This window comes from Eumetopias jubatus, unplaced genomic scaffold (assembly GCF_037043125.1).
Source record: "Eumetopias jubatus isolate StellerSeaLion01/CBP00866 unplaced genomic scaffold, mEumJub1_p1.0 scaffold_9, whole genome shotgun sequence".
Taxonomy (NCBI): Eukaryota; Metazoa; Chordata; class Mammalia; order Carnivora; family Otariidae; genus Eumetopias; species Eumetopias jubatus.
The window spans coordinates 48273110-48345198 of NW_028274815.1; the positions used below are offsets into that span (position 1 = coordinate 48273110).

At 37.8% G+C, this 72089-nt stretch overlaps 1 protein-coding gene across 1 annotated transcript; it reads left to right on the plus strand.

The window, feature by feature from the left end:
- The first annotated feature begins 8792 nt into the window (after nucleotides 1-8792).
- On the plus strand, nucleotides 8793-56453 carry GCFC2 (GC-rich sequence DNA-binding factor 2). Its single transcript, XM_028116314.2, has 17 exons — nucleotides 8793-9120; nucleotides 12491-12616; nucleotides 16874-17098; nucleotides 18214-18311; nucleotides 23020-23135; nucleotides 28402-28588; nucleotides 30617-30740; nucleotides 31687-31768; nucleotides 32252-32364; nucleotides 33300-33499; nucleotides 35333-35483; nucleotides 40060-40181; nucleotides 46629-46705; nucleotides 48891-48957; nucleotides 50826-50972; nucleotides 53998-54122; nucleotides 54830-56453. The coding sequence occupies exons 1-17, from the start codon at nucleotides 8862-8864 to the stop codon at nucleotides 54945-54947; spliced, it is 2337 nt and encodes a 778-aa protein (XP_027972115.1). The 5' UTR covers nucleotides 8793-8861; the 3' UTR covers nucleotides 54948-56453.
- Nucleotides 56454-72089: the final 15636 nt, after the last annotated feature.

A 72089-nucleotide genomic window follows, 5' to 3' on the forward strand; every position in this document is an offset into this window, starting at 1 on the left:
TCTCCTCAGGTTCCAAAAACACGACCACCCACAGGTTGCAAAACCTTACTCTACCTTTAGAAATTTTTCACATCTTTCTTTTTCCTAGGCTAGGGCTCCAATATGTCCTATTCAAGTATGTCCCAAATATTGGATGGGACATACTTATACTAAAAAACAATTCCTTGTTTATCTGAAATTCAAATTTTATTAGGCATCCTATAATTTTCCTAAATCTAGCAACACTACCTTAGAGGCTTTTCTCTGCTTCCCCTGGGATCAGAGGAGGAAACTCAGAATTCCTCCCCCTTTGTTAAATGAGTCCTTTTTTTAAAAGATTTTATTTATTTATTTGGGAGAGAGAGAGAACGCTCAGAGGGAGAGTGGGAAGCAGACTCCTTGCTAAGCAGAGAGCCTGACCCAGGGCTCAATCCTAGGCTCAATCCATGATCTCAGGATCATGACCTGATGCTGAACGCAGATGCTTAACCAACGGAGCCACACAGGCACCCCTAAATGAGTCCTATTTTATCTTCTCCCATTCAGACAATATCAAGAGAAGATAACTTATCTCACTTCTCTCCCTTGGAACATATATTTGGTTTATGTTTTAAATAACCAAGCTTTTCTTTCTATCTGGTAACTTATTTGTGCCCAACAAGTTAAAGTGATTTGTTCTCAGGTTTCATTATCATGATCAAAGAGAGGTGTTTCAGAATTGCCTCATCCACACATTTAGTTCATTGAATTCATGTTAATTCAATGTATGCTATGCGTTAGACACTATACCAGCTTATCTCCTGATAAGCATATCAGGAGAAAGAGAAGGGTCCTGTCTGGCAAGGCAGTGTAGTTTAAAATGAGTAAGTAAACAAGCTGATAGCTCATATCAGCTGATGGCTCAGAAGCCAACTGAAAAAGTGACGTCTCCCTACTGTTTTAACAGACAGGGTTTGTGAGTTGCTGACTTTTGAAGGGAAAGGGAACACCAGCATCACACTTAGATTATTCTTAAATAAAACTGCCTCCTTTGTGAGCAACACTGAGAGTTAATTCTCTCCTGTTGACCACCTTTCAAACTAAGACAAATGCCTAAAGCAATTTTGGAGACTGGTGGAGAATCCTTCCTTGAGAAAATGTAGACAGATATCCCTTATGGTAACTAACTACTACAGTTAGATTAACTCAATCAATGTGAATAGCTTCTTATTAGTTTCCTTCTTTGAGGATTATTTAGCTTCCAAATTTTGAGGTACATAATGGCATTTGCATGCTGTTACAATTTGAAATGGAATTCATCAATGATTATTACCCACAACATTTTTTTTAATCTCTTAAGGGTCATTAATTTTTCTTAGTATCTGCCCTAGAACTTTGCTACTTAAAACGTGGTCCTCAGACAAACAGCTTTGGCTTCTCCTAGAAGCTTGGTAAAAATGAGGACTCTGGTTTCACTACAGACCTGATTAATCAGCATCTGTATTTCCACACCATTCCTAGATTATTTGAAGAACAAACACTAGATTTGAGGAGCACCGGCCTAGGGCCTAGCATGGTGCTTGGACTAGTAGATGCATAATAAATGCTGGTTGAACTGTATAATGCATGACCATGTTTCTTTATATAGTGCATAAAAGAACACTGAATTTCCTTCTAATTACAATCATGATCATCTTACCTCATTCTCGTCACCATTTTAAAGCCATAGTCTAAGGGCACCTGGGTGGCTCAGTCCATTAAGCGTTTGCCTTCAGCTCAGGTCATGATCTCAGGGTCCTGGGATAGAGGACCAGGGAGTAATCAGGCTCCCTGCTCAGTGGGGCGTGCTTCTCCCTCCCCCTCTGCCCCTTTCCCGCTCCCCCCCCAGCTCATGCATGCTCTAGCTCTTTCTCAAATAAATAAAATCTTTAAAAATAAATAAATAAAGTTATAGTCTACTTACTGGTTTTACATTAAGTGCTTTGTAGTGTGATTTAGAAAGACATCCTCCTTTGCTTAGGGTGAATAGAGCAGCACTCCCCGCAGGACTTGGGAATTCTATATGGGTAGCTGGTATGCCAAAAAGCACTGGGCCAAAGGAAATATTCACTGACACCTCATGCCCCACCTTCAATCTTTGGAGTTCTTTCTAGCTATAACGGATGCTTGGTCCATGTGCTGGGAAGCTCTTCTTTTAGATAACACTAATATCTCCATTTCCAATTATTCGCCACCACCCGAATAAAAAGTCTTTCAGACAGTGCCCTAATCTTATCTAAATTCTTTTTAAAAGCTCTCTTTAGAAGTCATTAATAAGTTATGAATAACTGATAATACTTGATTATAGCATTTCCCAAGTGTGTTCTAGAAAGTACAACTTCATCAAGATGAGCCATGGAAAGGAACTAAATCAGTCAGGGAAATTCTGCCTATTCCTTATCCCTTTGGTGGAATATTGTCAGCAATACAATGGTAAGTATTCGAAAACTGGCTCTCTGGAAGAAAAGTCCTGATTTTTTAGATCTATAAGTTTCTGTGGTATGAATACTCCCACCATGGCTGATTTCAAGCTACCAACATGACACCACTGAACACGGAGTTGGTAATAGATGTGTAGGAGCACAACAATACACAGTATTTCCACCATACAGATACAATGGACATAAATAACCTCGACAGCAGAGATAACAGAGAAAGGTGGTAGGAATTAGAAAGTGGTGAGTTTTGAGTACTTATTACCTTTATTTTTTATATACTTTATTTGATTGTATTTCTTTAATTCCATTTTTAATGATGACTATGTTTAACAACTGGCTCACACACTGCCTGAACATTTTGCAAGCACCTGTCCAGCACACACAGGAGATGACCTCAGCTCACCGCTGAAAGAGCTGTCTCACAGCTCAGACATTCACAGGCTATGGTTCCTGCCACACACCGAGAAGAAAATGTGGCTCTTTCTCAAAGCTAATATCCTAGAGAAAGATTCTACTTGGTCTGCCATGGTTAGGTGTCTATTCTGATCCTGCTAGCCTTGTCCCAGGAGGTGGACCTAGCTACAGAAACCTAATTTGGGATGGAGGATGGATTTCTGGAGAAGAATTGGCTTATTGGTAGAGTATACCCCTTGAAATGCACGGCATTGTCTATTTTAACTATGGCTCTACCCTCCAACCAATTTTTAAAATACAATCCTTATGAGACTTCCTAGGCAAGAAGTTTTTTTTCTGTCTTTTGAGCAACTGGAGTTTCCATAGTCAGCAGAAAAAAGCTAGAAGTGGTATAGTCATCTGTGATGGTGAAGTTCACACTTTTTTGCTTGTATATTCCTTCAGAAGTTTTAAAAATCCATTATCTCAGAACATTTTCAGGTATACATTTATGAGTTCTCATTATAAATTTTGACAGTTGCCAAGGATGTAATTTCTGGTGTATTGTACATATTGGCACCTTTTAAATATTTATTTTATTTATTTACTTGAGAGAGAGAGCACTTGGGGGGAAGCAGGGGAGAGGGAGATAGGAAGAATCTGAAGCACACTCCCCGCTAGGCACAGAGTCCAACACAGGCTCTATATCACAACCCTGAAATCATGACCTGAGCCAAAATCAAGAGTCGGATGCTCAACAGACTGAGCCACCCAGGTGCCCCACACTTTTAAAATAGATGTGTTCTTATTGGTGGGAATGCAAGCTGGTACAGCCATTCTGGAAAACAGTATGAAGGTTCCTCAAAAAGTTGAAAATAGAGCTACCCTATGACCCAGCAATTGCATTACTGGGTATTTACCCCAAAGATACAAATGCAGTGATCCAAAGGGGCACTTGCACCCCAATATTCATAGCAACAGTGTCCACAATAGCCAAACTGTGGAAAGAGCCAAGATGTCCATCGACTGATGAATGGATAAAGAAGATGTGGTATGTATGTATACATATATATATATATATATACACACACAATGGAATATTATTCAGCCATCAGAAAGGATGAATATTTACCATTTGCATCAATGTGGATGGAACTGGAGGGTATTATGCTGAGTGAAATAAGTCAGAGAAAGACAATTATCATATGGCTTCATTCATATGTGGAATATAAGAAACAGCACAGAGAAGCATAGGAGAAGGGAAGGAAAAGTGAATGGGAAGTCATCAAACAGGGAGAAAAATCATGAGAGACTCTTAACTATAGGAAACAAACTGAGGTTTGCTGGAGGGGAGGTGGGTAGGGGGATGGGGTAACTGGGTGATGGGCATTAAGGAGGGCACGTGATGTGATGAGTACTGGGTGTTATATGCAACTGATAAATTGTTGAACACTACACCTGAGACTAATGATGTAGTATATGTTGGCTAATTGAATTTAAATTAAAAAATAGATGTGTTCTGGAGTTGGCTGGAGCTGTTGCCATGACAAACATTTTCTTAAGAAAGCTCTGCTGTTGAGACCGTCCAGAGCTGGGGGTTGAGGTGGGGAGCACGAACTTCCTGGGGAACCATCCCTCTGAGGAGAGCAAGGCCAGAGACACTTGTCCAGCTCCCCTGCACCCATTTTCTTCCAGGAACCTGAGAGGTCCTTCCCTTTGGGAGGGCCGGGGCAGGAGACCCAGCCCACTCCCTGGCCGTAGCTGGAAAAGCGAGAGGGCAGAGGCAGCATCTCTAGCATGGTTGCCACACTGGGGAAACCGGTGGATGGTCACCCCCACACTACCCCGTCCATGGAAACCCGGAGGGAGAATCCCACTTGGAGAAGCCTGGATCTTTGCTAGAAAGAGAGAGAGAGAGACCCAGCAAGAGAGGGAACGCAAGCAGAGGAGTGGGAGAGGGAGAAGCAGGCTTCCCGCGGAGCAGGGAGCCCAATGCGGGGCTCGATCCCAGGGCCCTGGGATCATGACCCGAGCTGAAGGCAGACGCTTGATGACTGAGCCACCCAGGCGCCCCCTGGAAGATATTTCTGAAGAAATTATATAGATGATGGAAAAGAAGATAGAAAATGTGGAAGAGGTGTACAGGCAGGAAAACAGAGCAGGGGTTGACAAAGTTTTTCTTTAAAGGGCCAGAGAGTAAATATTTTAGGCTTTGTGGCCCATATGGTCTCTGTCATAACTACTCAGCTCTGCTATTGTAGTGTGGAAGCAGCCTGTAGTCGATATGTAAATGAAGGGGTATGGCTGGATGCTAATCAGACTTCCTTTACAAAAACAGGCAGCTGGCCAGATTTGGACCATATGTTATAGTCTGCCCATCCCTAGAATAGAGTAAAAAGATCCCAGTGTACCTTTAATTGATGTTCCAAGAGGAGATAATAGAGAAAACAGGAATATGACAATATTTGAAGAAGTGGTGGTCAAGAATCGATGAAATACAATCATTATATTTATGATACCTAATGAATCCCAAGAGGGATAAATAAAATTCACCCCTAGACACATCAAAATGAAACTACAGAACACCAAGGGTAAATTATTTTAGAGTATACCCAGAAGGTAAATTGCTTTCCAGAGAATGACATTTAGGCTGACAACTGATTTCTCAACCTCAATGAGAAGAGACAGAAGACAGTGGAATAATATCTTCAAAGCGCTGAGAAGATAACTGCTAACACGGAATTCTAGCATCAGTGACAATCTTCCAAGAATGAGAGTAAATAAAGGCCTTTGTAGACAAACAAAAACAAGTTTCTACCAATAGTGATTTCTAAAGGAAATAGTTCAAGAAGAAGAAAAATTACCTTAAAAGAAGTCTAAAATTCAAGAAGGAATGATGAGCAAAGGAAATTGTAAACATGGTGCTAAATCTGAATACTGATGTCAAAGAAAATAAAGACAACAATGTCTAACTTACAGGGATAAAATGAAACTACAGTTAAAATCCCCAGTAACAATAGCATATAAATTGGAAGGTGAGTAGTTGGAGTTCAAATGTTCTCAGGTCCTTGCGTTGTTTGGGAAGAGGTTAAAGATACTGATCATAGGGAGTTTTTAAGTTAAATACATATGTTAAGATTTCCAGGCTAACACTAAAAAACTAGGAATAATGTAACTTCAAACTTGGGAAGAAAGAAAAGGAAATAGGAATGAAGACAATAGAAAATGTGGCTGTTAAAAAAAGGTTTAAGGTTGTGATCTAGAAAAAATAATAACTATTACCATTTATTGAGGAGCTACCATGGAGTCATTTTGATTCATTAACATTCATAATTTCATGTGATATGTGTAAGAGTGACAGGCAAAAAGAAAGCATACAAAAAAATAGATGTGTTCTGTCATTCATTTAAATGTATCTAATGTAATCTAAATACCAAACCTATTTAATACTCATCATCCATTTAAAAAATGCACAAACCCTTGACATCATTGCTTTTTCTCCTCAAATATATATTCTTATCACCTACAACATTTCATCTGATGAAATATAGTTAATGCTTGAAAGTCTTTTATTGATCAATGTATACTTCCCTATAAAAGTATGTATGGTGTGTATACACTATATATATGTGTGTGTGAGTTTTATATATATATATATAAAATTTTATATATATATAAAATTTCTTGTGATTACGAAGCTCTAATTTTTTTTATCCTGGATTGAGTTGTCTTCATAATTTTAATAATGAGAAAGTGAAAATCAACTCAGCTGGAAGTCAAGACCACACTGCCACTGCAAGAATTACTTCTGAGTGACTCCCCCTTCTTAGTAATGACACTCCAACCCCAGAGTCTCCTCCTGTTCCTCCCACTTCTTGAACAAAGTTACAAAGGTACCCAACTGCTGAACTTTCCCAACTTCTTGACATTATGCAATCCAAATCTGGCCCTGCTTCCCTTAGCTCTCCTTAAAAATCTCCTAGCACAAAGCAAAATAAGTCAGTCAGAGAAAGACAAATACCATAGGATTTCACTCATAAGTGGAATTTAAGAAACAAAACAAACAAACACAGGGGATATAAAAGGGGAGACAAACCAAGAAACAGACTCTTAACTATAGAGAACAAATTGATGGTTACCAGAGGGGAGGTGGGTAGGGGGATGGGTGAAATAGGTGATGGGGATTAAGGAGGGCACTTGTGATGACCATCGACTGTTTTATGGAAGTGTTCAATCACTAAATTCTACACCTGAAACTAATATCACACTATATGTTAACTAACCAGAATTTAAATAAAAACTTGAAAAGAAAAAAAATGTAGCACAAACCCAAATTCTGTAATAAGCTCCACTCAACTCCCTCTTACTAAGGAACACCATAGTTTCTTTGGTCTGTGCGTTCCTTTCCTGAGACAAGCTAAATGAACTTTATTTGACTTAGTGTCCTCCTGGTAGCCTTCAGGGGGGTGGGCTTCAACGCACTTGATCAACACAACTATAAATACATCAAAATAAATCTCAACTTTTTTGACAAAAGAACATTTTTGTTGGGAATGCATCTCATAATAACAAAGATAGTCTTCCCACACACATTAGTTCATACATCCAAACACAGCTATTACTTATTGCTAAAATGGTATAGTGTTCATTGTTAATTGCATTATTATGCTTTTATTTTACATTATATAGGCACTGAGAAAACTTTCCACATATGAAGGGGTGTGTTTACCCCTATTCTTAGTTCAATTCTTAGAACTCTGTCTGAACTCTGCAAAAATCAGTGATTCATACTCCAAAATTATTTTGAGTGGTCAACTGAAAGCCGGAGTTGGTTCTCCATTGTTGTTGAAAGCAAGACACTGGAAATGGTCTGATTTCCAGCAGAACTATTGAGTTTACAGGTATTTATTCTCAACCTGACAATAAAATTTTAGATGTGCAGGAGTTTTTACACGTGGGTGTATGTACTGTAGTACATTCAGGATGGACAGCAAATTACGTCTCTTCTTTGTAAGAAGGGGAGAGAAGATTATATCGGCAGAGCGCTGCATGAATGTAGGGATTTTCAGGCAGCTACATACAGAGGGAGGTGAGCATCTAGAAATTGATCTCTTAAAACAATTCTTTTTATGAACCTCTTGGAAAGTCTTCCTGAACTTTAAAGCACGAACTGAAACTTTGTGGAGCATGCAGCCAAAACCAGCAAGAGAATTTAAGTGAACGGAATGGTTATTTGCTTCAGACGGATATGGTCAGAGGCATCCAAGTTAAGAATGGGCTTTACCAAGGAGACCAAGAACTCAGTCCACGGTGAAGGCTTCCTCTCTCAGCAGTGCTTAATGAATCCAGTCCAAGTTTCCCACGGTTTTTGCCGTCCTTCTTACCACTGCACGTCTTTCTAAACAACACCCCCTTTTCTCATAAACACTTTTTTCTGATGGGCCAAAGCATTTAACCAGGCTCTGTTAAAACCTGGCCGCCTAGAGCAATCATTTGATTTTTGCTTTCTTGTGCATCGATCATTTATGTGTAGATTTTACTCTTTAGCTTTCAGAAGCAATCTCCCCAAACACACACACTCTTCTCATTTTTTGTTTAATTCTTGGTTGGAGAGAATTTTACTCTCTTCAGAAGGTAGAAGACAGCAGATCGGGTTCCAGTCTAGGATGTAGGTATAGTGCCTGATTCCTAGATAGGGTTTGCACAAGAACCTGTGAGTGATGCTCTCCGTGGCACTCAGCTCCAGGAGTCTGCCGGACTCTCTCCACAACGAATCGCCACCAGCACAACCTGGCCTCGGAAAGAGAACGCTTAGCAACTCCAAGCCCCAGCCCTGAAACACAACTCCATAGACCAGATCGAAAGGGACAGAGCACGCATGCGCAGGGCGAAGGGGGCGCGGACGGCGCGCGGACCGGGCGCGCGCAGACGGTCTTAAGACCGTATAGGCGGGAACGCGCCCCGGGGTGGACGCCGGAGACTCGTCTGGCGTGGGCCGGAAGAGGACGTGCGCGAGGCGGCAGGGCCTCGGCCATGGCTTACAGGCCGAAGAGGACTTTCCGGCAGCGCCGAGCCCACTCTAGTGACAGCGACGGCGCCGAAGAGCCGTCTTCTGAACCCGGGGCGCCGGAGGAGCAGGCGGCCCCGGGCCTTACGGAGGAAGGGCCGCCTTCTGGAGGGGGACGCGTGGAGGTGACGGCCCGGCGTGTTCGGGGCCGGGGCCGGGTGTGGGCAAGTTCCCGGCGCGTCGCGGGAGCGGCTCCGCGCGCTGAAGGCGGCGCGGGCGTCCCAGGTGAGGCAGGGCGGGGTCCGCCGGAGGTGAAGCGAGGTGGGGTGGGGGGAAGAGGCCCCCGGGCTTCTCCGGAGGTTCCTGTGACCCGCTGCTGACCGAGAGCAGTCGCGGCGACAATAAACAAGACAGCCCACTTCGAGCACTCGCCCGCAGCCCGCAAGTCCGCGGTGGGGGGTGAGGGGGGAAGACCAGAAAGAATCCTGTATGGTTTGTGACTCGTCTGTGCTTGCACCATCAGGTGAACTCTCACGAGTTGTAGCTTTAGTGCAGTACTTGCCATTTGTGAAGAATCTGAATCGTCACAGAAGTTTAAAAAAAAAAATCTGATACTTTTAGGTAGGGGAAAGTTTTATGTACTTTTGGAAACAGCCCCAGTTATTTTTCTAGAAAACACTTAACCAGGATAATACACTAGAAGAATCTAGGTGACAGACACATGGGACGTTTTCTTTTGCTTGTTTTGTTTTTCATCAGTTATTTGCAAGAACGGAGATGAGAATAATCCACTATGTCCCTAAGTAACACAATGGGTTGACGACGCTGTAGACGGTACCAATAATGGCGTTAAGTACAATGTAATAGTTTTGAAGTACCCTTTCGTTTTTACAGAATTTAAGGAGCCTAAGCTTGTTTACATAAAACGTGTTCTAGTTTGAATTGGAGCTTAATAAAAATGCAGTTTTCGGTTAGTATTCAGGTAAAAAAATTTTTTTTCTACACCACTATTTTTAGTACAAGTGATTTTGGTGGTTTCTTAATTATGACCTTCTGTTTGTCTAAAGCTTTGAAGACTTATGTTTTTCTACTCTATGGAAGTCACCTGGTCAAACCTTAATAGGGAGAAGTGAGGCCAGGAGTTGCCTTTTTTTTTTTTAAGATTTTATTACAGAGCACGGGGGGGGGGGGGCAGAGGGAGAAGCAGCCCCCCCCCGCAGCAGGGAGCCCCGTGCGGACTCTATCCCAGGACCCTGAAATCATGACCTGAGCCTAAGGCAGCCACTTAACCAACTCAGCCACCCAGGCGCCCCCAGGAATTGCCTTTTTGCTTGCATTCTAAAACAGTGGTTCTCAAAACTTTTTGGTCTTAGTATCCCCTTTATAATGGTATCCCAGAGAGCTTTTGTTTCTGTGTATTATATCTATTGATATTTACCGTGTTAGAAATTAAGATAAACTTTTATTCACTTTTTTCTAAATTAAATCATTACACGTAAGGATAAGCAACATTTTTGTGGGGGGGGGAACTTTTCCAGAAAATAGAGTGACATTGTTTTCAATTTGCAAATGTCTTTAATGTCTGGCTTCATGGAAGACAGCTAACTTCTCAAAGCAGCTTCCACATTCAGTCTCTTGTGATACATTGTTTCATATGAAATATGAAAAGAAAACCACAGGGATGTATGTGGTGTAATAGGAATACCTAATAGCCTTTTTAGATAATTGAGTGTGTTCTGCTTTGATATTACAACAAAGATCAACAAATAGTAGCTTCTTAAAGGTAGTTTGCAACATGGCAGCTGAAACCATACCTGTTAGTTTTTTTATACTCCATTACATTAAAATCCATTGGTCTGTTTGCACCTCAATGAATCTTTTACCCATGCATGATTGGTAACATCATGCATTGACTATTGGAAAGTATTGGTTCACTGAGTTTGCAAATGTTGGTACATTTTATTATATAATATCCAAAAAAAAAAAATCTGTTAATGTCACTGCGTTACTTCTGATAATCATCAGTCGTTAAGTGACTGAAAGATACTAAGTTCACAGAGCAGGATGTTAAGTTTTCCAAAATTCTTGAAGTGATAGGCACATCTTTGTTCATTTTTGAGAAAATTTGTCAGCTATACATGTAGGAATAACTAGAGTTTGTCAGTCATTCTTTCAAGTAAAACAGTGTTGCTCCTTGAAGACAGTGGGTAGTTCCACTTGTAACTCATCGTATAAATGCTTTTCAGTGAGGCAACCATTGTGTTTCAGTATCCCCCAGAAGTGCTTTATACACACTTCCATTTTGTCCCACAGAATATTTAAAAGATGTGTACTCAAAGGTCAAGATTTAATAAAGTTAATAACTTTTTATTGCTTCATTAAGGATGGTAAGTACAACTTTTTTGTTTTTTGTTTTTTTCCTGGCAATGCATGGTGATGAATACAATGGCTGTCACTGTCTTGATTCATACGAAGAAGCCAGGGGTTTTACCCACCACTGCTTTTGCTTCATTATGTAAATAGCAACAGACTGAAAAGGGCAAATAACATAATACTGTGATGAAAGTAGTTTTGAACTCACATACCCTATGAAAGGGTCCTAGGGATTTCCGGGGGTTGATGGCAGATGCTCTTGAGAACCACTGCTCTGGTGTTAATCCACTTTGACAGCAAGTAGGAATTGTCATAACTAGTAGCAAAGAAAGATATAATTTATAGTTATATTACTTTGTGTTCTAAGTTTTGATCTTCAGATTTTTTAAATTCTTTATAGGTCTATTAAGGGACATTTTTAAGGTAAAGAGTACTATTTATGTAATCTTAAGTTTTAAAGTTGTTCATAAAAAATACAAAATAATTATAAACTAGCCAGCCCTTTCTTGTCAATAATACCATGAATTCTTTCACATTTTGTTCATTCAATTCTCACAACACCCTTAACACCATTATGGGTGTTATCTCTTAATGTTATCTTTGCTTAATAGATTATGGACAGATTTTCCTTCCCAAAATCACGTAGTGGAAACAAAGAGATCCGTTATTTAATGGAGACCACAGTGCTCATTACAGTACTACTTGCCACCAGCCATTGACATATGGCATAGTCTAAATTTCAGAGGTGAATAAAATTAGATTGAAAGCCCTGCTTCTCCACTTAGTAACTTTGTGACACTGGACATGTTATTTAGCCTCTCCAATCCCTAATGTCCCCATCAATAATAGCACTTACTTTATAGAATTGTGAAATTCTGTAATTGTGTGAAATAGACCTTGTAAAACAGATTTAAATGTAGCATATAGTAAGTGTACATTCAGTTGTTTTTTTCATCTTGAACTTATTCACTACCACTATTTTTCTTTTTTGTGTTAAATTTTCCTTCACTTTTTGATGCTTTTTTTCTCTACTGTTCCCTTCCCTTTTCTCATTGCATCTTTTAAGAGAATATTTTATTAGATAAGTAGATCTATACACTTATTAGATCATCCATTGGTTTCAGAAAGAAGGGAAACGGAGAAAGATCTGTATATATACTTTAAATACATGGAGAAAAATTAAAACACTGTACATGTATAATGCTATGTGTTGTGTAGAATTTCAGTTATTAATTCCACTATCTTGACTCTTTCTTGTTGTATTCAAAAAATGTCCTGTTAGAATCCAGAGTGGTTGATCTTTCAACAGATGAAGAGGGTGAAGCACCTCATTCCTCAGAAAGTAAGGATGATCAGAGTTCATCATCCAACAGCTCTAGCTCTTTGGAAGAAGAATTTTCATCAATAGGTTAGTAAATTTTGTAATTTTGATTAACTTTATTTCTAGTATCAGTATTTTCTATACCAGTGATTCTTATTATTGATAACACAGCTCTAGTGAAGTATGGAGCAAGTAAGTCATTACCAATGATTGTCAAAGTGCCAAAATTAACTGCTGTTTTCCATTACATGCCACGTGCAAGGTCAGACAGCTTATAAGAGGCAGAGCTAGGATTCAGACCCAGGCAGTCTGCTTCAGAACCTTTGTTCTTAAGCACTGTGCTATACTGAGTGATTCATGCCAGTATCTGAAGGATGGTAAGAATTTGTTACCAAGGATGATTCTAGTATAGGATATAGCAAATGTAAAACTCTAGGGAAGTTAACATAGCATATGCAGAGAACTAAAAATAGTTGTTGAAATGAAAATACTTGGTTGGAGTTTAAGAAGGAGGAACAACAAAAACAGACAAATTGGAGTCAGACAATATAGAGTTTGGGAGAATTTTATGCAAATAAATGGCATGACTATTTTTGTGTTTTGGAAAGATAAACCAGTTCAGTGGTTGGCAAATTACCACTTGTGAGCCAAATGTGACCCATCACATGCTTTTGCAGATAAATCTTTATTAAAACACAGCCACTCTCATTCAATTATATATTGTCTGTGGCTGCTTTTGCATTACAGTAACAGAGTTTAGAGGTTGTGACCGCTAATTTCTGAAAGCTGAAAGTATTTCTCTGGCCTGTTACTCAAGCTCGGGGGTTTGTAACTTGTTTTGTGCTTTGAACTTGTCAGTCCCATGAAGTCTGAGACCCCTTCTGAGAAAATAAAAATATGTAGCTTTATAAAAGAAACAAATTAACTTGAAATGTAATTGTTTAAATACATTTTTAAAAGACTGGAAATAGGCCACCTAGGTGGCTCAGTCAGTCATGCGTCTGCCTTGGGCTCAGGTCATGATCCCGGGGTCCTGGGATCAAGTCCCGCATCAGGCTCCCTGCTCAGCGGGGAGTCTGCTTCTCCCTCTGCCCTTCCCCCCCTTCCCATGATATCTCTCTCTCTCAAATAAAATCTTAAAAAAAAAAAAAGACTTGTAATATAGTGAAAGTGCTTCATTAACTTATTAAATAACAAGAACCAGTAGCTCTTGTAATTTTTTTCTGATACAAGTTCACGAGGTACAGAAATACTTAATGATGAAACCAGTATTAAGAATTGAAGCCTGGTAGATGAGTGATTGCCTTGTCTAGACTGGAGATAATGGTGCTGTCCGATAGAACTTTCTGCGATGATATAAAAGTTTTATATCTTCATTGTCCAGTATATTAGTCCATAGCCACATGTGGCTGTAGAGCTCTTGAAATGTGGCTGGCTAGTGCAGCTAAGGAACTGGATTTTTAATTTGGCTGAATTTAAATGGTCACATATGGCTTGTGGTCACTGTATTGTACAGTGCTGCTTTAGAAAATGGTGGATTAGACAGGATAAGCCAGTAGTTGTAAAGTGTTGGCAGCCTTGCACATCTAAGGAGAGAAGACATTGTTTGCCAGTGCGTGGGATAGTTTTTAATTATTGTCGTGACAGAGGTATTGCTGGCATGTAGTGCCTTGGAGGCAAGAAATGACATGTGTCTCAGAGTACAGGGCAGTTCAGCACAGTGAAGAATTGTCCCTCCCCAAAGCTCATTTCAGAAACACTGAAAGTTGAAAATTTGTCCTGTTTTTCTTTCTTCTGGAGAAGAAAAGATGAAGGAATGTGAGAAGTTTGGGGATTGGTTTGTGGATGAGGGAGTGCATTTGTTTTTTGTTCAAACAGTGGAACTGTTAGAATGATCCAGTAGTGGAATATCTGCCTTGAGATGTTGCAGATGCAGCATGTTACACACAGGGCATGATGTTAACCTGTACTCCTTAGATAAGATGATGTATGTGAAAATTATTTAGCTTATAGATCTGCGTGTTTATATTATCAAGCAGTATGCTAACGTTATTCATTCCACGTTTGGCCAGTGTCTCTGAGAGCTAAATGCTGGGTGTAGACAGGACAGGATAGTAACTCTTGTCTTGAACCTTTTTCTTTATTGGTAGCTTTATGTAGCACTAGTACTTTGCCAGTGAGTCTGTTGCCTGTGATTTGTTAAACCCCATCAGGTCATTTGCAGATGAATCACTTACACTTCCTACATTTCTGCTTTTGTATTCATACACTTGAGTATTTGAACCTAAGTACATCATCATTTTACATTAAAATTTCCTAGAGGTCTATAAAAACATAGTGCTGCTCAGCTCCACCTCAGATCAACTGAATCTGAATCTCGGATGGGGGGCTTAGGTACCAATAGATTATCAAGTTTCCCAGGTGACTCTGATGTGCAACAAGCGTCAAGAAATGTTAGTGTTGGGGCGCCTGGTGGCTCCGTCGTTAAGCGTCTGCCTTCGGCTCAGGTCATGATCCCGGGGTCCTGGGATCGAGCCCCACATCGGGCTCCCTGCTCAGCGGGAAGCCTGCTTCTCCCTCCACCACTCCCCCTGCTTGTGTTTCATCTCGCTGTGTCTCTGTCAAATAAATAAATAAAATTAAAAAAAAAAAAAGAAAGAAATGCTAGCGTAACCTGCTGTGAAGGTTTTGAGTCTTAATTCTGCTTTAAGTTATATTTAGACATGCCCCTCCCAGCTTTAAGGACATGTCTTTTTATCTTCGTTCACATCACATTAAGATCATTAAACCAGGCAAGAGGAACCACAGAGCCCTTAGCAGATCCTTACAATGCTTCATAATCAACATTTTTTTTGGAGTAATTATTCAACCAGTTAAGAATCCTGTGCAATATGTGATGTCCCCCCTCCACACACACACATTTTAACATTATCCACAAGGAAAACATGCAACTGTTAAATTCTTTGGGAGGATGAAGAAACATCTGACCTGTATTATTTCCCTGATACTAATCTATATATTAGTACTGGTCTATAAAAAGTAAGTCACTTGATTTGATATTCCTTGTTTGGTTTTTTTTAAGATGTTATTTATTTATTTGAGAGCACACACTGGTGTGGGGAGAGGGAGAGGGAAAAGGAGAGAATCTCAGGCAGACTGTGCTGAGCACAGAGCCCAATGCAGGCTCAATATCATGACCCTGAGATCACGACCTGAGCCGAAACCAAGAGTTGGCCATTTAGCCTGTTGAGCCATCCAGACACCCCTGATATTCCTTGTTCTTAGTGAACATATGTTGGTTTTTACTGATCACCTGTTACTGTTTCATAATTCAAGCACTTGTTTTCCTTAGCACCAATGTCAAGCATATTGGTCCATAATTTCTATATTTTTTTTCTGTTTCAAAAGTTGGAACATTTCCACATCTCCAGGCATAGGACATCTTTTTATTTCTCAAAGAATTTGGAACAGTTTATGGTTAAGTTTAGAACCTTTTACTTGAGCTTTGATAACTTAACATCCCTAACTAACATTTTGAAGTGCTTGAAATAGTGAAAATTTCTTTTACCATTTTGTTTACCTTGGTATTTTGCTTAAGAAACTATTTTTTTTCCAGAAAGTAAAGATCAGTTTCAGCTTAGATCATGCATGAAGAAACTTGTTTTGAATTAGAAGAGTACCCATTAATATGGTTTATACTCTATAAAGAAAAACTAAAGCCTGTACTAAAAGATGTCACTTAAATATTTTTCACCTAGTTAATGAACCTGATTATTTTCTTTACACTTTTTAACTTCTTATATTTATTCATGTGGAAATCACCACAGGACCTTGGAGGCTGACTTAGTTGTGTGCTGGTTTTAGTCTCTTTCTCGCTCCCTATATGCCTGGGTGCCCTAAGGGGAGGGGCATCCTCTCCCTCTTTGTGAGTCAGACTGGCCTATCCCCCATCATTCTAACCTCTACAGTTCTGACTGACTAAAGCAACTCCATGCTCAGCAGTCTCGACATCCCAAACCTCACAATCTCAGAGCTTCTAGAAATGAGAAATAGTCCTCAACTAAAAGCCAGCAACAACAGCTGATGAATAAGAGAGCTAAAAGATAAATTGAAGTGATATCAGTATATTTTCTGATACTTCTAGATTAGGTTCATTTTCTAATTTATATTTAATCTCTACAAAAGTAATTTTCTTATGATGTAGATTTTGAGCTGTGCAGTTACATTTGTATCAGAATAGGAAAAAGATTGGAAAGACACTGCTTTTTTATTTTATTTAAATAATGAGGATATGTATTTCTGTTGGTGTTTGTTTTTCATTGTCTTCCTCTTTGTTTCTTTCAGTAAATATCCCTGATGCAGCTTTTATTCAGGCAGCCCGCAGAAAACGTGAATTGGCCAGGGCCCAAGATGACTATATCTCTTTGGATGTAAAACATACCTCTGCCATCCCTGGGATGAAGAAAAACAGTGATGAAGATTCTGAGAGTGAGCCTGACGACCATGAAAAGAGAATACCATTTACCCCAAAGCCTCAAACCCTTAAACAAAGAATGGCTGAAGAAACAAGTACATACTTAATTTATTTACAATATATTAATATTAAGGGATTTTTCACTTGAATATAATATGTTAAAATCTCCATAAAAACATAATGTAGTGTCTCATACTTTAAAAGTGTTAGAAGTTGGTTTTTATTTAATACCAATTTGGTCAATGACATCATAGTCTCTGAAAGACATGTCTATTAAAATATTACTATCAAATTGTAATAACATTTACTGTTATCTGACCTCCACTTGATCTTTTTTGACAGGTTAAAAAAAATTGTACAGAATCTTATTTTTGATATTGAAAATTTTCATTCTCACCTTTATAAAGATTTTTTTTAACATGGAAGCATCTACAGGAATTTTAGCTGTCATTTATTAAAATCTCCCCTGCTCTAATAAAATATTTCCTCTACTGATAATCCTTAGGTCTCAAAGGACTATTTTTACATTTCACATTTATAAACAATATGTTTTACCAAAACTTTTGTTACTTCAAATAATAATTTTTCAGAATGAGACTTTTGGTTTCCTTATAACCCAGAAATTATTTTTCAGTATTTAGATTTTTTTTTTTTAAGATTTTATTTATTTATTTGACAGAGAGACACAGCAAGAGAGGGAACACAAGCAGGGGGAGTGGAAGAGGGAGAAGCAGGCTTCCCACTGAGCAGGGAGCCCGATGCGGGGCTCGATCCCAGGACCCTGGGATCATGATGTGAGCCAAAGGCAGACAAGCCACCCAGGTGCCCCTCAGTATTTAGATTCTAAGGTGGAATTAATAATCTCTGATAAGGAATACCAAATGTTTCATTTTTTCCAAGTTTTTTTTTTTCCCATGTGTGAAACTGTAGTGTTTTCAGTGGGACAGTTTGGTGATGAGTACAGATTCCCAGATTCAAGACTCGGCTTCAGCACATTCCTCAGACAAATTATTTAACTTCCTGATAGGAGTTTCCTCATTATAAAAAAAAAGTGATAATAGTGCTTTCTTCCTAGAATTATTGTGAAGAATAAGTTAACACATGTAAAGCTGCTAAGCCAGCAAGTTATAAACCCCCTAAAAATGTTAGCTGATGCTACTAGAATGGAAAAATATGGACTATTCATGAATTTTTTTTTTTTTATTCCTAGCACCCAGAAATGAAGAAACAAGTGAAGAAAGTCAGGAAGATGAAAATCAAGATATTTGGGAACAGCAGCAAATGAGGAAAGCAGTTAAAATCACAGAGGTAGTAATTTTTTTATACCATTTGTATTAATTTTCTGTGGCTGCTATAACAAATTATCACAAACTTGATGGCTTAAAACAAGACACATTATTCTCTCCCAGGTGTGGAGGCTAGAAGTCCAAAAGCAGGGTGTTAGCAGGGCTGTGTTCCCTTTGAAAGCCCTAAGGGAGAATCTTTTCTTGCCTTCCAAATTCTGGTCACCCCAGGTGTTCCTTGCTTTGTGACTGCATAACCCCTCTCTCTCTCTCCTTTATATGGCCTTCTCTGTGCCTCTAGTCTTATTTTATAAGAATACTTCTCAATGGGCTTAGGGCCCACCTGAATAATCCAAGATTTCTCATCTCGCGATAGTTCACTTAATTAAAACCACAAAGACCCTTTTTCCAAATAAGGTCATATTCACAGGTTCTGGGGGTTAGGACATAGACATATCTTTTGTGAGGCCACTGTTCAACATACTATACCTTCTATTATGTTCTTTTCCTTTTAAACACCTTCCACATTTTACAGGCCACTTGAGGGGACCATATTTTACCTTTAATTTTATAGTAACTGTGACATAGGTGTGTCAATGTAAAGTTTAAACAAATAAATAGATTTAAAACAAAACTAATTAAAAAATACTGTTCTTGAGGTCAAAAGTCCTGGATTTGGGTTCTGGCTGTACCACTAAAATATATGCTCCATGAGGTCAAGAATTACTAACTATTCAGTGTTTATCCCTCCGTGCCTAATACTATGAGTGCTCAATAAATATTTGTGCAACTTTGAGCAAATTATTTCTTTTTTTTTTTTTTTTTTAAGATTTATTTATTTTAGAGCACACACATGCCTGAGCAGGGGCTGGGGGATGGTTGGAAAGGGAGAGGGAGAGACTCTCAAGCAGACTCCAGGCTGAGCATAGAGGCCGATATAGGGCTTGATCTCCCGACCCTGAGATGAAACCAGGAGTCAGACATTCATCTGACTGTGCCACCCAGGCACCCCACATTATTTCATTTTCTAAATCTGTTCTCTCCTCATCAGTAAAATGGGAAGGTAATGTTAACTACATGAGTAGCTGGCTATAGGCTCAAAATCATAATTTAAATCAAAGCACTTATAAATTATATAATATTCAAATATAAAGGTTTTATTTTTTTTTAATCTGTTTAACAAGAATGCTTTGAAAGATTATATGCTCTTTTAGGTAAGAAAAGTATTCAGATCTCTACGTTATTAAAACTAAAAAGCTAAGTAAAGGTAAGCCTTTGGTTGTAACAACATTTAAAATCTCTGACCAGAGAAATGGTTTAAAGGGCTATTTTTATGATGTAAAAATAATAGATGTAGGACCCCCTTCCTCTTTTTAGTAAAGTCAGTATAGCTAAACAGCATGAAAAAAATACTTTGAGAAAAAACATGTCACAGTCCTTACTCTGACTGCTCAAGTTTGCATAATTATTCCTTTTTAAGTATTTTTTTTAACTGGAGTCATAGTATATATTAGAAGTTCCCAGACTTCCCATTCATGGAGCCCTCAGTGTCAGTAACTTTATCTTGGTTCCCCCAGGCCAAAAGAAGTACCAAACAATTCTATTTATGAAGTAGTTAGGGTCAAAGAATTTAATAATGTTTATGTCCTAATAACTTAGTAGCTTTTGGAAAACACATAGATAAATTAAGAAAAAAATCTATTAATTGCATTTTTAAATAACCACAATTACTTATTAATAGGATGCACCTCTTGGGCACTGCATGACATCTCAGACCTTGGAATCATATTGTTCACTGTCATTCTCACCTCCTTTCCAAGTTGATTTTCAGTCACTACTTCCTTTTCATTATGTCCACCAAGAACCCACCTTCACTAATAAGACTTTATCAGAGGACTGTAGCACAATCTAATGTTGCAACTGTGAACTAGTAAAAACTAGTAGTCCAACAAATGATGAATATGTATTCTCCTAAAATATTTTAAATATCTGTATTTAAAATGTATATTTAAAATATTTCATAGCACCCCTTTGATTTCATGGGGATGCCTTGGCACATAGTTTGGGAACTACAGTATGCATACAGTTTCAAATTCTGGGTTTTTTGCTTGACATGTTATAAATATTTTCCCTTATTTCTATACATAGTTATCATAATAACTAATTTTTTAAATTGCATAATATTTATTAGAGTCAGTGAATCATAATTTCTTAGCCATTCTTCCTTTTGGCAAACATTTTAAATTATTAACAGTCTGAATCTTTTTTTCGATTATTTTTTTTAAAGATTTTATTTATTTATTTGACAGACAGCGAGAGAGGGAACACAAGCAGGGGGAGTGGGAGAGGGAGAAGCAGGCTTCCTGCTGAGCAGGGATCCCGATGTGGGGCTTGATCCCAGGACCCTGGGATCGTGACCTGAGCTGAAGGCAGACACTTAACGACTGAGCCACCCAGGCGCCCCTTTTTTTCTATTAATAAAAAATAGAAGGGGCACCTGGCTGGGACAGTCAGTAGAGCATATGACTCTTGATCTCAAGGCTGTGAGTTTGAGCCCCACGTTGGGTGTGGAGATTACTTAAAACTTTAAAAGAAATAGTAAGAATTGGTAAATATTTGCTTGCCTTTTTTTCTTTTCTTCCTTTTGTTCAGATGTATGTTATCTTAGGATAGTGGCCAAGCGTGGTGTTACCAATAAAGGACATGAACATTTTTATGGCATTTACTACACTTTTCCCTATTGCTTTCTAAAGAAAATTTAGAACAATCTGTAATGCCGCTGATATTATGGGAATGTTTCATTACAGTCTTGCCAGCTTAGATGCAAGATTAGTTGCACCAAAAAATGGAATCTCAAGCTATTTGATTTGCATTTTTTATTACTAACTGTGAGTATATTTACAGGTTCCTTTATTGAAGATCTACCACATGCTACTGTGTTAGTTTCGTGTGACTACTGTAACAACCACAAACTTTGTGGCTTAAAACAACAGAAATTTAGGGGCGCCTGGGTGGCTCAGTCGTTAAGCATCTGCCTTCGGCTCAGGTCACGATCCCGGGGTCCTGGGATCAAGCCCCACGTGGGGCTTCCTGCTCAGTGGGAAGCCTGCTTCTCCCTCTTCCACTCCCCCTGCTTGTGTTCCCATTCTTGCTGTCTCTCTCTCTCTCTCTCTCTCTCTCAAATAAATAAATAAAATCTTCAAAAAAAATTTATTTTCTCACATTTCTGGAGGTCAGAAGTCCAAAATCCAGGTGTTAGTAAGTCTGCACTCCTTCCAAAAGCTCTAGAGGATAATCTGTTCTTGACTCTTCCAGCTTGTGGTAGCTGTTGGGATGTAGCCACCTCTCTCTCTTCTCCATATTCACATACCTTTTTTGTGCCCCAGAACTCCCTCTTCCTCTCTTATGAGGATATGTGTATTGCATTTAGGACTTATCTGGATAAACCAGGATAAGCTCCATCTCTCCAAATGCTTAATCACATCTTTGGCCATGTCAGGTAATATTCACAGGTTTGGGAGATTAGGACATCGACTTACTTTCTGGAGTCGCCATTCAGCCCCTACACCACTTAATAATGATAGACACTAGAATGTACAATCTTTATATGGAAGAGAGAGCTAAACAAAGTAATTGTAGTGAAATCTTACAGATTCTTTGACAGAACCTATACCGGGTCCTGAGATAGCACATAGGAGCAAGTGAGTGGTCAGTTTTATAGGTGATAGGGAGATTTGGAAGAGCCTCTACAAAAGTTGATCATATTTAGATGGGTCTTTGAAAGAGGTTTATAATGTAAGGGATTTGAGACAATATATCAGGATGTAAAGACATAAGATGTGAAATAATCTAACTAATTTGAGGATTTGCAGGAGTGATTAGAGCCGGATGAGAGGATTGGTTAAGAATTAGCATGAGAAATGATGCCTTGTGGTAAATACAAGGGTAGTTAAGCCAGTGATTTGGCTTATTATCTGGTCCACTTTGCATATCCTTATCTAAAACACGTTCTTAGAACCCTTTCAACATGCTAAGTATGATGGTGATAAGCTATGATTAGTCAGAGGATAGTAATACGAAATGTTATAAGGTGTACTAACTAGAACATGGTCCTCGACTAGTAATAGATAACCCAAATAACAACAGTAGCTTAAACAAAACTAAAAGCTTTACCCAGAAACCCTCCAGAAGACTTCCATTTACTTTTCTTTGACTAGAGGAGTTAGGTGGATACTCCCATCATGGAAAACATAATCTTCTGAGAGTACATTAGATCATAAACAAAACTAGCTTTAAAAACACTGAGAAGCAAGCTTTTGTGAAAAGTAAGATTTTGTAATTTGCCTCTTGCATGCAAAAGTTATATATATTTTTTATTTTGTTGTTTTTTTATTTTTGAGAGTGTGAGCGGGATGTGGGGGGCAGCGGGGCAGAGGGAGAGAATCTTAAGCAGACACTGCCCTGAGCCCTGCGGCCCAACGCAGAGCTCAATCTCATGACCTGTGCTGAAATCAAGAGTCGGACGCTTAACCAACTGAGCCACCCAGGTGCCCCTAAAGTTCTATATCTTAAAACTAAGAATTATAAAAACATTTTATTGTAACTATAAAAAACGTCAAAGGCACGGAATTTTGAGCTGGTTGAGACATTGGAATACCCAGTCTGCTTTCATGCTATTAATCTTTATAAGATTAATGAGTCTTTTAAAACAGTACAAATTTTCATATTTTTAGGGACCAGACCTAGATCTTTCCTACAGCAGTGAACCTCAAACAGTAAAGAAGTTTGATACTTTGATTTCATTACCACCAGTAAATTTAGAAATTATAAAGAAGCAATTAAATACTAGGTAAGTAAATACTGATTTTAAAATACATTTGTCCTAGACATTTAATAGTGAAAAAAAGCACTGTGTTCTTCTTAAGTACAAATTTAAGTACTTAAATTAAGTACAAAAGTACAAAAATAAGTTGGGAGTGATGTCAGGAAGATGACATAGTAGGAAGCCCCAAACCTCATTTCCCCTTAGAGATACCAATTTAATATACAGTATAAAAAGCCTTTTTGAGAATTCCAGAAACCAGTTAGCTCAAAGCCAAGAATAGCCACACTGAAATGGGTAAGAATCCATTTCTTTTTTTAATTTAAATTCAATTAATTAACATATAATGTATTAATCTCAGAGGTAGAGGTCAGTGATTCATCAGTCTTCTATAATACCTAGTGCTCGTTACATCACGTGCCCTCCTTAATGTCTGTCACCAAAGCCATTTCATTTCATCTGCATCAACCACTCTTGCAAGCCTGCACTGCTTGTGAGAGAGAAAAAGCCCAACTCACAGCTTCTCCACTGAGAGGGAAAAAAGAAGAGTGGAACAAACCTCCAACGTTTTGGCTTTTGGAGGGACTGCCTGAGGGACTGCTTCTACCTCGTCTGTCTCAGAGCTGTAATGGGGAACTGTCATACCTTGGTTGACTGGGGACCACAAAGAGCAAAAGACAGCTCAGTTGTTGCAGAGCCAGAAAGCCTGCCATACTGCAGACAAACACCAGAGGGAGCAAGAGACTATGAATGCCTTAAAAAAGAAACACACAACCTCTCTAATAGGGAAATTTCATATAGAAGCCCAGAGAAGATACATCCTCCATGAAAGATTTGAGGAGACCTCCCCTTGCCCCCCAGGTCTCTAGACAGGCTGACTGGTGATGTTCCTTCCCCGTATGAAACTATTTCCCTTAAGTGCATTTTCAAATGCATAAGACAACAACAAAAAATAACAGGGGACATAAACAGGAAAACCTGGCCTAACCAAAGGAGTAAAATAAATCTCCAGAACCAACCTTTAAGAAACATATCTATGAATTACTTGACAATTCAGAATAATCTGCTAGAAGCTGGAAGTGCTACAAGAGAACACACACAACTAAACAAAATCAGGGAAAGAATACATGAACAAAGTGAAAATATCAACAAAGAGAAACTATAAAAAAGAACCAGAGATTCTGGAGCTCAGCAATACAGTAAGTGAACAGAAAACTTCACTAGAGGAGATCAGCAGCCTATTTGATATCAAGCAGAAAAAAGAAGCAGTGACCTCAAAGACTGGTCATTGGAAATTATCAAGTCAGAGGAACAAAAAGGAAAAAATGAAGAAAAGTGAAGAAAGCCTAAGGGACTTACAGGATACGTCGAGCAGAACAACGTATACATTAATGGAAATCCAAGTAGGAGAAGAGAGTGGGGCAGGGGGCTTATCTGAAGATACCATGGCCACAATTTTACCAATCTGAGGAAGGAAGTGGACTTCCACTCTCAAGCATAAAAGAGGACAAGAAGAGTGAACCCAGAGAAGCTCACACTGAGACACAGAATCAAACTTTCAAAAGGCAGAAAGAGAATTTTGAAAGCAATGAGACAAAAGCACCTCAGATACTAGGGAGCCTCATAAGATGATTAGCTTTCTCAACAGAAACATCATAGGCCGGAGGGAGTAGGGTCACATATACAAGGTGCTGAAACTCCCAGCCGAGACCTGTAACCGGTAAAGGTGTCCTTCAAAAAGTGAAGGAGATACAAAGACCTCAGATAAGTCAGAGCTGAGGGTGTTCATTACCATTAACCTGCCTTACAAAAATTGCTATTAAACGTCCTTCAAGTTGAAAGGAAGCCAGCCGATAACATGAAGCATATGAAAACAAAATATAAAGCTGTGTGGTAAACATATATATGTAGACAAATAGATACTCATGCCCTAATGTAAGGTGATGCGAAAATCACTTTTAGTTCAGGTATAGAATTTAAAAGATAAACACATACAAAAAACTGTAATACTGTTCCTGAATACAAAATTTTAAAATGTAATTTGTGACATCAATTAAAAAAATGGAGGACATATGAAGGAATAAGTACAGTTTTTTGTATGTGATTGAAGTTGTTACCAGCTTAGAATAGATTAGAACTGTAAGATGTATTTTGTAATCCCTATGGTGTACACACACACACACACATGCACGCACGCACAGAACCTATAGAAGATAACACAAAAGAAAATGAGAAAAGACTGAGGGCATGTCCCTATAAAGAATCCACAAAACACTAAGGTAGCAAGAGAATAAAAGGCAGAAAATGACTACAAGACAGAAAACAATTTACAAAATGGCAATAGCAAGTCCTGTATTAATATTACTTTAAATATAAAAAGATTAAACTGTACAATCAAAAGAGCGGCTAAACGGATAAAAAAATTTAAGATCCAGCTACATGCTGTTGCAAGAGACTCATTTAAGATTTAAGGATACAAATAGACAAGGTGAAAGGATTGAAAAGTATACTCCATGCAAATAGTAAACTAAAGAGCAGTAGTGGCACAATTAAGAACTATTACAAGAGACAGAGAATGACACTATGGTATATGAAGAGATCAGTTTATCAGGAATTATAACTAAACAATTACAAATTTGCATCTAACATTACAGCACCTATATAAAGCAAATATAGACGGCTGAAGAGAGACATAGCAATACAATAATAGTACAGGACTTCAGTATTCCGCTTTCTGTAATGGATAGAACATCCAAACAGAAAATCAATGAGGAAACCGTGATCTTGAACAAAATGGACCTAACCAGACACATAGAACATTCCACCCAACAGCAGCAGAATGTACATTCTTTTCAAGCACACATGGAATACTCTTCAAGAAGGATCAAATGTGAGGTAACAGAAAAGTCTTAACATATGTAAGATTGAAGTCACACCAAGTATCTTTTCCAAACACAATGGAATGATGATGTTCATAAAGAACATTTTCGTTGCTTTTTTTTTTATGGAAATTTTTTTTCTAATACATAGTAATAGGTTCCAAATTTTCTTCCCCTGTATCTTTTGTATAAATCAGCTTTAAAGTAGGTTCATTCCGTAATCATATTGCAGTTAAGATATATTGGTCATAGTCGCTCATTTAAATGGTTTGACATAGAAAAGAACATTTTATAGCATTGTATAGTGAAATAAATTTAAAAATTTTTAGATGTACTAGTTTTAGTTTTAGACTATATTATAGGGAGTTAGCAAATTACCACCCCACTGCCTATTTTGTAAATAAAGTTTTATTGGCATACAGCCATACTTATGCATTTATGTATTGTCTTTGGCTGTTTTAGTGCTACATCACAGAATTGAATAGTAGCAATAGCAACCATGTAACTCCAAATCCTAAAATAGTGACTATCTTGACCTTTATAGGAAAAGTTTGCCAAGCTGTGTTGTAGGTCATTGTTTTTCAGTAGTGATATTAAATGATGATGATTGCCTTGATTCAAGACTATTTTTGTAATAACCTCACTATTATTTACTCTCCTTCTGATAGTCCTTCCTTAATTGGAAGAAAAGAGCTAGAATTATACTTATTGCATCAAAAATTGCATATAACTCAGGACTTGGGGGTTTTTGTTTTTTGGCTTTTTTGAAATTGTGTTGAAGACAGTTGTCTTGCATGAATTATAGAACAGGAAAAAGGTAGCAGACCACTGATAGAGATTAGCATTTCACTTTATCTGGATAGGTTTTATTTTCAACTTCAGTGCATTTTTTTTTAAGATTTTATTTCTTAGAAGGCACAAGAGCAAGGGGAGGGACAGAGGGAGAGAGAGAATCCCAAGCAGACTCTGTGCTGAGCATGGAACCCGATGCAAGGTTTGATCCCGTGACCCTGAGATCATGACATGAGCCAAAATTAAGAGATGCCCAACTGATTTAGCTGCCCCTATTTTATTTTTTTATTAACTGGGTTTTTTATTTTAAAAAGAAAATATGTTTTCATGGTCCAAATACTAAAGACAAAATCAAACAATACAAAAAGATATGCAGAGAAAAGGAAGTCACCTTACCCAGAGGAAACCACTCCTCCCAGTTTCTTATGTTTCATTCCAGAAGTAGTCTGTATATCTATACAAGCACATATATACTTATGTATTGTCCCATTTTTTTATACAAACATGAAGCCCACTGTATACCCTGGTCCTTACCTTGCTTTTTTCATGTAATACATATTTATGAGCTTATTGCTATAGCCAATAATATTCCAGTCAATTCAAGCATTTTATTCATAATGTTTTCTGTCCGTTATTGTCTTATTTCTTAACTGTCTCCATTCTTTACATAAAGCAAGGAAAAACTTTGAAAGACAAATGCATTAGTCAGTGTTCCAGGGAAACTTTAATGACATTTGGTTTAAGCAAGTACTTACTAATGACTTTTCAGTGTATAGCAGGTTAGCTGGAGGAGTTGAATTTTTGAAAAAAAGTTCACTTCAAGACCACATACTACAAATTTGATATTTCATTTGTAGATAATTCTCTCTAATGTACTAACAGTGTCGAATATTAGTGGAAAATACCTTCCAGATATTTTTAAAGAAAGAGGTTTCTTACTCTTCTACTGGCAGGTGTATGGAGAGAGAGCTTATTTTAAAAAATAAGCAAACATTGAATTACATTTGACACTTTTTTTCATGTTACATCAGTTGATATATGTGATATTCACAAGGGTTGAGAACAAAGGCTGTCTTATCAGTAGAGAAGTGTATGGGGGCTACAGCAAAAACAGGAAATGAAATATGCCTCAAAGAACATCGAATTCTAATGACAGATAAAACCATTGAGTCACAGATTATACCAAATCATAACATGCTCAAATGGTTTTAATACCAGCTTATTCAGATATTCCAAGAAAGACCACAGACTGATCTAATAGTAACTCCAGATGGATTCCCGAGTTTCAAATATAAGACCTAGGATTGTTCTAGAAACTCACCAATTCTGATCAATCCACACTTACTAACTTTCTAAAATTACCCTCTGATTAGCTCGAGCACCTAAAAACCTGTAAGTGTCCTCTCCCACCTCTTCCTTTGAGACCTCTTTTCATTGTGGCGCTCTCCTTTGCACAGCAAGTCTCATAAACCCAGGTTTATAGGATTGTCAGTTTCCTTGGTGGTCTCTGAAAGTAGCTTTGAAAAAATTTCATTAGACTGCTATTTACTGTAGTAGAAATAAAAGTTGGAAAAACAAAGCAGTTTTTAGTTTTCATTTTTCTTTATTTTGTTTATTTATAGATTAACATTGCTACAGGATACTCACCGCTCACACCTGAGGGAATATGAAAAATATATACAAGATGTCAAGAGCTCAAAGAGTACCATCCAGAACCTAGAGAATTCATCAAATCAAGCTCTAAATTTTAAATTCTATAAAAGCATGAAAATTTATGTGGAAAATTTAATTGACTGTCTTAATGAAAAGGTAACGTGGTTATAAACACAGTATTTCCTTTTTTATAAAGAAATCCCCTTACCATGAGATTTCTTAAAAGTAAATCCTACAACTAAATACTTTCCTCTAGGGTTTTCTTATACATCTTTGACATACTGCAACATTAAGTACCCGCTTAATGTTGGACAGTTAGGTTTTTTGCAATTATTTTGGCATAAAGTTTTATATATAAATTTTTATGTTAAAATTCCATCTGTTTAAGAAAAATTCCTAGAGGGCGCCTGGGTGGCTCAGTTGGTTAAGGAACTGCCTTAGGCTTGGGTCATGATCCCGGGGTCCTGGGATCAAGCCCCACATCCGGCTCCCTGCTCTATGGGGAGCCTGCTTCTCCCTCTTCCTGCCGCTCCCCCTGCTTGTGGCGCGCGCACTTGCTCTGTCAAATAAATAAAATCTTTAAAGAAAAAAAAAGAAAAAAATTCCTAGAAGGGGAATTGATAAGTCAGTGTCCAAATATCTTTAAGACTTATGAAACATTGTTTAATTATTCACCAGAAAGATTGTATCACTTTTTTTTAGCTTATTTCATTTAAAAAATGATTTTTGTTTTTACATAACTTTTTTCTCATTTTTTTTCCTTTTTTAAAATTTAAATTCAATTAACATACAGTGTATTATTAGTTTCAGAGGTATTCAGTGATTCATCAGTCTTATACCCAGTGCTCATTACATCATGTGCCTTCCTTAATGTCCATCAGCCAGTTACCCCCCATCCCCCACCCCCTTCAGCAACCCTCAGTTTTTTCCCTATGGTTAAGAAAGAGTCTCTCATGGTTTGTCTTCCTTTCTGATTTCGTCTTAACGTATTTATTTTGATCTGAAACAACCCTTTGTTTTATTAACACATGTAGTCTTTTTTCTTGCGAATTGTCTTCTTTGCCCTGTTATCTTTTTAGTTCATAGTGGGGATTTTTCTTTTTCCTTTCTTTTTTTCCTTATATGGTGAAAATTTCTTACTGCTTAAAATTTTTAAATATTTTATCCTACTTGATGTAGATAAACTTACGGTTCATCTTTTGATTTCATTTGCAGTGGTTTTTTTGACATCCTGATGTTTTGAAATTTTTATGTTAATCAAATCTGTGAATCACTTTTTCCCTTTATAATTTCTGTTTCTGTTTTATACATACTAAGTCCTTGCATTAGGGTCTTGAGTTGACATTTTTTTCTTTTTAAGTAGATGAATCATTTTTATTTTTATTTTTTTTAAAAGATTTTATTTATTTGAGAGAGAGAATGAGAGAGCATGAGAGGGAAGAGGGTCAGAGGGTGAATCATTTTTAAAAATACACTCTACTTTCTTCGTTGCTTTTTATTTACATTTAAAATGTTACCAGTCAGATTTCTTCTCTCCTGTTGTTTCAAGCTGACTACTTTTTACTGTCCCTTGGTAGTTACTTTCTGAAGTATTTATTGCAATACAACTTTCTTCATTGATCCTTGAAGAATGACATTGTTAAAATTTCTTGGCCTACACATTGATGTACCCGTGGCAGCTATTATGGAACATGATTGGAGTGGGGGGAATTGTTGCCCAAGAAATGTAAGAACACCGATTTTAAATAATCATTCATTTCTGCTTCACAGCTTTTCTACCTGTCTGGTTAGGTCTCTTCCATTCTCCATTTTTTCAAATTTATCAGTTTCGTCAAGTGTGCTCTTACAGTCTGCCCCCTCGGCTTGTGAAAAATAGGTGCACCCCTCATTTTCTCCTCATATCTCAAATAAAGAATCCTATTTCTTATCTATCCATTCTTACCCATATTCCTGACTCCAGCCCATTTGCTTTCATTATTTATGATATTTATAGCTGTTTTAGTACAGTAAGTTGATTTTCTGGTTTTATCAATATTACAAACATTGGCAACCACATCTGTATCTCACCATATTTTTTTAATTAAAATGTGGTAGAATTGAAAATGTTCCTTTGTATAAGAACGTATTACTTTTTATAATTCATTATTGATGACCTGCAAAATGTTACTTATATGTGTATTTCAGATTATCAGCATCCAAGAAATAGAATCATCCATGCATGCACTCCTTTTAAAACAAGCCATGACCTTAATGAAACGCAGGCAAGATGAATTAAAACATGAATCAACGTATTTACAGCAGTTATCACGTTAGTGTTTTTCATGTTCAATATAATTTATTATTCATTAAGCTGACAATCAGCTAGAGAATAAAATATTTTTATTCCTGTATAAAAAATGCTTTTTGGGTATCTTCCCACTGATCTTTCACCCCTTTTAAAAACTTCAAAATATTTAGAGTTAGGGCTTCAAAATGTCCTGAATTCAGTCTAAGACATAAGTAAGAATAAAAATTATAACTTCTAATCATTTAGTATTTGAGACAGGATATATGGTCAGATAATGAGTGTTTTGAGACGAGTTGACATAAATCTATAGGCTCTGTCAGAAATCTAACTTAATAAAGATTTCATGGCCCTCCCACAGATTATTTATGGAGGTTAAAGATGTTTTGGTGGGTTTCAGGAGAGAATCATCTGTGAGATCTCAAATAAGATTTGGATGCTACCTTTTAGTTCTCTCACTGGTTTTGTATTTTCAGAGATCCCTTCGTTGATTAAAGTGCAGTCCAGGGAATAGTGAAAGAGATGAGATCATAACTAAATAGATGATTAAAGCAAAGTGACTCTCAAACACATGACTGTAGTTGTTTATAAATTATACATACTAAAGTAGAAAATAATATAAAATATTGGTAATGCAAACAATTCTAGCAATTCAGGGACAGAAAAAAAAATGGTGAAAACTACTGAAAAAGAATATGAGAAAAAGAAACTTGGTAGAATTTTGTTAGTATTCTCAAGTGCTGAACTGTATTCACCAGCCAAGGTATCAGGCTGGCAAGCCCAATAATGCCTATTAATATTGTGATAGGGAGTTACCATTGAAATTTCATTGCATGATGAAATATGCAATTTAAGCATATTAAGTGTATTTATATATACCTGTATGTATATACACCCAAGATACAATTTTGGTTTAATAGTGTCCCACTTTATTTCTTTTAAGAATGAAATCAATTTTATTCATTAACAGGCAGAGCTGAGACATCAACGAATGAAAGCTTGGCTGTAGATGAAAAAACTCAATGGATTTTAGAAGAGATTGAATCTCGAAGGTAGCTATATAAACTGAAGACTTAAAGCATCATTAAGCAAGTATTTTTCACTACTTAAATACAGTTAACCCGTATGGTATAATTAACCATAACTGAACATTAATTTGTGAGAATGATGTAAAACCAAAATTTAGTTAAACAGTCCTCACCCCCAGGGTTTAAAGACACAGTGGTGTATTAGGTCAGTCAAAAGGAATGGGTAAGATGGCATTTATTGGTCCAGGAATTGCTTGTAACTACAGCCAGTCATTATTATATTGTTACCACCTCTTTAAAGTCTGGGTAGCCCATGGGAATGTTCTGTAAGAAAAAGGGGGAGAACCACCAATTCAGATTAATCAAGCTGAAATGCCAAAAATATTAGCATAAAATTCTGTGGTGTATATTCTGGGCATTGATGAGTCCAACTTTTTGTTTTAAAGCATTTCTTTTCAGCAGGAACTGTTTGTTTTTAATTTGTTTTCGGTTTATTGCAAAACATAGATCACGAAGAAGACAAGCAAGGACACTTTCTGGGAATTGTGATCATCAGGAAGGGACATCTAGTGATGATGAACTGTCTTCAGCAGACATGACTGACTTCCAAAAAACCCAAGGTCAGTTACCAAGTTTCTAATATGTCTTAATTTGAAATATTGAAATGGTAGGAAATGCTTCACAGTGCTTGCCCCCCCTTAAATACATAAGCTATATAAAATCATTGGAAAAATTTAGGAAAAAAAGAACACAGTTTTCCCCCTTTTTAGACTTTTCTTGGGGTACCTGTCTGCCTCAGTAAAGCATGTGACTCTTGATCTTGGGGTCATGAGTTTGAGCCCCCACTTTGGGATTAGAGTTTACTCAAAACAAAAACACCTTTTTCTTCCTCTGAAAAAATGGGATAAAATGGAGGAACATTGTGGGTATTCTGCATCTTTATAGTTTTTTTCCCTCAGCCTTCCTCATCTTTTGTAAAGGAACCATGGCCATTTTTATTTTGTTTCTCTACTACATACTTTGTATATCATTTTTAATTGAAAACTTAAATTTAGGGGTGCCTGGCTGGCTCAGTCACTAGAGCATGCAACTCTTGATCTCAGGATTGTGAGTTCGAGCCCCACATTGTTGGTAGAGGGTACTTAAAAATTTTAGTGATATGAGAAGGTAAAATATTGTATATTTGAAAGGATGTGGGCCTTACAGTCAAATAGATGGGTTTGAAGAAGGGCTGTATTCTGTGTGATCTTAGGCAGATCCATTGATCTCCCTGAATCTCATGTTGCTTGTTTGCTTGTTTTTTGTCTGTAAATAGGGTAGTGATACCTGCTGTAGTTGTGATGCTGACATAGCAGGGACTCAGTAAGTGGTGGAATTTGTTAGTGTCAATATTGCTATTAAAGTGATTTTTTTTTAATAAAAGCTAATTTATATGTTAATATCGAAGGAAAGTTTTCAGCTCGGTTGATTATATACATCTTTGTACATGACTTTATAGGAAACAAAGTTCACAAACTTAAAATGTATTATATACAGAGACTCATTTTGTTTACAGGTGACATTTCACAGGATCATAAGAAGATTTTTGAAGATGTACATGATGATTTTTGTGATATCCAGCATATTTTGTTGAAATTTCAACAATGGCGAGAAAAGTATCCTGATTCTTATTATGAAGCTTTCATTAGTTTGTGCATACCGAAGCTTTTAAATCCCCTAATCCGAGTTCAGTTGATTGATTGGAATCCTCTTAAGGTATTTAAGCTTAACATATAAAAGAAATAATTCTGTCATGTTCATTATTTAAATGCCCTTGGTATCAGGTTAGCTTTAAAATACATAGAGTTGGAATTGATAATTAGTGTTTTGGGGTAATAGTTTGCATTCATCTTTTTTATTTTTGGTTCCCCCTTTATTTTTAAGCCTGAATAGCACTAAGCATCTGTCAAGGAAGCACTTTTTTTTTTTTTTTAGCTTCTTCTGTGATAAGTTTGATATTTTTAAATGATTTAAAAACGTAAAGGTAGTATTTTAAGAATTTTAGTCTGTTTGAGGAAATTCAACATAGGTACCAAGAGTTCTGAAGTTGGAGATGATATATTGGTGGTAATTTGGTTTGGAAAGCTGCATTGAAGAGGGGGAGTTGAAATGAGGATTGGAAGGGTCTCGAAGATTTAAACAGGAGACAAACTTTTTTGTAAAGGTGAATAAGGAGAAATCGTACTTCAGGAGCTAGAGACTATATAGAGATTCAGATCCTAAATTAAGAGATAGGAACTTATTTTGGTAAATAATGGGAGGAGTAGCATTATGAAAGTAATGTTTTAGGAAGCCCTAGCAGCAAGGTAACTTGGAGGGAAGGGAGATAAGAAGAGGTGGATATAATACTGAAAGGCTACTGCTGAACCCCAAGTCCAAGGTAGTGAATTCCTCACAGAGAATGGTAGTGACAAAGGAGAGAGAAAGAAAGGGTTGATTAGAGAGAGAGAAACACCAAGAAACAGACTCATAACCATGGAGAGCAAACTGATGGTTACCAGAGGGGAGGGGGACAGGGAAATGGGTGAAACAGGCAATGAGGATTAAGCTGTGCACTTGTCCCTGATGAGCACTGGGTGATGTATGGGGTGTTGAATCACTACATTGTACACCCGAAACTAACTCAACTGTATGTTAACTATATTGGAATTAAAAGGAAGAATTCGTAAAATACTGAGAATAACACATTATCACATCGAAAGGTGACCCCGATGTTTTGATTCTGGGTTATTAGAACAGTGGTAGTTCCATTAATAGGAATGGGGACTTTCAGGAGAGAAAAAGATTTTGAAGGAAGTTTTACTGATAGTGGAATATCCATGTGGATATGTCTAGTAAGGAAACAAATGAGAAAATGAAATTGAAGGAATAGAGGAGAACCAAAGGTAAAGATTTAACAGAGTAAAGGAGACAGAGCCATGTCCTTTTATCTTTCTCTGTCCTAGTCATGCATGCCTGTTGCTGTGTTAGGTTCAGGTCCAGGCAATCTTCATAGTACAGGAACTAAGCTGATCCCTCAGAAAATTAGTAGTTGGTTGGACAGCAGCCTAGTTGTTAACCACTCAAGCTGATCTGTTCATTCATTCAACAAATAATAATTGGCCATCTGCCACTTGCCTATTAAGCTAAACCACCTGTAAAAATACATATTTGTCCCTATGAGAATTGAGAGAACCAGAAATTAATTTTGCATGAGGTAAATGAATTTTTATAAACAAATTCCATGGTTATTCTAAGCGCTATTCTTACCAATGTATATTTTGTTCCCAAAAGTAAAGTGTGGTAGGTTCTGAACGTAGTGGGCATTTTTGGAGTATTTGTCATATGAATGATGGATAGAATGTAGTTTCTTGTCATACTGTTTAGACATCATGTCTTAGTCATGTCATCCTGCCTAGTTTTGGTGGTCTAGTGCTAAATACAAGGGGTTAAAATACGGAATTGTTCTTTTTTGATTCTCCGAAAAGTTCCAGTGATTACTGAAAAATATAACTATTTTAAAATCATGTTTAAGAATGTATTGATAATTTTGATAATTTTATTTATAAGTTTGATGCCATAGGTATAAAACAGATGCCATGGTTCACATCTATAGAAGAATTTATGGCTAGCAGTATGGAAGATTCAAAGAAGGAAGATAGTGCTGACAAGAAAATCTTGTCCACTGTCATCAACAAAACACTTATTCCTCGACTTACAGGTACTACTGCTTTGTAATCTTGGTAAAATTAAATTATTCTCTGGCAGAGTCTAAGATCATTAATTTCTCTTACATTCACAGATTTTTTTTCAGAAGTTTTTGAACACAGGGAAATGTAAAATGCAGTAAAAATCAATAGATGTCATAATTGAAGGTGATTAAAAAGTGCTTCTTTGCACAAGTGATCGGCTACCAGACTGCTAGTATTGTTCAGCCTTTAGCATTTGTGACATTGGTGTTGCTTCTATAACACCTAAGTCATTTATTAGTGACATACTTTCATTCCTACTACAGTAGGATTTCTTTCCCTTGACTTCTCCCCGTTTCTTTTCATTTCTTTCTTTAAAAAACCTTACTACATCTTCCCGACATCTGCACTTATCATTGATGCTTGTTTGTGCTTCAGTCTGAAGACTTGTTTCATTTGAAATTGTACTTGATAAGGATCTGATTGACCATGTCCTTGAGAACAGATTCTGATAGCAAAGACTACAGAACTCTTCAAAAGTGAAGCAACCACCTTTGTATTACTTGTTAACCAGTTTAATTAAACTTTATTTTTCTCAGTGTGTCTTGCAGTACAGTCATGGTTGTATTAGAAAGTTACTTTTACCCAGCTCTGTTAATGATAGCACAGAATATGTATGCCTCATTTAAGTACTCTTCTAAAAACTCCAAATACATCACTTAAACAGTCCCTCAAATAAGTAGAATTATGAGAAATTAATACTATATATTTATTCTCAGGTCTATCCTGGACCCTCTTGTTCTCTTCATGATCCCCATGGGTAATTTCATGCTCTCCTTTAGTGCCATCTATATCTGTGTTGTTCAGTGTGGTAACCAGTAGCTAAATGTGGTTATTAAAATTTTCAACTAGGTAAAATTAAAATTCAGTTGCTCAGTCACACTAATGACATTTTAAATACTTAATAGTCATATATATGTAGCTCATGGCTATCAGATAGTAGAGCTATAATGTGTTTTTTCCATCATTCAGAAAGTTACTTCGGGTAGTGCTGCTCTACATAATTTTAAATCCAAAAGAACCGGAGGAAGTCCAGATCTCTCTTATCAAAGTACCTTCCAAGTACATCCACTTGGATGTCCAACAGGCACCTCGCAGTCCACAAGTGACATCATACTTACCATCTTTGCTGCAGATCTGCTCCTCTTATATTCCTTATCGAGAAAGTGACATCTCCATCTACCCATGTATTCAAACCAGGATTTTCAAGTTGTTCACTCCATCTTTCTCACTTATATAAGCAATTGCCACATCTGGTTTGGGTTTGTTTGGTTTCTTTTCTCTCCCATTTTCTAATCTATTTTCTATACTACAACCAAAGTAATTTGTCTAAAATGGGAGTCTGATTCTGTCATACCTCACTTTTAAAACCCTTTCATTATTCTTAACTGCCCTTGGGATGAAGCCTAAACTCTTTAACATGGCTTTCTTGGCCTTTCAGAATCACTCTCTGCTTAGTAATTCTCCAGCCCCATCTCTTGCTAAGCTCTATTCCTTCTTTTCCTCATTCCCACATTTCAGCTATATTCTTCCTAGGCCTTTGTATCTTCTGTGTTCCATCCGTTTGACAAACCTCCTAGCCCCACCTCTTCCGCCTGGCTAAGTCCCCTTCATCTTTCAGGACTCAGTATAGACATCACTTTTAGGAACTGGTTCATGCATACCTCTCTGGGTTCCTGTAGCATTCTGAACTCATACTTATAGTAACACCAACACACTGAATTATAATTGCTTATATAAATGTATTTGCCCTTAGATAAAGTTGTTCAAAGGCAGCTACCTACCTAATCTTATTCATTGCTGTGTCTCTTGTATTGAACACTAGGCACATAGTAGGCTCTCAGTATTAGTTGACTAAATATTTCTAAGGTTATTAAAAACCTTCTAGGGGCTCCTGGGTGGCTCAGTTCGTTAAGCGTCTGCCTTCAGCTCAGGTCATGATCCTGGGGTCCTGGGATTGAGCCCTGCATTGGGCTCCCTGTTCAGCAGGGAGCCTGCTTCTCCCTCTCCCTCTGCCGCTCCGCCTGCTTGTGTTCTCTCATGCTCTCTCTTTCAAATAATAAAATCTTAAAAAAAAAAAAACTAACCTTCTAGATGCTTGAGAAATCACTGTTTTTTCTTTTTTTTTTTTTTTTTAACGTATCTCATTTTTTCTATTATTTAACTTGTATTTTACAAGGGTCTACCCTGTGTCAGGCACTTTTGTTGACTCAGCATATACAGTAGTGAACAAAATAATAATCCCTTCCCTCCTGGAGCTTACATTCTGTGAAAAAGACAGATAATAAATAAAATCTGGAAAATGTTAGTTATGAGGGCTGAGATGAAAAAGTAAGAGAAAGGGATACAGATTATCAAAGAGGAGTGCAATTTAAAATAGATTGGCCAGAAAAGGCCTTCCTGAGAAGGTCACAACTGAATAGATTCTGAAAGGAGGAAGTGGGCCATAAGAATATCAGGGGATACAGAATCCAATGCAGTGGAAACAGCAAGGCAGGAGTCAGCCTGATTTGCTTGAAAAACAGCACATAGGCCATTTTAGCTATAGTGGAGTGAGGATGGGCAGAGAACAGGAAGAGGTTAACAAGATGGTAAGAGCTCAGGCACCTGGGTGGTTCAGTCAGTTAAGCATCCTACTCTTGGTTTCAGCTCAAGATATAATATCAGGGTCATGGGATTGAGCTTTTCATTGGGCTCTGCACTCAGTGTGGAGTCTGCTTAAGATTTTCTTTCTCTCTCTCTCCAAAATAAAAATCTTTAAAAAAAAAAAAAAAAAGAATGACAGGGGCTACATTATATGGATCCTTATAATCATTTGTAAGGACTTCACTTTTTATTGTAAGTCAGAGAGTGAGAAGTAATTGGTCTGCCTAACATTTTAGCAGAATCACTGTGGTTACTGTGTTGAGAATGAACTGTAGGCAAACCACTTAGGAAGTCTTTGCAGTAATCCAAGCAACAGATGATACTGGCTTGGGCTAGGGTGTTAAAAGTGGAAGTGCTGAAAAGTTGAATTCTGCATACACTTTAAAGATAGCCCTAACAGAATTTTCTAATGGACTGGTTGTGTGGAGCAAGAGAGAGAGGAATCAAGAGTGACTGCGTGGGTTTGGGCCCGAGCATTTGGAAGGACAGAGTTGCCATTTCCTGCAGTGAAAGAGACTGAAAGGAGCATGGTTAGGGTAAAGGGGGTGTTATCAGGAGCTCAGTTTGACAAATGTTGAGTTTGCAATGCCTGTCATCCAAGTAGAGATGTCAACTAGGTTGTTGAATATATGAGTCTAAAGGAGAGGGCCAAGTAGCAGACATAAATTTGGAATTTATCAGCACATAAATGACATTTAGAGCCACAAAACTGACCTTAAATACTAAGGGTATAAATGTAGACAGGAAAGAGAAGGTAAGTGACCCGAGTCTTGAGGTACTCCAGCATTTATGAATCAAGGAGATGACAGGCAGCCAGCAAAGGAGACCACAGAGATAGGTGGGAAACCAGGAATGCTATCCTGGATGCCAAGAAAAGAAATGTTTGTAAGGGGAATGATCAGCTGTTCCAATTGTTGCTGATAAATCAGATGGGGACTAGAATCAGCCATTAGGTTTTGCAATGTGAAGATCATCTGCAATGGTAAGAATAGTGTAGGTAGAATGGTTGGAGATAAGGCCTAATTGAAGTGAATTCAAGAGTTAATAGGAAAGAAATCAGAGATAGTTTCAACAGTTTTTTGAATTTTGTTGTAAAGTGAAGGAAAGAAATAAGGCAGTACTAGAGGGAAAGAAGGGTCAAGGGAGGGATTATTTTCAGTATAAGAGAATAATTGTTTGTAGGCTGATGGGAAAGATCCAGTAGAAGTGATGGCAATACCAAAGTTAAGAGGGCAGAATTCTGGGAACAGGATCTTCCAGTAAGCCAAAGGGGTTGAGAACTTTTGCACAAAGTGAGGAGCTTGGGTGCTTCATCCATAAGAATGGAAGACGAGTATGTGGGCATAGTTGTAGGTAGGTATGTAGATTCTGCAGTAGTTGCTTATAGAACTTTTCTTCTGTTTTCTCATCAGTTGAGGAAATATCAGCATGAGGGTGAGAGCAAGGGAAGAGAAAAGAAAAGGTAAATAGTTGTCTAGAAGAGTCAAGTCCATTAACTGAGAAAGCAAGAAGGGAGAAAAGGACAGGAAGTGATCACCTGGATGAGAGGGAGAGGGAGTGGGCCAGGGAAATCTGATTGCTGGGCGGCATGAGGGGCTCACTGGAGTTTCACCATGATAAATGTAAAGTGTATTTTTTTCCAGCCCTGTTTTAGCCATATGGTTGGAGCACAGACTCGGTGACAAGTGGATTTAACTAGGGCTGTGTTTGAGTTAGACAAGTTCAACAGAGCCCAAAAAGGACAAGGAAATTGAGGATGTGTGCAAATACATAATGGTAAAGATTGGCATGGATTTTAAATCGCACAGGATGGAAGTCTTTGCTAAGGGCCTCAGTTGTTTATACGTGAAAAGCAAAGCAATCTAGTAAATAAATTGTACACTACTGAAACTTTTGTTTCAGACTTTGTAGAATTCATTTGGGATCCCTTGTCGACCTCACAGACAACAAGTTTAATAACACACTGCAGAGTGATTCTTGAAGAACTTTCCACTTGTGCAAATGAAGTTAGTAAAGGCAAACAGGTAATAATTTCTAGAGTTAATAAACTTCTTGATTTATTTATAGGTTAATGTACTTTTGTTCTAAATCTTTGTTTCCAGAAGATGCAAAAGAAGTAATTACCAAAAAACAATTTGGGAAAAAATAGATTTACTTCTGATTTATAGAAACTAGGATTGACCATTTCTTCTTTAGAATAATAAGATGAAAGATATCTTTATGTTTATGAACACTCTAACAGGGATGACAGTCATTATTAATTGTAGGAGACACATACATGTAATAAGACCCAGATTATTATTTTTATTAGTTTATTCCTCTCTGTTCAGTGGTCTGGTTTTTGTTCTCATGGTCCAGCCAGCCATTTTTCAGGTTTGTGAATATACATTGGCCCTGCAGAGATGAACAGGCATAAATGCATTGTGCAAATTGGTTTCTTCTAAGAGGAAAAAATTATTTTCTTTTGGCAAAAATCTAGTAGTGTAGCTTTGCTTTAACAATGATTTTTAAAATTAGGTTAACGTTCATTATATGAACTAGTTATTTGTAATCTGCCAAAGTTAAAAGCAGCAATCTCTTTAAGGATTCAAAGTTCAGTGAATATGGGGCACCTGGCTGGCTCAGTCAGTAGAGCATGTGAGTCTTGATCTTGGGGTCATGAATTCAGGCCCCACATTGGGGTATAGATTATACTTAAAATTAAAAAAAAAAAATCCTTAAAAAAAGTTCAATAGGATAGATTTTCATCTTACCATGATTTAGAATTTTTATTCAACATAAGACATAAGGAGAGACCTTTTAGAGGCTTTGGTGAGAGTTTAAATCTTACTTTTATTGTGGTACTGTTTTTTATCATTCTGTTTGTTGATGAGAATGTCATATATTCATACAGTTAAATCAGTAAACCAATTATATGTTGACCTTTAAGGAAATTGAGAGAGATTGACGGTCTGGAGAGCTTCTGGATAAGCAAGGTGGTTGAGAAGTGAGGAGGCGTGTCGCATTCATATTCCCAACACCATTAAATTTTAGCACTAGGAATTACGAAGGAGGGAAGCTGTAAGAAGTAAGAGGGAGAAGAGGGAAACCAGCATGATTCCATCTTCAAGAAGCATGTAATCTAAAAGGAAATAAGATGTAGATAAATTGTTATTTAAGGGGCGCCTGGGTGGCTCAGTCAGTTAAGCTCCAACTCTTGATCTCCGCTCAGGTCTTGACCTCAGGGTCATGAGTTCAAGACCCACACTGGGCTCCATGCTAGGTGTGAAGCCTACATTAAAAAGGAAAAAAAAAATGTTATTTAAAATAGGAAGTGAGAGGTGGGGGAAGACAAGGAACACTTATTTAATTCCTGCTAAGTACTTGGTACTCTGTTAGGTTTTGTTCCAATGTCATCTTAGTTCTAGCAGCTCTATTAAAAAATGGGTGATAGCTTCATTTTACAGATGAAGAGACTGAGTCTCAGAAATTTGTTCATAGTAATACCTTGAATTAGAACTAGGATTTGAACCTTAATCTTATTTTAAAGCCTAAGCTCATGTCACTGACCACATTGCCTCCCCACCTTCCCGCACCCCCCACCACCTGAGCAGCCCAGATAAAATACTGTGAAATGTTCAAGGTGGCATTTGAGCTGAGACCTAATGGAAAGTAAAGGATTTGAACATATAGCAACTGTGATGGGGAAGAGGGCATTCTTCACCTTCCTCCAACAGAATAAAGACCTATAACTTGAAAATCATTGCAGAAATTAGAGATATTTAACTTAGAAGAATATATACATGAAGATTCTACATTTGAAGAAGGAATGGGTTTATTCTGTGTTGTTACAGAGCATAGAACCAGGATTAGTAGATAAGAGCCACAAGGAAGTAGATACGGAATCTGACATTTGCTCTCTATATGGGACTATGTAATTGTAACCTAAATATGTATAGTGTTTTACTGTTTACTAGACATTTTCACATTGTCTCATTTGATCATCACAACCTTGTGAAATGTATTGACTTTAATTGCATTTTCACAGACGAAGAAGCTGGGGCCCAGAAGGCCACGTCCCTTGTAAAAGGTCACTTGCGTACTAAAGTGGTAGACCCGGCACTTCGTAATTTGTAGTAACTAAAATTTTCAAAAGTGTTACAGATTCACTCATGAAGTTTTTATACCAGTAATTTTTATTCTGGAAGCCCTCCCACAATAAGTGTGGAAATTTCAAATGGGTTCTTTGTGTAATTAGTAGGAGACTGGACTACATCAGGATTTTTCAGCTTCAACAGTCTTGACATTTGGAGCAGATAATTATTTGTTGTGTTAAGTCCTGTGCACCATGGTATGCTTAGCAGCTTCCCTGGCCTCTGACCACTAGATGCCAGTAGTGCTCCCTAGTCTTGAAAACCAAAAATATCTCCAGACATTATAAAATATTCCCTGGGCGTGGCGCAGTCACTCCTACGTAAGAATCACTGAACTACATAGTGTTCCTGGTTACTAAGACAGTTTGCCTTGCCAGTGAGATCACTGTGTTTTTTTCAGCGATGTGTAAGAAATTGAAGAGAATGAAAAAGGTTCTAGAAGAATGGACTCAGCGTAGTTCTTGTTTTCGAAGTGAGAAGCAAATGAATCTATAAGCTAATGCGTGGTTGAGAATAGTTTTGATTCTTGTTAAGATTCTAAAATAGATTATTACAGAGATAGACTATGAACACAAAAAGAAAGTAGCAGTTACAATAATCTGTTGCTGATAGGATACAGGTGATTGCTTATTGAAGCAAATTCTCCCATATTATCTCAGTTACTTTCACTGATGACTAAGATACTGTCAGGTAGAGTAGGTAGTGTATTTAAGTATGTTATGATTGTTCCTGTGAATTAAATGAGGAAAGATAAGCTTAGCAGTGGTACAGTTAGGTACAAGAAACTGGTAGAGTGTAGCTACAGAATACTGGACCGAGAGGGATGTGGCTGCCTTTGCGGGGAGTCGTTTAGTATTAGATACCTTCTCAGTATTTGCCATGTTCAGTATTGAACTGGATGAAGACGTAAAATGCATGCTAATAAAATTTGTCAATGGCACAAAGCTAGGAATTCTGCATAGATTTAGGGATAGTAGAATAGTATCCAAAAGGATTCCAAATACTGAGAAAATGGACTAACTCTCAAAATATATGGTGTAAAAGGAATATATATTATGTCCTACCCCTGTATTCAAACATTCAACTGCAAAAATGAAAGAAACGGCCTTGAAGCAGCATTGGTAAGCCAGAGAAGGGTATAATCAACAGTAAACCCAATATGAGTCAGTAGTGTCACTTGAGTAATAGACTATGGGGAGTTCTTTCTACTGGGTGTGTGCTATTTTGAATAAAAATGTTAATATGTGCTCTGCTCACAGGTAAGACTTCCCTGGGTATGTTGCATTTAATTCTGGGTGTAAGTGTATTAAATGGAACGTGTCTAAGATGGTGTGGGAAAGAGAAACTGTAGAAAAGTGAAATACCAGTCTTAGAATCTGAAGAATTGTCATGTGGAAGGGAGATTAGTTTTGTTCTGTATGATCTTAAGAAGTAAATTAGGACCAAGGAGTGGAAGGTATACAAAAGTTTGTTTCTCATTGTTAACTGAAATCTAATAGTTAATAACGGCCCAAAGTTATGGGCGGCCTCAGGAGATCATGATTCCCTATCACTACATGTTTTTAAGCATAAGTTGATTGACCAGTTAGTGGAAATGTGAAAATGTTATCAAGTATTTAGATTGCTAGTTTTCAAATTTCTTCTATCTACAGAACTTTTTTCACATAAAATCTTAACACACGCCTGTACACAAACACACAAAAGCAAAGCTGCTCTGCTATAGTCAGCACCTCCCCTCACTCTCCCTTGAGGGCCTCAACATCTGCCCAAGCCACCCAGGATTATCTCCGTGGATATACAGAGCAGTGTAAAAACTACTAGCTAAAGCTTCTAAGAGTCTTTTCAATGCTATTTTAAAGAATGTATAGTGTGTGTGTGTGTCTGTGTGTGTGTATGTGAGAAAACTTTACTGTTTGGAGAACTTTTTTTTTCCCCCACACCAAATAATGTATTTGAAAACTTGAAAAAGTTAATGAGCTCAGAGTTATAAAATATATGAATTTGTTTTAAACAAATATTTGGAAATAATGTCAAACTTAGAGAAAACTCTCATGAATAAAAATAGCATACTCATAGGCCATTTACCCAGATTCACCTGTCATTAATATTTTGCCCCATTTTGCCTTATTAGCTGCTGTCCCATTGTATATATAACAATTTGTTTCTCCTGAACACTTTGAGAGTAAATTGCATATTTGCTCAGAATAAAGATAGTCTGTTACATAACCATGGGACACTTACCATTTTCAGTAAACTTCATGATACTTAGTTTACCATCCATATTCCACTTCCATCATTTGACTCAATAATGTCCTTTATAGCATTTTCTTAGAGAACTGTTTTTAAGAAACAAAAATTTAAACGATATGGAAATACTTGTCAAGGCTAGCATTCAATTACAATGATGTAATTTAATTAGAAAAAAATCAAAACATAACTGTCTGTCTAGTACAAACACAAACTCAGTAATCTCTATAAGTTCAGATACTACTTTGTGGAGATAATGCCTAGAAAAATGATCTTTATTCTTTTAAAATCAAAATATTTTAAGAGATGGGGTAAAAAAAAATTGAATTTTTTGTTTTTAACATTAAATAGTGGTATGTGGCCACTGGAGAAATATGTCCTCGATATTTAAGTGGAAGAAGAAACAGGACTTCAGTTAGATATACTTTTTGTGGAAAAAAAATACATTTGGTTGAATTCTACAATCATGAGTGATTTGGCCAGTATGGGCTTTTTGAGAGCTTAATTTGTGCTATGCCCATTGTCACCGACTTGAAAACTATTCTAGTGTGTTTTGTGGCATTTTTATTTTCAAATATGGATTCCTTTTTAAGAATAAGAATAATATTATAGAAATTTTGGTAATACATGAAAAATTTAAATTCCCCTTATCTTTTCATCCTCGTACAAGGACTTGATACCGTTGTAGGATATTTTTATCCAGCCTTTTACTTCAAAGTTATAATCCTAGTGGACATGTACATTTGTATCCTACTTCTTTCCGTTTAACATTATCTCATTATTTAATTTTGTGTGTTACTACAGTCTTTATAAACTTTACCTAAGTGATAGTTTCTTGCAATGGATTATATAACATGATATCTTAAAAACACTCGGTGATCAAATATTTTGGTTGTTCCCAATTTTTTTTTTTTAAGATTTTATGTATTTGACAGAGAGACACAGAGAGAGAGGGAACACAAGCAGGGGGAGTGGGAGAGGGAGAAGCAGGCTTCCCACGGAGCAGGGAGCCCAATGTAGGGCTCGATCCCAGGACCCTGGGATCATGATCTAAGCCAAAGGCAGACGCTTAATGACTGAGCCACCCAGGCGCCCAGTTGTTCCCAATTTTTGATTCACAAACATTAAAATGAATGTGCCAAAGTGAATTTACTACTACATCAAAGGACATTGATAAACCAACAGAGGACCCATAGCTAAAGTGTATAAAAGACTTCTACAAATCAGTAAGAAAGAGAATCTGATTTTTAAAAAATACATATACAAGCAGCTTTTAATTAGGTACTTAGCAAAATGGCATATCCAAATGACAAGAATATTAGTGGATACTCAGATCCCCTGCTGGCTCAGTCGGTTAAGCATCCAACTCTTGATTTTGGCTCAGGTCATGATCTCAGGCTCCATGCTCAGCGGGGAGTCTGCTCCTCTCCCTCTTCCTCTGTCCCTCCCCCCACCCACATACACGCTCTCTCTCTCTGAAATAAATTCTTTCTGAAATAAATAAATCTTAATATGAGTGGATGCTCATCATCACATTACTTAACAGGAATATCAATAAAGTATGACTGTATACCCCAGGAATTGTAAACATTAAAAAATAAAAGGATACCACATATTAGTAAAGGTGTAGGGAGGCAGGATTTCTTATACATGTCTGGTGGAAATGTAAATGGGATATCACTGCTTCAGAAAACAATTTGGCATTATGTGCAAAGGTGAATGTATAGACATAAACTAAATTCCAGCAATTACATTCTTGTGTGTATATCCATTAGAAATGTAGGCCTGTGTATATTAAAAGACACGTATAAGAACTTTTATACAATATTGTGTGTAATATAGCCCCCAAACTGGAAACCACCTGAAGGTCCCATCATTAGTATTCATGTGACAGAATATGCTATATAGCAGTGAGAATGCACTAGCTACAGCTACATGCACCAGCATGGGTAAATAAAGTTCTCTTGTACCTAATTGATAGTTATTTTCACACCTGATTTTGTGTGTACAAATTTGTACTATACTTTTAAAATGGTAAATAGACTTCTACCTTTGGCCATCACTGATGCTTTTTAAATTTTTATATAATAGGATTTACTTAAATCCGTTGTTGTGAGAATGAAGAAAGCAATAGAAGATGATGTGTTTATTCCTCTGTATCCAAAGTGGTAAGAGCTGTTGATTTCTAGATTATATGAACTAGCTAATCATGTAACACAGAATTAAGAATGTAATACAAAAGAAACTATTAAGTGTTCTCTCAAACATACATACACCTATTAAGGTGCAAATTGGATTTCAACAAAATATTTCTCACTTTTTATATGCCATGTATGATACCTAGCACACTTGGACATCAGTTTTTTTATGTTAAGAACATAGCAGGGGGCATCACAGAATGGTTAAATCCATACACTGGAGCCCAAATTTACCATTACTAGATACTTGACTTTGGGCCTTTGTGTGCATCAGTGTCTTTGTATGTAAAGTGAGGTATTAATGCCTACTTCACAGGACATTGTGAAGATGAAGAGCATGCTCAGAACAGTGCCTGGCACAGAAAGCTAGAAATATCTGTGAATTGTGGATTTACTTTAGGAAACAAGTAGGGGTTTTTTTTTGTTTTTGTTTTCCTTGCCTGAGGAGACATTTTTCTAGATGAAAAACGTTGCTACAGCTGTTGCCAAAAAAAATTACTGCCTGTGCTCTCTTCTAGGATTCTTAGGTTTCAGGTCTCACATTTAGGTCTTTAATCCAATTTGAGTTTATTTTTATCTATGGCTTGAGAAAGTGGTCCAATTTTCTAGCACCATTTGTTGAAGAGACTGTCTTTTCCCCGTTGAATATTCTTGCCTTTTTTTTTTTGTAGAATCAATTGACCATATAAGTATGGGTTTATTTCTAGTTCTTTATTCTGTTCCATTGATCTATGTGTCTATCTATGTGCCAGTATCATACTGTTCTGACTACAGCTTTGTAGTATATTTTGAGATCTGGAATTGTGATACCTCCAGTTTTGTTCTTTCTCGTGATTGGTTTGACTATTTGGAGTTTTCTGTTGTTCCATGCAAATGTTAGTATTATTCTAGTTCTGTGAAAATGCTGTTGGTATTTTGATAGGGATTGCATTAAATCTTTAGATTGCTTTGGGTAGTGTGGACATTTTAACAGTATTGGATCTGCCAATCCACGAGAATGGAATTAACTTTCCATGTGTTTTGTGTTGTCTTCAGTTTCTTTCATCCATGTTTTATAGTTTGCAGAGTATAGATCTTTCACCTCCTTGGTTAAGTTTATTTCTAGATATTTTATTCTTTTTAGTACAGTTATAAATGGGATTTTCTTAATTTCTCTTTTTGCTACTTCATTAGTGTATAGAAATGCAACAAATTTCTGTATATTAATTTTGTATCTTGTGACTACTGAATTCACTTACCAGTTCTAGTAGTTTTGGTGGAATCTTCAGGATTCTATATACAGTATCATGAAGCAAGTGGTATTTGATGCATATTTATACATTTGCTAAGAAGGCATCAGTTTATAGTACTGGATCATGAACTGAAGCTATCCAGTGAGTGTTCACAGGATCGAAGAGTTTTTGTGGAGAGAAAAGAAAGGAACTTCTAAGGTTTCTGGCTAATTTAAATTGTGAAGAGATATCTGCATGTAAAAATTATGCCCTGTTAAGGCTTGTTGTAGAATGTTTAAATAAGAAATCTATTCACATGGTTCAAAAGTATGAGTATTTTTTAATTTATATTTAAAATGGGGTCTTCCTCCCTCCCACTCCTGCCCTCCATCGTTTTTGCCCTTCCTCCTCCATATACGTACATGCATGCCATAATAATCACTGTTAGTAATTTTACCTTTCCATAATTTCCTCATGCAATTAGAATTACTTATATATGCTATAATCTTATTTCTCCCCCTCCCCCGTTCTATAGCAGAGGAAGTACATTTGTAACCATTGTCTTGTACCTTACTTTGACTTAGTACATCTTTGAGATCATGTCATCACCAGAGTAGTTTCCTCATTCTTTAAGCTGCATAATATGCCTTCATATAATGTAGTGTAACTAGTGAGCGTGAGTGGTAAACCATTACCAACAGTGCTGTGAATTTTATAGACCCACCATCCAGTACATGTGCAAGTATACCTCCAGAAGGCATTCTCAGAAATGGGGTTGTTGGATCAAAGTGTACATGGAATTGTAATTTTGATATCATCAGAGCACTCCATTTACATTCTGTTAATGCGTTAAGGTTTAATTTGGTTGGTTTAAAAAGAGTTTTTTAAACTCTGGTTCTGAAAGATTAACAGTTGCATTTTGTCCTGTCTCGGTTTCAAACTAGGACTGTAGAAAACAAAACATCACCACATTCAAAGTTCCAAGAAAGGCAGTTCTGGTCAGGTGTAAAGGTAAGTAGAAAACTACAAAAATAAAATTTTTTTTATTTTAAATCATATACTGTAGAGCAGAGATTATCAAACTTCTGTAAAGGACTAGATAGTAAATATTTTCTGCTTCGAATGTCTGTTGAACTGTTCAGCTCTCTGCCTTCATAGTGCAAAAGCAGTTATAAACAATAAACAAATGAGCATGGCTATGCTTTGGTAAAACTTTACTTATGGACACGGAAATTTCAGTGTCCTGACTTTCACATGTTACAAAATACCCTTTTACTTTCTTTTTTCAATCATTTCAAAATATAAAAACCATTCTTAGTTTACTGGCTCTGCAAAACCAGGCAGCAAGCTAGATTTAACCCACAAGCCATAGTTGGCCAGTTCCTAGTCTAAAAGATAAAGGATGAAGTCATTGCTAAGTCAGTGGTAATAGGGAGGGGATGGTAAAAAGTTGGGTTCAGAAGATACTTAGGCTGGAGCACTGAAAGGATGACTAAATGATAATTGTATATGAAGACTAGGGTACTAGCCAAGTTTCTGACTTTGGCAACTTGGTAACTTACTGACATTCTTTGAGGGCTTTGGAGGGGATGCAGGACGGAGAGGTTTGAAGGAAAGATAAAGGTCTGTTTCAGATGGTGAATTGAAGGTATCGATGGGGGAAAATATAGAAATAGATATGAGTCTGAATTGTAGGGGACAGTTTGGAGTTGGAGATTTGGGAGTCAGCCACATGTAGGCAGTATTTGGAGCCATGGTCATGAATGACAACCTCTGAGGAGATGGGGTGAAGCATGAGAAGAAGGCTAGAACACAACCTTGGGAAACACTGACCTAAGAGGCAGGCAGAGGAAGTGAAGTCTTCAAAGAAGCATTAGAATTTATTGTGAAACCTAAGAGTGGTCACAAGAGGGTAGCATTATGGAAACTAAGCAAAAGGTTTTTAAGAGTGAAGACAAAGTATTAAATGCCACCCAAGGGAATTAGGAGAAAGACTGAAAATGTTTACTGAATTTGACAATTAGGTCTTGGGTGCCCTCAGCAAACTTAGTTTTTAATAGGGTGAATCCATATTTGTTATGTAGTTGAGTCAGGGAAAACACTTTCCAGGAAGAGGGAACAACATGAATAATGACACAAAGTGTAGAAAAGCATTGCATGGCAGAGTAATAAATATAGTACTGGGAAGAAAATGGAAAACACCATAAAATTCACAGAAAGGTATGGATTTAGAGGAAGGAAAGGCAACCAGTATTTTATTAGAATATCTTATATTTTTTCATCTTCTATATCAGAGCAGTAATGGTTTCTCAGGATCACACATTAGTAATAGTGGCACTGGCTTTAACAGCAGTCCTTCATGAATCCTTGGGTCCTGTGGTCTTGCACCTCATGGCCCCAGACTCCGGGAGTATGAATTGAAGAGGAAGATTATTGATCTGGAAAGGCACCAGTGAAGTTATTTGAGATGGATTTTGGGTGATAGTCCTAAAAAAAAATAGGATGAGCAAATATATGGAGGTTGGAAAGAATTAAGTATTTGTTCAGAAATGTTTTCTATTGATAGTAAAATTGATACTTCTAATGAGTTTAAAATAGTTTGACCAGGGGCGCCTGGGTGGCCCAGTCAGTAAGTGTCTGCCTTCAGCTCAGGTCATGATCACAGGGTCCTGGGATCGAGCCCCGCATCCGGCTCCCTGCTCCGCGGGAAGCCTGCTTCTGCCTCTCCCACTCCCCCTGCTTGTGCTGGGTCTCTCTCTGTCAAATAAATAAAATCTTTAAAAGATAAAATAGTTTGACCAACGTTTTATGTTTGTTGGAGACTACTACAGTTTTCCTTTAGAGAAACAGCTACATACTCACTTGATACTTTATTTTAGCTCTTCCACAACATTCTTCTTTGGAATGGACTCCTCCCAGATGACACCTTGCAAGAACTAGGACTAGGGAAGCTGCTAAATCGTTACCTTATTATAGCTCTTCTTAATGCCATACCTGGGCCAGATGTTGTTAAAAAGTGCGACCAGGTCAGTGTAATTTTATCATTTTTTAAAATTATTAAAATCTGTTTTGTGGGGCACCTGGCTGTCTTAGTCGGTAGAGCATGTGACTCTTGATCTCAAAGGTCATGACATTGGGTGTAGAGATTACTTTAAAAAAAAAAAAAAAGTTTAAAATCTGTTTTTAACAGAATAATTAAAACTGTGGTACTCACATAATAAGTCAACTTAATAGATGAGAAACCCAAAAGCAACCAACCCCTCAGTATTTAAGAATTAGTATACTGGTTTGAATTATCACCAGCAGGGAAAAGAAATTAGTTAATAAATGGTGCTGCCAACAGGTTAACTTTATAAAAAGAATGTTAAATCCTCAACTTTCACTATATACCAGTATAAATTTCAGATAAAGTATAAAAATGAAACTATAAAATACTATACTAAGAGGATAAATGTATCTGACGGTAAGAGTCCTTTTGAATTTAAAAGCAAGAGAAGAAATGATAAAGTAAGCAATTTGATGAAAGTATAAAACTTCAGTGAATGAAAAAACATTTAAAAGGTATCAAGATTATGTGATCATTGTTAAACCTGGAGGATAGGTTCATTGGGGTTACCATACTTACTCCTTCTGTTGGTGTGAAATTTTCTATAATGAAAAGTTTAAAGGAAAGGGAGTTGAAAACAAATAAAAGTTATAAGCCACACAAAGATTACTATCCACCTTTTTAAAGTTAGTAAACAATTCAGATATTCCAATTAAAAATGGACAAAACACATGCAAAAGGAAATTCACCAAAATATGTAAAAATAATTTCTAAACACGTGGAAAAGGTTAACAGTACTAATCAGAGAAATGCAAAATAATATAGTAAGGATATTATTTTACCTGTTATGCTGGCCAGTTTTTTTTTTTCCTAATTCTTGTCATAGTGAGGAAACAATGGCACATTATTTCACGGGCACCTAGAATGGGTGGTGCTGGGGTTCTGAGAAACACTCTTTGCTGGTGGAATGAGGGATAGAACTCTAGAGACTTTTGGCATGAAGGCTACAAACCTTTAAAGTTCATACCCCTTGACTTAGGATAAATTCCTTGAAGTAAAATTGCTAAGTTAAAAGAGATGCACATGTAGATTTGTTTAAAAAAAATTCAGTGGAGTAAATCTGAGATCCAAGTGGCTCTATTAAGGATCCGTGAATCAGGCAGCATTCCATCTAGCAAGTAGAGAGAGACTCTCAGGAGTTGTACAAAATGGAAGGCTTTCATAAGAAAGAGGGTAAGACAAGAAAGCTATTAGCAAAAGAAAAGGATTATTTCAGGCCAGGACAAGGTCTTATTGGGGAGAGGAGAATCCAGAAATTTGGGGATTGACTGTTAAAAAAGTGACATTACTGGGATGAGTTGAAACTGCAGATAAAGTCTTGGCTTTGCTGTTGTAAGGAGCAAATGACTATTTGGGGCTTCTTTATCAGTTTTAATACAAAGAATATTATTGTAGCATTATTTATAACAGAGTTGGAAACAACCTAAATATCCAAAAACATTGTCTATTCAGCAGATAAAAGCCATTTTTAAGAGTATGGAAAAATGTTTATAAATTTAAAAACATCATTAGATAGCAATTCCTAACCCGCCATGATTTTTTGGGCTATGGTCTTTATATCACATAGTTTTAAATTACATTTTCCCCCCAAAATTGAATTCATCATCCATGCTATGTATTTCAGGTTCAGTTTAGTCCCTTTTGACCATGAGTCTACTATCAGAAGTAGAAAAGTGGCAGGACATTCTCTCCACAGCTTGTGGCTAGAAAGCCATGCCAAGGAGCACCTGTGGCTCAGGCGGTTGAGTGGCCTACTCTTGATTTGGCTCAGGTCATGATCTCAGGGTCCTGAGATGGAGCCCTGCCTCAGGCTCCCTGCTGAGCGAGGAGCCTGCTTGGGATTCTTTCCCTTTGCTTGCCCCACCCCCATACACACACATGCTCTCTCTCAAATGAATATAAATCTTTAAGGAAAAGAAAAACCATACCAAGACAGTGTGGCTTTAAATCCTGGGATCATTTATGGGAAAGCTAGGTAGTTCTGTGAAAATGTTATTGAGTTATGTGATACAGAGCAAGAGAAAAGCATGTACAAATAAGTATTTCTACCCTAGGCAGTCAGGGTGTCTGCATTTTTTTCTGTAACTGAAAAGGGTGATTAAGGAATAGGATAAATCTTTTTTCCTCAACTGTGTTTGAAAGAGTACATTCCAGAATTTTCATTTAACATACTTTATAATGTATATGTGGTGTATTTTTACAAATACTGATCTTGATAATAACTGTAGGATAACCTACCTATTTGTCCAAGAATTTCTTTGCATAGTATGATCTCAGGTTTTTCCTTCCTCCCATTCTCTTTCCTTTTATTCTTCTGCTATGAGGAAGTGTTTTTTTTGTTATTGTTTTTTAACTTAAACATCTGTTTTTACCAAAACTTTCCCCAAAATCATATTTTACCTTTAGCATAATGGTGTTGGTGCTTTCCCCCCAAAAGAAAAATTGAATGCAACAGATTCTGTATGCTGCCATGAACATGTAAAGCAGTGTATTAAAGGATCAAAACCATAATTTTTATTCTGTGTATCTCACAATCCTCTATTCGATTCCTTAACTATAATTTGTTTATGTAGATCATATGCTAGGTCACCTAATTTCTTAGTATGAAATAATACTAAAATGTATTTTATATTTATGTTGACTGTGTTTTGTGTCTAGGCATTTCTGGTGTTTAGTTGTAAATGGCATTTGTACAGATTTAATGGCTTAGGAATACAGAGTATAGAAAGTATTACAAATACCCCTAGAGAGTAATCATAAAGAATAGTCTATTTTAAGCTCTTGGCATTAAAATACAATTTTTTTAAGAAGTATAAACTTTGACAAAGGAAAATTCTCAAAATTTATTCTACCATAACCATAAAGGATTAAATGAGATGGACTGATGTTAGCAAAAGGCCTTAGATAACTGTTATTAAAAACTGACCATGTGTTTTAATTAACAGATAGCAGCATATTTACCAGAAAAATGGTTCCAAAACTCTGCCATGAGAACATCTGTTCCCCAGCTAGAAAACTTCATCCAGTTTTTGTTGCAGTCTGCACATAAATTATCTAGAAGTGAATTCAGGTAATTTTGCGTATTTGTATCTCTATAAACGCACAATTCAAGGATTCTGTTTTACACTCAGCAATTTTTAGAAAGATTTGTACTTTTATTCTATTTTTAAAAGTCTGTGGAGACTACCACTCTAGAGTTAGTACATATTTTTATGTGCAGTCTTTGGAATCACTATTTTATACTCACACCTCATGCCTAATAGTTCATATTTTTAAATGTAAATCTCTTCCAAAATAAGCATTTTAAAATCTCAGCAGTTGTTAAGTACAGGTCTGCAGCCTGCTCTTTACCCAGCAATAACTAGAATCTGTTTTGGATGTTTCATTAACAGCACTAAGTGTTTAGGGGCTTAACACCACTAAATGTACAGTAATGTTCTGGTAAACCACTTCCCCAAAAGTTTAAAAAAATTTTTAAAAGTACAGCTTTGTAGCATTCCTGTGGGTAAATATTCCCACAGAGGCTCCCGCCGTAATAGTCCTTACAAGCTGATAGCCCCACACTGTAACTCAGTTTTCTGACGATAGATTTAACTGCTTTTTACAGTCATTCGCATTAAAATTTGCCAGCATACATCCCCTAATAACCTATATTTGAACACTGTATGGAAAAGATAACTGAATATTTTATGCTATTTTAGATATGGGCTTAAAATTTTTGTCTCAGATTAACAACTAATGATTCACTAGGCTCTCAAACTTTTTTTTGTTTTTCAGGGATGAAGTCAAAGAAATAATTCCTATTCTGGTGAAAATAAAAGCTTTGAATCAAGCAGAATCCTTCATAGAAGAGTATCACCTAGACCATCTGAAATCAGTAATTAAAGAAGTTTGAAGAAACTATAGGAAAGTACTAACATGAGATTTTAATATAGTGACACTTGCCTCCTTTGCTTGGGGGAGGTGGAGCAGGACTCCATCCCTCCATTCCCGTCTTACCTTCTGGTATCATGAAGGCTGCCCCCCTGTGGTGGTTGCAGGAATTAAGCACACGGGAGCACTAAGAGTTTAATTTACTCCCTTTGATTCTTCTCACGTCTCCAATTGAAGAGAGAAATTGGAGAAATCTTGCTGTTTGGGCTTTGATGAATCTTCTGAACTGCACCATAAAAATATCTGTTAGTTCTTTTCATTTTAACTATCTATTTACAAATAAGTTAAAATGGAAATCTTAATTGGAATGAATTATTTGCTAAGTATTAACTGGCAAATTGTCCTTCAGAAATCTGTACCAGTGACACCCGGGTGGCTCAGTCAGTTAAGTATCTGCCTTCAGCTCAGGTCATGATCCCAGGGTCCTGGGATCAAGCCCCGCATTGAGCTCCCCACTCAGTGGGGAGCCTGCTTCTCCCTCTGCGGGCTGCTCCCCCTCTTCATGCTGACAGAATCTTTCAAAAAGAATAAATCTGCACCAATATATTGTGCCAACACAAGTGTATCAAAGGCCAGTGAAACCCCCCCAGCATAGGTATTACCATTTTTTTTTAACTCAATACAAATTTAGATGTAAAAAAAAAAATCTTATTTTAATTATTCATTTTGGCTATTGGAGAGTAAGTACTTGTTTTTTTTTGGCTATTTGTAATTTTTTTTAAATAATCCATTCATCTTAGGGATTTGTCAGAACTTTATATTTTAAAGATATTGATGTTTCACCTGTCCTATGTTATAGTTTCTTCATTGCCATTTTTATTTTAATTTTGTGTATGATTTTAGTGTGCTAAGGCAGTACTTGTTAGGTACTTAACTACTTTTGTTAGGGTTTTGTCATTGGGGGTAGGCTTAGACAGGAAACAGGTATTTTAAATACTCAGAACATGTGATAAATTTCCTGGTAAAATTTGTGTAATTGAAAAGAAGTTGAAAAAAATTAGTAAACGCTCATTTTGAGAAATCTTTTCTTAAATCTATTTGTTAAATAACAAGAGCAACCCTGAATATGTATTTTGTAAATTATTGCCTCAAAGATAATCAGGAAAAATTTGATTTGAACATGTGGCTTCTGCCATTATCATCTCTAGTTTTCAAGCTGTGTATATTTTAACAAGTTGATGTGTTATTTCTACTGCAGTGAAGACTTGGGATTCACTAGTAGGAACAGTTTAAATTTTCTTTTATACATAATATATAGGAATAGAATCTCTTCTAGAAAATTCAGACTGTTACTGAGAGCATTTAGCATTCCTTCACAGTTGCTGTCCCAGACGTAACTGTTTTCATTTTAATGTTATCCTTTCAGACCTTTTCTCTACTTACAGAAACATATGTGTGTGTGTTAACATAAATGACAGATTTATTGCATATGAAATTTCTAATTTTTATTAAAATGTGTATTTGGAAATTTCCCTAAGACTTCTGCATTTTTAATTAAAGATGTATTGGATGTGTTCCCTACATTTTTAATTTGGGCAGGGAGATTTCTTTTTTCATAGAATGGAAAATTTTAGAACCTGCTTTTAAAACTACAAATTGAATTAAACTCCCAATAGTTTAACTACATTTCATTACACTAGGCTTCATTATACTTGGAGGTTGAACCTCGAGATTTTTATCCATCATATACTCTGATTGAGGATATTCAAAAACATGTGAGAGGAGGAGCAAGATGGCAGAGGAGTAAGGAGACCTAACTTTCATCTGGTCCCAAGAATTCAGCTAGATAAGGATCAAACCATTCTGAACACCTACAAACTCAACAGGAGATCGAAGAAAAGAATAGCAGCAACTCTCTGAACAGAAAAGCAACCACTTTCTGGAAGGTATGACGTGCGGAGAAGTGAATCCGAGGCAATATTCGGGAAGATAGACGGTGGGGGGGGCCTCCATCAGCCACTACTGACAAGTGATAGAGCAGTGGAGCACAAAATCAGAACTTTTAGAAATCGGCTCTGCTGAGGGACATCGCTCCAATGGCTAAGCAGGGGGTGGAACCCTCGCGAGACAGTGTGGTCTCAGCACCCTCGGGGTCACAGAAAGACTGGGGGTGCCTGAGTGCAGCAGAGCTCCTGGGTATCAGAGCAGGGAAGCCAGCTGCAGAGACAGAGCCGAGGAGCGGGCTCTCAGCTCAGGGTGGCCATAAACTGATCCGCAGCACAATTGGGACACTGCTCTTCCAGCAGGGACCCAAAAAGCGGCAGATCCGGGGAGACTCCCCTCCCTCCCCTGGGAGGAGTGGCAGGGGAGCGCACCGCAGGGATCTGCTGGATTTGGAGACTCCACATGGGCTTGGGTGCCAGAGACAAAAACACTCGGTCACAGGCTGGGTGAGCACAGAGTGCAGCCGGAGACCAGGGAGACAGGAGTGATTGACTGCTTTTCTCTGGGGGCTCACTGAGGAGTGGGGCCCTGAGTTCTCGGCTCCTCCGGCGCAGAGATTGGGAGGCCGCCATTATTCACTCCCGTCCTCCAAAGCTGTACAGAAAGCTTGCTGGGAACAAAAGTTCCCGAGAGCAAACCCGAGCAGATTACTTAGCCTGGACCTGGCAAGGGCGGGGCAATTCCGCCTCCGGCAAAGACATTTAAGAATCACTGCAACAGGCCCCCCAGAAGATCAGCAAGGACAGCCAACCAAGACCAAGTTTACAGATCAATGAGAATGGCAGAATGCGAGTGCTAGGGGAATACAGCACATAGAATTCATGGCTTTTTTTCCCCCATGATTCTTTTAGTCTCTCATAGTTATTTTTTCTTTTTCCTTTTTCTATTTTTTTTCCTTTTTCCCTTTTTCAACCAATATCTTAACACTTTAAAAATTTTTTATTTTTCATTTTTAGTCATTCTATCCTTTATCATTAACCTTATTTTTGGTATATATATATATAAGTTCTCTCTTTAAAATTTTGGGATACAATTTCTTCTAACCAAATGTACCCTAAATCTCTAGTGTATGGCTTTGTTCTAGCCTCCTGCCTGATCACATTCTTTTTTTTTTAATTTCTCTTTTTCAACCAACTTACCAACTCCTTTTATAAAATCTTTTATACTTTTCATCTTTACAGTCATATTCCATCCCTTCATATTTACCCTTATTTTTGTACATATATAAGTTTTTCTTTAAAATTTTGGGAGGCAGTTTCTTCTAACAGACCAAAATACACCCAAAACCTAGTGTGTGGCACTGATCTGTTCACCAGCCTGATCATATTTAATCTTTTTTTTTTTTTTTTTTCTTTCTTCATTCCCTTTCTTTTCCCCCTGGTTTCAGGTCTCTTCTGATTTGTTTAGTGTATATTTTGCTGGGGTCACTGTTACCCTGTTAGCATTTTGTTTTCTCATTCATCTATTCTCTGGACAAAATGGCAAGACAGAAAAACTCACCTCAAAAAAAAGAACAAGAGGCAGTAGCGACTGCCAGGGACTTAAATCAATATGGACTTTAGTAAGATGTCGGAACTAGAGTTCAGAATGATGATTATAAAGATACGCGCTGGGCTTGAAAAAGGCATGGAAATTACTAGAGAAACCCTTTCTGGAGACATGAGCTAAAATCTAACCAAGTCAAAATCAAAAATGCTATTAATAAGGTGCAATCAAAACTGGAGGCTCTAACTGCTAGGATAAATGAGGCAGAAGAGACAATTAGTGATATAGAAGACCAAATGATGGAGAATAAAGAAGCTGAGCAAAAGAGACAACTACTGGAACACGAGGGCAGAATTCGAGAGATAAGCAATACAATAAGACGAAACATTAGAATAATTGGGATCCCAGAAGAAGAGAGAGAGGGGCAGAAGGTATATTGGAGCAAATTATAGCAGAGAACTTTCCTAATATGGGGAAGGAAACAGGCATCAAAATCAGGAGGCATAGAGAACCCCTCTGAAAATCAAAAATAGGTCAACACCCCGACATCTAATAGTAAAACTTACAAGTCTCAGAGACAAAGAGAAAATCCTGAAAGCAGCTCGGGACAAGAGGTCTGTAACCTACAGTGGTAGAAACAGATTGGTAAAAGACCTATCCACAGAGACCTGACAGGCCAGAAAGGACTGGCATGATATATTCAGACCACAAAATGAGAAAAATATGCAGCCAAGAATACTATATCCAGCTAGGCTGTCATTGAAAAATAGAAGGAGAGATAAAAAGCTTCCAGGACAAACAAAAACTAAAGGAATTTGCAAACACGAAACCAGCCCTACAAGAAATACTGAAAGGGGTCCTCTAAGCAAAGAGAGAGCCTAGCCTAAAAACAACATAGACCAGAAAGGAACACAGACACTATACAGTAACAGTCACCTTACAGGAACTACAATGACACAAAATTCATATCTTTCAATAGTTACCCCGAATGTAAATGGGCTAAATGCCCCAATCAAAAGACACAGACTATCAGATTGGATAAAAAAAGACCCATCGATATGCTGTCTGTAAGAGACTCATTTTAGACCCAAAGACACCCCCAGATTGAAAGTGAAGAGGTGGAAAACCATTTACCATGCTAATGGACACCAAAAGAAAGCTGAGGTGGCAATCCTTATATCAGACAAATTAGATTTTAAACCAAAGACTGTAATAAGAGATGAGGAAGGACACTATATCCTACTTAAAGGGTCTACCCAACAAGAAGATCTAACAATTGTAAAAATCCATGCCCCTAATATGGGAACAACCAATTATATAAACCAATTAATAACAAAAGCAAAGAAACATATCAACAACAATACAATAATAGTGAGGGACTTTAACACCCCCTTCACTGAAATGGACAGATCATCTGAGGAAAAGATCAACAAGGAAATAAAGACTTTAAATGATACACTGGACCAAATGGACTTCACACATATATTCAGAACATTCCATCCCAAAGCAACAGAATACACATTCTTCTCTAGTGCCCATGGAACATTCTCCAGAATAGATCACATCCTAGGTCACAAATCAGGTCTCAACTGGTACCAAAAGATTGGGATCATTCCCTGAATATTTGCAGACCACAATGCTTTGAAACTAGAACTCAATCACAAGAGGAAAGTCGGTAAGAACTCAAATACATGGAGGCTAAAGAGCATCCTACTAAAGAATGAATGGGTCAACCAGGAAATTAAAGAATTTAAAAAATTCATGGAAACAAATGAAAATGAAAACTGTTCAAAATCTTTGGGATGCAGCAAAGGTGGTCCTAAGAGGAAATTATATAGCAATACAAGCCTTTCTCAAGAAACAAGAAAGGTCTCAAATATACAACCTAACCCTACACCTAAAGGAGCTGGAGAAAGAACAGCAAATAAAGCCTAAACCCAGCAAGAGAAGAGAAATAGTAAAGATCAGAGCAGAAATCAATGAAATAGAAACCAAAAGAACAGCAGAACAGATCAACGAAACTAGGAGCTGGTTCTTTGAAATAATTAACAAGATTGATAAACCCCTGGCCAGACTCATCAAAAAGAAAAGAGAAAGGACCCAAATAAATAAAATCATGAATGAAAGATCACAACACCAAAGAAATACAAATTATAAGAACATATTATGAGCAACTATATGCCAGCAAATTAGATGATCTGGAAGAAATGGATGCATTCCTAGAGATGTATCAACTACAAAACTGAACCAGGAAGAAATAGAGAACCTGAACAGACCTATAACCACTAAGGAAATTGAAGCAGTCATCAAAAATCTCCCAACAAACAAAAGCCCAGGGCCTGATGGCTTCCCAGGGGAATTCTACCAAATATTTAAAGAATTAATACCTATTCTTCTGAAACTCTTCCAAAAAATAGAAATGGAAGGAAAACTTCCAAACTCATTTTATGAGGCCACCATTACCTTGATCCCCAAACCAGAAAAAGACCCCATCAAAAAGAATTACAGACCAATATCCTTGATGAACATGGATGCAAAAATTCTCACCAAAATACTAGCCAAGAGGATCCAACAGTACATTAAAAGGATTATTCACCATGACCAACTGGGATTTATCCCTGGGCTGCAAGGTTGGTTCAACATCCGCAAATCAATGTGATACAATACATTAATAAAAGAACAAGAACCATATGATCCTCTCAATAAGATGCAGAAAAAGCATTTGACAAAGTACAGCATCCTTTCTTGATCAAAACTCTTCAGAGTATAGGGATAGAGAGTACATACCTCAATATCATAAACGCCATCTGAGAAACCCATAGTGAATATCATTCTCAATGGGGAAAAACAGCTTTCCCCCTAAGGTCAGGAACACGATAGGGATGTCCACTATCACCACTGCTATTCAACATAGTATTAGAAGTCCTAACCACAGCAGTCAGACAGCAAAAAGAAATAAAAGTGTTCCAAATCAGCAAAGAAGTCAAACTCTCACTCTTTGCAGATGATACGATACTTTATGTGGAGTATCCACGCCCAAGACTCCACCCCAAAACTGCTAGAACTCATACAGGAATTCAGTAAACTGGTGGGATATAAAATCAATGCACAGAAATCAGTGGCATTCCTATACATCAACAAGACAGAAGAAATAGAAATTAAGGAGTCGATCCCATTTACAATTGCACCCAAAACCGTAAGATACCTAGGAATAAATCTAACCAAAGAGGCAAAGAATCTGTACTCAGAAAACTATACAATATTCATGAAAGAAATTAAGGAAGACACAAAGAAATGGAAAAACGTTCCATGCTCATGGATTGGACAAACAAATATTGTGAATATGTCAATGCTACCTAGAGCAATCTACACATTTAATGCAATCCCTATCAAAATACCATCCACTTTTTTCAAAGAAATGGAACAAATAATCCTAAAATTTGTATGGAACCAGAAAAGACCCTGAATAGCCAGAGGAATGTTGAAAAAGAAAAGCAAAGCTGGTGGCATCACAATTCCAGATTTCAAGCTCTACTACAAAGCTGTCATCATCAAGACAGTATGGTACTGGCACAAAAACAGACACATAGATCAATGGAACAGAATCGAGAGCCCAGAAATGGACCCTCAACTCTGGCCAACTCATCTTCGACAAAGCAGGAAAGAATGTCCAATGGAAAAAAGACAGTCTCTTCAACAAATGGTGTTGGGAAAATTGGACAGCCACACGCAGAAGAATGAAACTGGACCATTTCCTTACACCACACACAAAAATAGACTCCAAATGGTTGAAAGACCTCAATGTGAGACAGGAGTCCATCAAAATCCTAAAGGAGAACACAGGCAGCAACCTCTTCGACCTCAGCCGCAGCAACTTCTTCCTAGAAACATTGCCAAAGGCAAGGGAAGCAAGGGCAAAAATGAACTCTTGGGACTTCATCAAGATAAAAAGCTTTTGCACAGCAAAAGAAACAGTCCACAAAACCAAAAGACAGCCGACAGAATGGGAGAAGATATTTGCAAATGACGTATCAGATAAAGGGCTAGTATCCAAAAATCTATAAAGAACTTATCAAACTCAACACCCAAAGAACAAGTGATCCAATCAAGAAATGGGCAGAAGACATGAACAGACATTTTTCCAAAGAAGACATCCAAATGGCCAACAGACACATGAAAAAGTGCTCAACATCGCTCAGCATCAGGGAAATCCAAATCAAAACCTCAATGAGATACCACCTCACACCAGTCAGAATGGCTAAAATTAACAAGTCAGGAAATGACATATGTTGGTGAGGATACGGAGAAAGGGGAAGCCTCCTACACTGTTGGTGGGAATGCAAGCTGGTGCAGCCACTCTGGAAAACAGTATGGTGGTTCTTCAAAAAGTTGAAAATAGAGCTACCCTACGATCCAGCCATTGCACTATTGGGTATTTACCCCAAAGCTACAAATGTAGGGATCTGAAGGGGTACATGCACCCCAATGTTTATAGCAACAATGTCCACAATAGCCAAACTGTGGACAGAGCCAAGATATCCATCGACAGATGAATGGCTAAAGAAGATGTGGTATACACACACACACACACACACACACAATGGAATATTATGCAGCCATCAAAGGGAATAAAATCTTGCCATTTGCAACTACGTGGATAGAACTGGAGAGTGTTATGCTGAGCGAAATAAGTCAGAGAAAGACATGTATCATATGACCTCGGTGATATGAGGAATTCTTAATCTCAGGAAACAAACTTAGGGTTGCTGGAGTGGTGTGGGGTGGGAGGGATGGGGTGGCTGGGTGATAGACATTGGGGAGGGTATGTGCTATGGTGAGCGCTGTGAATTTACAAGACTGCTGAATCACGGATGTGTACCTCTGAAACAAATAATACAATATATGTTAAAAAAAAGAAGAAGATAGCAGGAAGGGAAGAATGAAGGGGGGGATGGGGCACCTGGGTGGCTCAGATGGTTGAGTGTCTGCCTCCGGCTCAGGTCATGATCTCAGGGTCCTGGGATCGAGTCCCGCGTCGGGCTCCTTGCTTAGCAGGGAGCCTGCTTCTCCCTCTGCCTGCCACTCCCCCTGCTTGTACTCTCCCTCTCTCTCTCTCTGGCAAATAAATAAATAAAATCTTAAAAAAAAAAAAAAAAAAGAATGAAGGGGCAGAATCGTAGGGGGAGACAAACCATGAGAGACGATGGACTCTAAAACAAACTGAGAGTTCTAGAGGGGAGGGGCGTGTGAGGACGGGTTAGCCTGGTGATGGGTATTAAAGAGGGCACGTTCTGCATGGAGTACTGGGTGTTATACACAAACAATGAATCATGGAACACATCAAAAACTAATGATGTAATGTATGGTGATTAACATAATATTAAAAAAAGACAAAAATTAAAAAAGCATGCCATCTGGATCTCGAGGTTGTAAGCTCAAGCCCCACACTGGGTGTAGAGATTACTAAATAATCTTTAGAGAAAAAAAAAAGTTTAAGTAATCAAGACTGTATTAGGAGAATAGATTAACATATCAGAATCAAGAGTCCAGAAACAGACCTACACATAAACAATTTTTGACCAAGATGCCAAGTTAATTCAATGGGAAAAGGAAAGTATAACTGTTGGTGGAACAACTGAGTATCTGTATGAAATAGAAAGCCTTGACCCTTTTCTACTCAGATGTGCCTATGTACGTGCGTGCCCCCCCCACACACAAAATCGTGGATTTAAATGTAAAACCCAGGGGGAAAAAGCATGTAGAAAAAAAAGATTTATCTTTGATCTTGGAGTAGGTAAAGATTTCTTGGGTTGGACACAAAGTACTAACCAAGAAAGAAAAAAAAGGACAAGTTAGACTTCATCAAAATTCAAAATTTATGCAACATCTTAGGTCCTCTGGGAAGTACAAATTAAAACCACAATGATACACCATTTCACACCCACTAGAATAACTGAAAAAAGACTAACATCCACAAATGCCAAGAATGTGAAGCCACTGAAACATTCTTACATTGCTTCTGGAAGTGTAAAATGTTCACCTGTTCACCAGTTTCTTAGTAAAGTTAAACATTCATTTGCCATCCAATTCAGCAAATCCATTCCTAAGCATTTATGCAAGAAAATAAAAATAGGTTGGGGTGCCTGGGTAGCTCAATCAGTTAAGCATCCCACTCTTGATTTCAGCACAGGTCATGATCTCTGTCGTGAAATCTTAAGCCCTGCACTGGGCTCTGTACTGGGCATGGAGCCTGCTTAAGATTCTCTCCCTCTCCCTCTGCCCCTCCCCTGGCTTGTACGTTCACGTGTGTTCTCTCGCTCTCTCAAGTAAATAACCAAAATCTTAAAAAGAAAAATGTTCACAAAAACATTAGAGTATACGTAAGTATAACAGTGTTGATATGAGCCTCAGTAATAGCCCAAAACAGAATGGATAAACTGGTGGATTCATAAAATAGAAAACTACTCAGCATTAGAAATGAGCCAAGGCATATAACAACTAAATCACAAAACATCATTAAATGAAAGAAGTTAGAAAAGAATGCATGCCTTATGATTCAATGTATAACAAATGTAAGAACAGACATAATTAAAATGATGGAGGAATGAAAATAGACAAGGAATTTTCTGGTAGTGATGGAAATGCTCCATAACTTGATTTCCATGATGGGTACATGGGTGTATTCGGTTTTTAACTCATTGAATGGAAAACCTAAGATCTGTGTATTTTACTGAATGTTGTAGTGATTCATCAATTGCTTTAAATACGTTATAGATCAGACAAGTGTCTGGAATAGTGAACAATCTCAGACAGTTATCAATGGGTTGAGTACCATTGAAGACCATACTAATTGCTCTTCATGATAGTTTTCAAAGGTCATTAGTGGACATTAACTGAGGAAAATGGATAGGGACATCCAGAGATATTTTTGTTTTTAACATACATCGTCCATTAGACTAGTGGTTTTTAAGCCCTTTCTACCGAAACAAACCTAAACCTAACAGATTTCCATCAAGAATAATGCCTTAGAACCACTGCCCTGAAGGATTTCCTGTTAGGGATTCAGTGTTATCTGCTAACCAGAAATGCCCCAGGAAGATTCTGTAAGAGAATCAAAGACTAATTTATGTTGACAATATTCTCTTAAATTGTCAAGTCTCATGGAGTTAGTCCCAAGAAATGTGAATTAATGTCAATAAAGGTTTTCCAGGCTTTTTATTAAATGTCAAAGGAGGATTAAGGTTGACTATTCAATTGAGTATTTTCATGTATAATAACAAATGTAGATGGTATTGAGACAGAATTAAATAACTATAGACCCACAGTTCCCAAACTGAGCTGAGATGCCCCAGGCTCTGCTGTAACTCACAGGGCATTCAAGGGGGAGAGCAGTACTCACCACCAGTCACAAACCACTGGAGCTTCCAGCTCAAGGTTGTTCAGGGTCAACATTAGATCATGTTACATTACTTTAGAAAACTATATATATTCATGTAGCTGGGTTACCAGAGGTTGCTCTTGTTAAAGGCAAATGGAGACCAGCCTTGAAAATTCCCTGAGCAGGCAAAACCAGTTTTGTCCTACAGGCAAAGTTTAATTTAGCTTATTTTGCAAGACTGCCATGACCTGGGCCATTTATGTTTACACTTCTGGAAATCATAAGCAAAACTTGAACTGTTTCCCCAGGTTGATATAAGGTCACCACTGACCAATTCACTATCATTTAAGAAAATTCTAATGTAACCAATGAAGAATAAAGTCACTGCTTCATCTATACAAACTGTTCATAAGAACATGTACCTGAGGGGCACCTGGCTGACTCAGTTGGAAGAGTGTGCTACTCTTGATCTTGGGATCGTGAGTTCAAGCCCCACGACGGGTGTAGACATTACTGAAATAAATAAACTTTAAAAATAACAGCATACAGGGGCACCTGGGTGGCTCAGTCATTAAGCATCCGCCTTTGGCTCAGGTCATGATCCCGGGGTCCTGGGATCGAGCCCCACGTCGGGCTCCCTGCTTGGCAGGAAGCCTGCTTCTCCCTCTGCCACTCCCCCTGCTTGTGTTCCCTGTCTCTGTCAAATAAATAAAATCTTTAAAAATAAATAAATAACAGCATACACCTGAGCTTCGTTCCATGTTTTGGCTTAAGTGCTCCCAGTTCACAAACTATCTTTACTAATTACTACTTTGGTGATTCACTGGTTTTACTCCTGTTATTTCTGAACTTTTGACACTGTGATAAAAAGCAAGTACCCCATGAAATTCCATGTGGAACAGAAAATGAGTGGTAGTGCCCAATCTGATTCCAAGGTCTGATAAGTTGTTCAGTAGCCAACAGATACAAACATCCCAATTAGTAATTGTAATTTAAGGATGCAGTTTTTTTAAATATTCAAGTAATCTCTACACCCTACATGGGGCTTGAACTCACGACTGTGAGATCAAGAGTCACATGCTCTTCTCACTGTGCCAGCCAGGGGCCCCTGTGTATTATTTTTAAATATCTGAACCTAAATGGTTAATAAATGGTGCTCAGTATTTCTTCTGGTCTAGGGGGTACCCTTTAAAAATTTCTAAAATACTAAGTTCTCTGTTAAGAACCACTGAGAATTTGTTCATCAAGAAATGCAGAATATTCCTAGACACATTTGGGCTTATTTTTAAGATTTTATTTTTAAGTAATCTCTACATCCAACGTGGGGCTCGAACTTACAACCCTGAGATCAAGAGTCACACGCACTAGACTGAACCAGCCAGGCACTTCTTAAAGCTAAAGAAAGAAATACATAGGGAAACCACTTCTCTACTGTGCTCAAATTTTCAGAAACACATCTAGGATTTTTAAATCATAAAAGACTAATACAGATCATTAAATTCCATAAATATCTGCCTGATAGGGTGGCCAGCCATAGTGGTTTGCCAGGACTCAGGTTTTTCAAGATGCAGGACTTTCAGTGCTAAAATCGGAGAAGTCCCCAGCAAACCAGGACAAGTTGCTTACTCTACTGCCTTCATTGGAAATGACCCGAGCATTTTAGTTAGAGGCCTAATTTAGAGCAAAATGACCTGCCTTGAATTTCACCTCCATTTCGCCGTTTTTCTGTGAGAAACAAAATGTTAAGTGCAGTGATTCTCAGAATTAGTTGTACATTAGAATCATATCAGGAGCTTTTTAAAACATCCCTTACCATCTCAACCTATGCTGATATAATCTGGAGACTTTAAAAAAAAAAAAAACTGATTTTAAGAGTTCCGGCTCAGGCACTCCTGAGGTTTAACATTAGCCTCACCACCTACTATATGTGGCACTTTAGACAAGCTGCTTACCTCTCTGAAGCGATCTCGTCTGTGAAATGGAGCAGAAGCACCTGTCTCACAAGGTTTTGTGAGCAAGAGACATGAAATGCCTTGCTCAGTGTCTGGAACATGGCAGCCCTAACGGGTCAGAGACTAGCCTATCCCTGAAAACTGAAAATTTAAATACATCATTTTTCTTTTTCTAATTGGAAAAGCCTAACAGTCTGAATGTTGTGCATTATATAAAAGATTCAGGGAGTTATTTCTTTTAAGCAATTGTCCTACCACAGCGCTAAAGGGAGATTTAAAAACAACACACACTTGAGCAAAATGATAGAGTAGGCAGCGTCAAGGTCTCGTCCTCCCACAGAAACATTAGAAAACAAGCAGGAATGGTCAAAAACTTTTTCAGGACTCTAGAAAACAGTCACATTTATAGCAACCAAGCAAACATGGGATCAAAAAAAAGGCAACTTTATAAAGGCAAGAAGTCACTAAAATAGCAACATAGGTCATTCCAGACTTTGCACCTCCTCACAAGAATTAACAAGTACTCATGGACAAGACACCACTGAAAAATCCTAGAACATGGACGTGAGGCTGAAGCCCGCGGGGTGCCGCCCCACCCTCCACCCCCAGTGCGCACCAGAGACCAAGGCAGACTGCATTAAAAGAGGGGGAGCATCTACACGTTCACCACGTTGCCCCCTCCTCTCGGCTGGGGCAGCACCCCAACAAGGTCTTCACTGAGCCTTCCCTGAACCCCAGAACATTTGGTCACTTATTGGGAGTCCCACCCAGTCTTACCTTACAGGAAAAACCAGCTCAGAATACCTGGAAGTTGCATATCCCAGCGGCACTTGAGCAGAGTCCAGCAGGCAGAATTGGTCATCCTCAGATCAAAGCCAGTGCCACCATTCAGCCAGACTTTGGCATGCAAGTCGCCTTGAATCAAGACTATAAACAACCTACTTGCCCAAACTTAGAACTAATTCCCCTGCTCCACCAGGGCAGAGAAGCTAATTTATAACACCACGGAGTGTAGCTCCTGGCCCCTCCTGACCAGAAAGCCTGACTAGAAACACCTGAGAGGATGCTTAGAGCTGGCTTTCCTGCTTAGTCGGGGCAGGGAGCTATATCACAGGCCCAATCACTGCTGAGTAGCTTCTGGCCCCATCTTAGTAGAAACACTAATCAGGAACACGTGGGAGGCTGCTTGGAGCTAAAACTCCTACTCTACCCAGGCAGGGAAGCTGGTTGATAGCCCTTCCCACTGCTGAGTGTAGCTCCTGAATCCCACCTGGCCAGAAAGCTTGGTTAGAATACCAGGAAAGCTCCCATAGCCCTGTAACAATGTAGAGCTTAAGGGTGCCAACCCCTATGCAGTCGAAAACCACATAAAACTTTGCACTTTCCCAAAACATAACTTACTTAATAGCCTACTATTGACTGGAAGCCTTACTGATAACATAACTAGTCGATTAACACATATTTTGTATGTTACATGTATTTAATACAATATATATACTGTATTCTTCCAATAAAGTAAGCTAGAGAAGAACTACCATAAGATCCAGCATTTCCACTTGTGGGCATATATCTGAAGGAAACACAAACACTGTCAAAGAATTGCCTGCACCCCCACATTTACAGAAGCATTATTTACAATAGGCAAGACACAGAAACTAAGTGTCCAAGTACAGATGAATGGATAAAGAAATTGTGTTATATACGTATGTACACACACACACACACACACACATTCACATCATACACAGAATATTATTCAGCCACAGAAAAGGATTTCCTGCCATTTGTGACAATACAGATGGACCTTGAGAGTATTATGCTAAGTGAAAAAATCAAACAGAGAAAGACAAATACTGTATCTCACTTAAAAGTGGAAGTAAAACAAACAAATACTCATAAAGAGATCAGATTCATGGTTACCAAAGGCAGGGGGTGGGGAAACTTGATGAAGGTGGTCAAATGTACAACCTTCCAGTTTTATAAATGAGTACTGGGGGGGGATGTAATAATGTACCACACAATGGTTATAAACACTGAACTATGGTATATTTGAAAGTTGAGAGAAGCTAAAACTTCTCATCACAAGGAAAAAACCCACTTTCCCCCCCCCCTTTTTTTTTGGTATATGTATGAAATGATTGATATTAACTAAATTTATTGTGATAATTATTTCACAATACATGAAAGTCATATCATTATGCTGTAAACCTTAAACTTATATACTGCTGTATGTCAACTCTATTTCTTTTTTTATAGCAGGCCTTTTTTTTTTCTAAAGATTTTTATTTATTTATTTGACAGAGAGAGATAGTGAGAGCAGGAACACAAGCAGGGTGAGTGGGAGAGGGAGAAGCAGGCCCCCTACCAAGCAGGGAGCCCAATGCGGGGCTTGATCCCAGGACCCTGGGATCATGACCCAAGCCGAAGGCAGACGTCCAATGACTGGGCCACCCAGGCACCCCTCAACTCTATTTCAATTAAACTGGAAAAAAACAAAATGATAGGAAAGATTTGTGGCCTTTTTACTTGCCCTTTTGATGTGGCAGCAGTCCTGAAAATGGCAGATATATTATCAGCTTTCAACTCAGGCTGTTGGACTTAGTGCAAGCCTGGATAACTATTGGGGGAGCAACCCAGAAAAGAGACAATTGGCAAAGACTGGGAGAGGTGTTTGTTCTAGCTCCTGGCTTTCAAGGAAATGCTATCTAAACACAAGTTAAGAGATAGGCTTCAGTGATCACACACAATAAGGGATCAATTCTTTGCAAAAATAGTTTGGAAACTATAGTCCAAACAAATGGACTATAGTCCAATAATCATGATAAAAGAAACTCTGGGGAAGGAGAGGGAATGTCTGATTTCCAGAATCACATTATCATATTTAAATGTTCAGTTTTCAACAACAACAAAAAAGTCACAAGACATTCAAAGACACTGGAAAGTATGGCCATCAAAGAAACAAAATAATAGAAAACATCCCTGGAGAAGCACAGACATCAGAATTAATAGACAAGAACTTTAAAACAACTGTCTTAAATATGCTTGAAGTGCTAAAGGGAACCATGAACAAGCAATTGAAAGAAATCAGAAAAGGGATATACAAACAAAATGAGAATATCCATAAACATAAGGAAATTATAAAAATGAACCAAAAAGGGTGCCTGGGTGGCTCAGTAAGGTTAAGCAACTGCCTTCGGCTCAGGTCATGATCCCAGAGTCTGGGATCGAGTCCCACATTGGGCTCCCGGCTCAGCGGGGAGCCTGCTTCTCCCTCTGACCCTCTCCCCCTCATGCTGTTTCTCTCTCTCTTTCTCTCAAATAAATAAATAAATAAAATCTTTAAAAAAATGAACCAAACAAACTCTGAGGCTATAAAGTATAATAATTGAAATTAAAAGTTCACTAGTGGAGGGCGCCTGGGTGGCTCAGTTGGTTAAGCGACTGCCTTCAGCTCAGGTCATGATCCTGGAGTCTCGGGATCGAGTCCCACATCAGGCTCCCTGCTCAGCAGGGAGTCTGCTTCTCCCTCTGACCCTCTTCCCTCTCGTGCTCTCTATCTCTCATTCTCTCTCTCAAATAAATAAATAAAATCTTTAAAAAAAAAGTTCACTAGTGGAGTTCAAAGCTAATTGGAGCAAAGAGAAAACAGAATCAGCAAACTTGAAAGCAGGACAGTTACAATGACCAAGTCTGAGGACTGGAAAGAAAATAGAAGAAAAGTAAACAGAGCCTGAGAAACTGGTAGGACACCACCAAACAGACCAGCAATATATGCATTATGAATGTCCCAGAAGGAAGGAGCAGAAAGAATATTTAAAGAAATAATGGTGGGGCGCCTGGGTGGCTCAGTTGGTTAAGCAACTGCCTTCGGCTGAGGTCATGATCCTGGAGTCCAGGGATTGAGTCCCGCATTGGGCTCCCTGCTCAGCAGGGAGTCTGCTTCTCCCTCTGACCCTCTTCCCTCTTGTGTTCTCTATCTCTCATTCTCTCTCTCTCAAATAAATAAAATCTTTAAAAAAAATAAAGAAATAATGGCCAAATACATCCAAAATTTGATGAAAGACATGAATTTGCAAATACCGGAATCTCAACAGAAACTCCAAGTGGATAAAGACAGAGGCCCACACCAAGACCTAGTACAATGAAACTGCTAAAATGACAAAGGCGCCTGGGTGGCTCAGTTGGTTGAGCGACTGCCTTCAGCTCAGGTCATGATCCTGGAGTCCCGGGATCGAGTCCCGCATCGGGCTCCTTGCTCAGCAGGGAGTCTGCTTCTCCCTCTGACCCTCTTCCCTCTCGTGCTCTCTGTTTCTCATTCTCTCTCTCTCAAATAAATAAATAAAAT

Coding starts and splice junctions, on each gene's coding strand:
- GCFC2 (XM_028116314.2), top strand. CDS start 8,862: ATGGCTTACAGGCCGAAGAGGACTTTCCGGCAGCGCCGAGCCCACTCT. Junction 17,099..18,213: donor AAGAATGGCTGAAGAAACAA/GTACATACTTAA, acceptor TTTTATTCCTAG/CACCCAGAAATGAAGAAACA. Junction 54,123..54,829: donor TTATCTAGAAGTGAATTCAG/GTAATTTTGCGT, acceptor TTTGTTTTTCAG/GGATGAAGTCAAAGAAATAA.